Consider the following 72,089-nt stretch of genomic DNA (forward strand, 5'->3'; position numbering starts at 1 on the left):
ATGAGAGTTGAGGATGTTAATAAGACAACTTTTAGGACACATGAGGGACATTATAAATTCCTAGTAATGTCTTTCGGTTTGACTAATGCTCCATTTACTTTCCAAGCCTTGATGAGTGAAATTTTAAAGCCTTATTCGAGGAAGTTTACCTTGGTCTTCTTTGATGATATTGTTAAGGACATGTATATGATTTTGGGGCACTTAGTGTATATTGATGCTGTAATTGCATACAATTCCTGATAACTTAGTTAATCTTGTATTGTTTATGAATTTAATTGTATTGTGTTATTTGCAAGTTAGGAATTGATGAACAAATGAGGGAAAAAAGAGAAGAATGGGTTTCTGAATAGCACAAGCCTCGCCCAAGCGAGGGAATGGTCGCTCAATCCATAATTCAAAAGAAAATCATCAGAAAATATTGATGTACCTCGCCCAAGCGAGGGATTCCCGCCCAGGTGACAATTGAAGGCCAAAAATCTGATAGCCACTGGTTCTCCCTCGCCCAAGCAAGGGAGCCTCACCTAAGCGAGAAAGCCTCGCCCAAGCAAGGTGTTCAGGCGTGGGAATGGCATATTCTCTCGCTCAAGCGAGAATCTCTACCTTGGGTGAGAAACTAGTAGTTGGAGTCTGATATAGGCAGTTCTGGACAACATGAAAGGTTATCGAAACACATCTGAAGCACTCTTGGCACGAAAAATAGGGAGAAACACAATGGAGATTAGGATAGAAGTCGTGGAAACGATTCTACTTCTTATTTCCTTGTATAATCTCATTATTCGAGCATTGTGATGGCAAGGATGAGTGAATAGATCTTGTTGTGGGTTTCGAAATGTAATCTTCTAACATTTGTACTCATGGGTTCGATTTTATTGTAATTGTTATTTGATTTTGGGAAGTTTATCCCGTTCTTAATACTTGAATTTACTTTGCTACTAATTTATTGCTCTTGGGTTCATGTTTAATTGGAAAGTTAAACTTGATATCGAATATGGATCATCTTCCTTCATGCATCATTGCTCTAGGAATGGACAATGATGCATGAATTGCTTTTACATGGAATTTAAGGCTGGTTAATTGGTTAAATATCCAAGGAAATGATATTTGAGTGATTATCTAATAATTTTACACTCAAGGAATTGATATGAATGATTTGAAAAAAAATGTGCATCTGAATCAGTAACTTCACAAGTTACTTGGAATTGAATCCATGGATGTCAATGGGAAAGAATGATGCATATTGATCCCAGATTCTTTTAAATCTTTTTAGTTCAATTTATGATTTTACACAACCAATTACAAAATTTCATAAATCCATTATTGTAAATATATACTCAATTTATTCTTGTAAGAATTAGTGTAAATCCACTCTACTCCCCGAGGACGATATCCTGGTATTTTACCGGACTTTATTACTTGGACGATACGGTGCACTTGCCGTTCCATAATTATCCAACAAGTTTTTGGCGCCGCTGCTGAGGAGCAATGAGCGATTTACATTAGTTCTTTAAAGAGTTTATTGAGTTTCGTACATAGTTATTCTTTAATTCTTTGTAGTATAGTAAACCCTTGTGCTAACATTTGATGTAGTTTTTTATTTATGCTTTTGCAAAGTAAATCTAAAAAAGAGTAACTACAATACAATCCAGAGATTGAGAAGTCTGCTAAAAGTAACCGGAAGATAGCAAAAAAGAAGAGACAATAGGGTCCTCAGGAAGCACATTATAGCTCTGAACTGGCTACAAATTTAGAGTCTCAGTTAGAGAAGATGGAGAATGCCAATAATGCCGCTGATAATAACCCAAGGCCTAATCCTCCAAGGAGGACAATAGGTGATTATGCCATGTATCAAGGTTCTCGACACTACTCTAGCATTGTGATTCCACACATTACCAGGATAGTGGAGATCAAGCCTGCATACCTGAATCTAGTCAGTGCTCATCAGTTCACGGGAAATGACTATGAAGACCCATATGCTCATCTAGATAATTTCTATGAGCTAGTGGCTAATATGGGGTATTCTGAAACTGAGAGGGAAGTTACATACATGATGTTATTTCCATTTTCCCTCCTTGGTGAAGCTAAAGAATGGTTAAAATCACATCCAACACAAAGCTTAACCAATTGGAGTGATATGGAAACTAAGTTTTTGACAAGATTCTTCCCTCCGGAGAGATATGTGCATGCGAAGTTGGAAATTTCAACATTCAAACAAGGTGCAGAGGAAGCTTTTTATGAGGCATGGGAATGTTTCCACGTGTTGCTGAGGAAATGTCCCAACCATGGGTTTGAGGATGTCGACCAACTAAATATTTTATGTAATGGGTTGAAGATAGAGGCTAAGATGATATTGGATGTCACAGCTGGTGGCACTATGATGGCGGTGGATGCTGAGCAAGCCACCAGAATTATTACTGCATTATCTGCTACAGATCAACAAGCTTAGCATAATATAAGGACATGACATAAGCGAGGGGTGTTAGACTTGAATACTTCTAATGTCATTCTGGTTCGGAACAAGATTCTGACGCAACAGATTGACGCACTCAAAAAGCAAATGTCCAAGTTGCCTAAACAATTAAATGTGGTACATACTCCTTCAGTTCATCAACAGGTGCAACACTGCGAGTTTTGTGGGGGTGATCATGTTACTGGTCATTGCTCAATGCCTACCAACACATAAGAAGAGGTGGTTCACTATGTTAACAATCAACCTCGTCAGAGTAATTTCTCTAACAACCCTTCATTCAACAATCTGTTTTCACATGATTGGAGGGGAAACCAGAACCAGAATCAGAATTTTGGGTGGAGACAAGAGGCAAGACCATCTAACAGGCAACCACCATATCAACCATCTTATAAGCAAGGTCCACATCCACCATTACATGAGAGGTAGACAAAGTTGGAAGACACCTTAGAGAAATTCATGCAAGTCTCCGTTTCAACCCAGAAAAATACTGATGCTTCTATCAGGAATTTGGAGACTCGAGTGGGTCAGTTGGCTAAGAAAATGACAGAACAAAATTCAAATCGATAGCAATTCTCTGCCAACACTCAAACTAATCCGAAATAACACTGCATATCTATCACTACTATAAGTGGTAAGGTCATTGGTAAAAGTATTGGTGAGAACTTAACGGTTGAGGAAGAGTTTCTGAGAGAGACTGAAGTTGGAAAATCAGATAAGGTAATCAGAGAGACACAAAAGAGTGATGTGGTACAAGATGGGGAAGGAGTTACTACTAATGAGGATGATATAAGGGATAACAGTGATAAGAGGAAGAGTGACCTACCTCAACATTTCTTTCATGGAGGATATGAAACAAATGTCTATCTATGTCAAATTTATGAAGGACTCGTTGACCAAGAAAAGAACGTTTTTAGAAAAGACAATGACCTTAGAAGTTGGGTGTAGTGCTATCATTCATAAGTCTTTGCCTGAGAAGACTAAAGACTCGGGCAACTTCACTATTCTGATCAGTATTGGTGAATTATCTGTGGGAAAGGCATTACTTAATCTGGGTGCCAGCATTAATTTGATGCCCATTTCTATGCTGAAGAGGATTGGGGATTTATGAGATCAAACCTATTAGGATGACCTTGCAACTTGCTGATAGATCTGTTAAGTATCCTTATGGTGTTGCGGGGGATGTTTTGGTAAAGGTAGATGGGTTAGTTTTTCTAGTGGATTTTGTCATCATGGATATTGAGGAGGATAAGGAGGTTCCTATTATTTTGGGCAGACCTTCATGAAGACTGCCCGGGTTATTATTGATGTTGATGACGAAAAGTTGAATGTAAGAGTTGAAGACCAAGAGGTAAATTTTAATATTTTTGAAGCTATACATCATCTGAGGGACAAGCAACACTGCTTTCGGGTGGATGTCATTGAGGACTTTTTCATGTTCGATGACATTCACTTGAATATGAGTAGTCCCTTTGAGAAGGTATTGATGAGAGACATAAAAGGAAGCAGTATGGAGGAGGATAAGATGATCAAAACATGTATGGCAGTGTTGGATGCACCCACAAGGTTGTATCTAATTAGAATCGCATTGAAGAGTTGGGTAAAGAGAAGACATCTGAGGCTCCAAAGGTGGAGTTGAAAATACTTCCTTCACATTTGAAGTATGTATTCTTAGAAGAAGAAGGGTAGAAACCGGTAATTATCAGTTGCGCCCTTTCATGTGATGAAGAACAATTATTAATTGGGGTGCTGAAGAATAATGTAGGGGAGATAGGGTGGACACTTGCTGATTTGCATGGAATCAGTCTTGGCTATTGCATGCATAAGATCCATATGGAAGAGGATTACAAACCGGTGGCGCAACCTTAGAGGCATCTTAATCCCAATATGAAGGAAGTAGTGAAGAAGGAAGTGATGAAACTATTAGATGTTGGGATGATTTATCCAATATTTGATAGCAAGTCGGTGAGTCCAGTTCAGGTGGTCCCAAAGAAGGGGGTATGACTATGGTTAGAAATGATAAGGATGAATTGATCCCGACCAAAACAATCACTGAATGGCATATGTGCATTGATTATCATAAACTGAACCAGGCTACTCACAAAGATCACTTTCCTCTGTCATTCATGTACCAAATGATTGAGAGATTGGCTGGATAAGCATTTACTACTTCCTGGATGGATATTCTGGTTATAATCATATCATTGTGGATCCCTAAGACTAGGAAAAAACAGCTTTCACTTGTCATTTTGGTGTCTTCGTACACAGGAAGATGTCATTTGGACTGTGCAATGCACCAGCAACATTCCAAAGGTGCATGTTAGCTATTTTTCTGATCTTGTGGAGCAGTGTATTGAGGTGTTTATGGATGACTTCTCGGTCTTCGGGTCGTCATTTGAGAATTGTTTCGAAAATTTGGACATCATTCTATAATGATGTGTTGAAACAAATCTGGTACTGAACTGGGAGAAGTGTCACTTCATGGTGACTGAGAGAGTGGTCTTAGGACACAAGATCTCTTCTCGGGGCATCAAAGTTGACAAGGAGAAGATTGAGGTCATTAAGGATCTTCCAGCACTAGTTAATGTCAAGGGAATTTGGAGTTTCGTTGGACATGCAGGTTTCTATAGAAGATTTTTCTAAAATTTCAAAGCCACTCAGTAATCTTCTTTACAAAGATACTGCTTTTCATTTTGATGTTGAGTGTGCAAAATATTTTGAAACCTTGAAAGAAAAACTGATTTATGCTCCTGTTATAGTAGCACCCGACTGACATCTTGATTTTGAAATTATGTGTGATGCTAGCGACTATGTCGTCGGTGTGGTACTAGGATAACGAAAGGCTAAAGTTTTCCATGTTATACACTATGCTAGTAAAGTATTAAATGAGGCACAAGTTAACTATGCCACAACTGAAAAAGAATTACTGGCTATAATTTATGCCTTGGAAAAATTTAGATCCTATTTGATTGACTCTGAAGTTATAATTTTCATTTATCATGCTGCTATTAAATATCTGCTAACCAAATTGGATTCCAAGCCGAGATTGTTGCGATGGATTTTGTTATTGTAGGAATTCGACTTGGTGATCAAGGATAAAAAGGAAAGCGAAAATTGTGTAGCAGATCATCTGTCGAGACTGGTCATTCAAGAGGTAACAATGAGAGAGTCAGATGTGGTGGAGGAGTTTCCTGATGAGAAGCTTCTCTTGATTCAGGAAAGCTCATGGTTTGCTGACATGACTAACTTTAAAGCTACAAGGGTAATTCCCGAAGAGTTGACTTGCCACCAAAAGAAAAGGTTCTTGCGATATTCCCGTCAGTATGTGTGGGACGACCCTCATCTTTTTAAGACTGGGTCGGATAGATTATTGAGGAGATGTGTATCTACAGAAGAGGTTAAGAGCATCTTATGACACTGTCAAAGTTTGCCATGCGGAGGGCACTTTAATGGAGAGAGGACATCTACAAAAGTCCTCCAATCTGGCTTCTACTGGCCTTCTGTATTCAAGTATGCACAGTAGTGTGACAAATGCCAGAGATCAGGTGGGATCTCCAAGAGGAATGAGATGCCATTAACCAACATTCAAGAAATTAAGGTGTTTGATTGTTGGGGATTGACTTCATGGGACCATTTCCACCATCGTTCTCACAAGTATATATTCTGGTGACGGTGGATTATGTGTCCAAATGGGTAGAAGTCGTAGCTGCACAAAAGGATGATGCTAAGACCGTGATCAAGTTTTTGAAGAGGAATGTATTCAGTCGGTTTGGCACACCTCAGGTACTTATTAGTGATGGAGGATCACATTTTTGCAATTCACAATTGGAGAAGGTCCTACAACACTACGGGGTCCGACACAAGGTAGCATCACCTTATCATCCACAAACAAATGGACAAGCGGAGGAGTCCAATCGAGAGATCAAGAGAATTCTCGAAAAAACAGTGTCAACCACAAGGAAGGATTGGTCTCTTCAATTGGATGATGCACTATGGGCCTACCGAACAGCATTCAAAGCACCCACTGGATTATCTCATTTTCAGCTGGTATATGGGAAGGCGTGTCATTTGCTTGTAAACAACTATAAGTACATTTTTGACTTCATTATCTTCTTATTTGTGCATTGTGTTAAGTTTCATTTGTTTTAGGCACATTTAGGATAGATTAGGCGCTCTTGATGATACATTGTTGTTGCTTTGCATTGCATTGTGTTGTGGAACCATGAGTGGCATCACCAAGAGAATCCGGTTTTCTAAGTGGGAAACCCCAATTTAGTTCATAATTGTGACACTCATGAGTGATTATAATGTTCAATGTGTTTATAGTTGATGTAATAGAATGGTTGTACTAGAAAGAAAATGAGTGGTTGTTGTTGGTAATGTCACTGATTGTGTGGTTTTGTTGTATTACAGGAGGAAAAAGACATTGGCTCAAAAGAACCCCCCCCNCCCATCCTAAGAAGTTGAGAGGAACATCAACTTCACAGGCCCCATGAGAGTTTGATCATACTACATTCAAAAAGAAGGGGAAACAGAAGCGATACACCCTTCTCCTCAACTGGGTTTTCGTTCCTGAAAGAAGGGTGCAAATGGAAATGGATGAATATCCCATTTTCACAACACCCCTAAATGAGCTGAAATAGTGGCCATTGGTAAGCCCAAATGACAAGTTCGACCTTGATGTTGTTCGTGAATTTTATGCCAATGCATATCCCCTAGAGGGGAAAGAATTTGCATACAAGTCTTGGGTCAGGGGTAAGACCATCCTGTTCGACAGAGACGTTGTCAATGACTTGCTAAACAATCCATTTAGGGCACATGAGGGGGCTTGTGCCAGTATTATGATGCTGCAATCGAGGATGCATTCACTAATAGAGGCATTGATGTTGTACTGTGCGTGGCTGGAAGGTCATACAACACCAATAGTGATGGACAACCCCTCCAGATCTATAGGAAGCATATGACCACTTTGGCTCAGGTGTCGATAAATTTTCTACTCCACAACGTGATTCCAAACAGTCACGTTTCATCTCTGCCCCTTGCTGATTGTCATCTCATCTATGAAATCTTGAAGGGTATGATGATTGATGTGGCTAAGATCATTGTGCGTGAGATGTACAATATTGTAGTCAGAACTAGAAAGAAGGGATCTTCGGGATTCCCATCCTTGATCACCGAAATCTGTGATCAGCAAAGGGTTCAGGTTGACAGAACTGAGAAGATCAAACCCCCGATCACTTTGTATTACATCAATCAGAATTACAAAGATGAGTCTGGTCCTCAGCAGGGTGACGTGTCTAACCAGCCACATGCACCTCAGCTTGGAGATGACAGTTGATCACCTTGGAGATGATTATTGTTGAGGTGCCTGTGGCTTGAAGTTGTAAGGTCATCCTGGTAGACTTGATCTCCAAATCCCCAATCCTCTTCAGCATAGAAAGGGGCATCAAATTAATGTTGTCACCCAGTTCAAACAGTGCATTTACAACAGATCACCAATAGTGACCAGAATAGTGAAGCTGTCCAGATCTTTACTCTTTTCAGGCAAAGACTTCTGAATGATAGCACTACACCCAGCTTCTAAGGTCATTGCCACTTCTGAAAACTTCCTTTTCTTTGTCAACAAGTCCTTCATAAATTTGGCATAAATAGGCATTTGTTCCATTGCCTCCATGAAAGAAATGTTGATCTGGAGATTCTTGAATAAATCCAAGAACCTAACATATTGTCGCTCCTTATCTTTCTTTGAAGGTCTCTTTGGATAAAGGAGATTCTTCAACTGAGGTCGGTCACCCTTCCTCTTATCACTATTCTCCTTTATGTCATCCTCATTAGTAGCAACATCTTCCTCATCTTGTACCACATCACCCTTCTGTGTCACTATGATTACCTTCTCTGATTTTCCAGCTTTAGTCTCTCTCAAAACCTCTTCCTCAACCGCTAAGTTATCACCAATACCTTTACCAATGACGTTACCACTTCTAATAATGATAGATTTGCAGTGTTCTTTTTATTTGGTTTGAGAGTTGGTGGAGAATTGTTGTCGATCAGAATGTTGCTCTACCATTTGCTTAGCCAACTGACCCACATGAGTCTCCAAATTCCTGATAGATGCATAAGTATTTTTCTAGTTTGAAATGGAGACATGCATGAATTTCTCTAATGTCTTTTCCAACTATGTCTGCCTCTCATGTAATGGTGGATGTGGACCTTGCTGATAAGATGGTTGGTATGGTGGTTGCCTGTTAGAAGGTCCTACCTCATGTCTCCACCCAAAATTCTGATTACGGTTCTGGTTTCCCCTCCAACCTTGTGAAAACTGATTGTTGAATGAAGGGTTGTTAGGGAAATTACCCTGCCGAGTTTGATTATTAACATGCTGAACCTCCTCTTCTTTTGTGTTGGTAGGCATTGGCAATGACTAGTAACATGATCACCCCCACAAAACTCACAATGTAGCACTTGTTGATGAACTGAAGGAGTCTATACCACATTTAATTGTTGAGGCAACTTGAACATTTGCTTTGTGAGTGCCTCAATCTGCTGTGTCAGAATCTTGTTCTGAGCCAGAATGGCATAAGAAGTATTCAAGTCTAGCACCCCTCTCTTCTGTATTGTCCTTCTATTATGTTAACTTTGCTGATCCGTAGTAGATAATGCAGTAATAATTCTAGTGGCTTGCTCAACATCCACCGCCATCATAGTGCCACCAATTGCGACATCTAATATCATCTTAGTCTCTAGCTTCAACCCATTACAAAAAATATTTAGTTGGTCGACATCCTCAAACCCATGGTTGGGACATTTCCTCAGCAACACCTGGAAACATTCTCATGCCTCATAAAACGCTTCATTTGCACCTTGTCTGAATGTTGAAATTTCAAACTTCGCATGCACATACCTCGTTGGAGGGAATAATCTTGTCAAAATATTAGTTTCCAAATTGCTCTAATTGGTTAAGTTTTGGGTTGGATGTGATTTTAGCCATTCCCTAGCTTCACCAATGAGGGAAAATGAAAACATCATCATGTATGTAACTTCCCTCTCAGTAGCATAATACCCCATAATGGTCACGAGCTCATAGAAATTATCCAGATGAGCATATAGATCTTTATAACCATTGCCCGTGAAGTAGTGAGCACTGACTAGATTCAGATATGCAGGCTTGATTTCCATTGTCCTTGCGGTATGTGGAATCACAATGCTAGAGTAGTGTCGAGGACCTTGATACATGACATAATCACCTAACATCCTCCTTGGAGGATTAGGCCTTGAGTTATTATCAGCGTCATTATTGGCATTCTCCATATTCTCTTTTGCTTTCTTCCGGTTACTTTTAGTAGAGTTCTCAATCTCTGGATTGTATTGCATTTGCTCTTTTTTAGATTTACCTCGCAAAAGCATAAATAAGAAGACTACAACAAAGGTTGGCACAAGGGTTAACTATACTACAAAGAATTTAAAGAATAATTATGTGAAGAACTAATGTAAATTGCTCATTGCTCCCCGACAGCGGCGCCAAAAACTTGTTGGATAATTATGGAACGGCAAGTGCACCGTATCGTCCAAGTAATAAAGTTCGGTAAAATACCAGGATATAATCATCAGGGAGCAGAGTGGATTTACACTAATTCTTACAAGAATAAATTGAGTATATATTTACAATAATGGATTTATGAAATTTTGTAATTGGTTGTGTAAAATCATAAATTAAATTAAAAAGATTTAAAATAAACTGGGATCGAAATGCACCATTATTTCCCATTGACATTCATGGATTCAAATTCAAGTAACTTGTGAAGTTACTGATTCAGATGCACATTTTCTTCAAATCATTCACATCAATTCCTTGAGTGTAAAATCCTTAGATAATCACTCAAATACCAATTCTTTGGATATTTGACCGGTTAACTAGCATTAAGTTCCATGTAAAAGCAATTCATGCATCATTCTCCATTCCTAGAGCAATGATGTATGAAGGAAGGTGATCTAGATTCGGTATCAAGTTTAACTTTCCAATTAAACATGAACCCAAGAGCAAGAAATTAGTAGCAAAGTAAATTCAAGCATTAAGAACGGGATAACCATCCCAAAATCAAATAACAATTACAATAGAATTGAATCCAGGAGTAGAAAGGTTAGAAGATTACATTTCGAAACCCACTACAAGATCTATTCACGCATCCTTGCCATTACAATGCTTGAATCATGAGATTATACAAGGAAATATGAAGTAGAATCGTTTACACAACTTCTATCCTAATCTCCAATGTGTTTCTCTCTATATTTTGTGCCAAGAGTGCTTCAGAAATGTTTTGATAACCTCCTTATTGTTCAGAACTGCCTATATCAGGCTCCAACTGCTAGTTTCTCGCTCAAGCTAGGGATTCTTGCTTGAGCGAGAGAAGATGTCATTCCCACGCCTGAACACCTCGCCTGGGCGAGCTACCCTCGCTTGGGCGATGGAGAACCAGAGGCTATCATATTTTTTGCCTTCAGTTGTCGCCTGGGCGACAGTCCCTCGCTTGGGCGAGGGACATCAGTGTTTTCTAATGATTTTCTTCTGAATTATGGTTTGGGCGACCATTCCCTCGCTTGGGCGAGGCTTGTGTTGTTTAGAAACTCATTATTCTTATTTTTTTTCTCGTTTGTTCATCATTTCCTAGCCTGCAAACAACACAACACAATTAAATTCCTAAACAATACAAGATTAACTAAGTTATCGAATTGTACGCAGTTCTAGCATAAATAAGCATTAAGTGTCCCACAATCATATACATTTCCTTAACAATTTGACACTTAACAACTATCTTATGAGACGACACTTTGTAATCAAGACAAACCAAAGAAGTGAAGCTTATTGGGTTGGATTTTGAGATCGAACAAGACCATAAGGGGAAGCGAGTCATGCAAGAGTTGGTGGTGTCCCCTAATGCTCACCCTAGTTATGAACTCATATAGGGTGTACTATACTATAAGGATAAATTAGTAGTGTTCAAGTCTTCAAACAGAATTCCCCTTATTATGGCTTAATGTCATGAAACTCCTATGGGAGGGTACTCATGGCACTTCAAAACTTTCAAGAGGATTGCTAGTTTCTTATTTTAGGAGGGAATGAGGTCTAATATCAAGGCTTTTATAGAAGAGTGTGATGTTTGTCAAAGGAATAAGTACTCAACTTTAGCTCGTACAGGGTTGTTGTAAACTCTCTCCTCTCTAGTTTCAATAACTATGCTAACAGAACAACCATGAACAAAAGGGAGGAAAATGACTATTTTCGTACTTACAGTACAAACAAAAGGAATGTTTTTTCTCCTTTTCAAAGCATCAGGTAGGTGCATTTTCTAGAACGGAATAAAAAACGCCATGAACAAAAAGGGAAAATAACAAAATTTCCTCCTTATAATAGTATAAACAAATGAAAATTATTTATCATACTTCAGTGGACTCACTCTATTGTTCTTTCTACCTTAGGAGACTCTGAATATAGTTCTTAATAAGAGAGGAAAGTTTATTGCCACGACTGGCCCATGACCTGACATCAAACAACAGAGAGAAAATCCTGCATTGTTAGTGTGATCATATAAGTTAAATCTTGCATTGCCATGTTACATACAATCCTGCATTGCCATGTTAACAAAGATACATACAATGACATCCCACATCACACACTTGTTAGTGTGATCATATAAGTTAGAAAACTGATTATGTTTGTCTGCTGAGTCATAAATAAAAAGATCACTTTTGTAAAGCCATGTGACTAAATTATTAAACTTATTGCATCAATTTGCTCTTAAAATAATAACTAACTAACAAGTCAGCAATGGACCCTAACCGATCTAACCAATTTTGTATGATCTAACCATAAGGTTTTAAATCTGGGTCCGTGACCGCTTCAAGCCGATATATTTAGGTTTTGGGAGTTATCGAAATTGTATCACTGTTGTAATTGTGGCCATGTATGCCTACAATTGTCCTATATATAAGGTTTAAACGTGACTCTTTCTAACTGCACTTCACAATTTCAAAACTGATACCGTTTTTGTGGAAATGGTGAAAGGCGGGGAAATAATCGAGGTGGTCTTTTTCGGCACATGCTGAATTGACGAGTTCTTCAACGATTTTCTTCTTGGCGAGTGCCTGTGAAAAATGGAAACCACGGTTGTTTTGTTCAAATTCAAAGCAAAATGGACTGAAGATGAAACGACAGGTTTTCAACTAACCTCACTGCGTTTCAGCCTCTTCTCTCTGATGTTGTGGCCGGTGGTATTGCTTGAACGGCGTCGTTGAGGATGTTGGAATCCATCGCCGGTGAGTGAAGTGTGGGACAGCACGGGTGGGTTATACAATGTGACTAACTTATTGAGAATTTCCCTAAAAAAATTAAATAAAAGAAATTATGATTTAGAAACGAGGATTAAGATAAGACAAAATAGAATTTCAGAAAAAGAAAATTAAATAAAAGAATTTCTGTTTTTAGAAACGAGGATAAGACAAAATAGAATTTCAGTTTTGTTTTCTGGATGATCACTTCTCATTTTTGCCCATACATTATTCTTATGATTTTTATATGTAATCTACGGGTATAAATATATTTGTCATTTCTTATCTAAATAACTTTATTTTTGTTAAAAAAAGTTATGACATATAATTAAATGTATTTGCATTATATATATTAGTGTGTACAGACACTTTGTGTCTGCCGGTTAATATTGCATGATATTATATATTCGGTTTTTATATATTTCATTTTTTAGAATTAGAATGTATTTGTTGTGTTTAGTGTACTTTATATTATATTTTGTGTGTGTTTATGATAATGTATAATTTAAGGTGAGAGATGTGGTTAATTAATGTGTTGGTGATAATTAATTAGAATTATATGGTTTTTTTGTAAAATTAAATAATGTAAATGACAAAATAGGAAGTGAAAATTACGCAAGTTACACCATGTTTTGCTATTATCTATAGAATAAAAAGTATAAATGAAAATGAAAACATTTTTATGGTTTATAGCAAGTATCAAAATCAATTGATTACAAAACTGATTCATTAAATATAATATAGGTAATTTTCAATTACACTTCTTTAAGAATAAAATAATTAACAAGTCAAAATAATTAATATATTTAGATAGCAATCATATTTGGAATAATATATACTTATAGACAGAATCAATTTCATACTTGTATTTTTATCTTATATCTCATATTATTTTTCAAGAACTAATTCTATTATTATTACAAATAATAGATTTTTTACATTGTATTTTTTAGATTTTAATAGATTAAGTCCATGAAATTGTGGATGTTGTAGTGGTTGAATAAAATATTAATAGCACGAGCACAAATACATATTCATATAATTTATATCTATGTGAATCAATAATAATAAATTTATTCAATTAAAAAAACACAGTGACATGCATTAAGATACATGTCAAAACAATAGTATTCATTTTTTGTGTGAAAATGATATGCTTGAATTAAATAATTAGTAGGAAAAACTTGGTCATCAAGTCTACTATTATCCAATTCTAGCAAGCATAAGTCTCAAACACGAATTTTATTTAAGAAAAATATTAACCACGTGCTGATTTTAAGTACTTTTTTATCCTCCTTTACTTCTTAATCATTTCATATTCAAATCTGATAGCTTATGTAATTTTTTATTAATCTACTCTTAACTAAGCAAATTCGTATTTAGGAAGCTATCTTTTATTGGCGTATTGAGCAATGTTGCAAAAACCATTTTGTACCAACTGGTTCAACAGGAAAACTGGTGAATTAGACTCCTAACTGGTATGGTACAGGTATTAAACCGGTCAAGTATCAAAACCGGTCAAAAACTGGTTAAAACCGGTGAACCGGTTGCTATATTACTAAATTGGTCGGTTTATTATACACATATTTTTTTTTTGAAAAAAATTTAAAAACTTACTTAAAAACTCATTACAAGGTGACCCATTTTTCCAACCCTTTGCAACACTTCAAGACACATGTTTCCAAGGCATACATAGATTACACATTTTGGTTCATAACATTCGTGTAATCTCAGTGACATTTGTGTAATCTTTGAGTAGTGTCTGAAAATAGGATTTGGTGGAAAATATAATATCAATATGAGACAACTTTGACTCTTTGATGTTAAATGTTAAAACTCCAAATTTATTTGTTTTGTAGAGTGAGTTGTGAACTCGTGTCATTTATTTATATTTTGCGGTTGTTATTTGGACTCATATATGTTTTGTAATTTAAACTTTGAATTTGTTAAAGACTTAAAGTTGTTTGTTTATGTGAATTTTGAGTAGATTATAAATATATATTATAAATTTGAGTACCTACCTGTTTGAAACTTTTTTGTTATAAGTTTTTATATATATAAATATTAGTATGTATGTCCGGTTTAACCGGCACGCGGTTTAATTACTGAACCATTGGTTGAACCATTGTACCACTATACCAGTACCCTGACCGATTTGATAATCGCTACAGTTTTAACATTGGTATTGAGCAAGCTAGTTGATTCATAAAAAACGAAGCTAATTAATTAAATGAATGATGGTAAGTGATTGTATATAAATTTTTATATTAATAATATATAAATATTACATTTTTTTTACTAATGGTGACAAAAATATCATTTTAATAACATTAATAATTTTATATCTTCTTAATAAGAAAAAATGATGTATGTGCCAACACAATAATAATTTTTTCTATTTTACTATCATTTACCATTCATATTTAATTATCATTGACTTTAAACAAAAGATCATTGCTATCACACAAATTATGTCACTCCATATTATGATTGGTTGAAGGAAATTTAAGTTAAAAATTTAATACTCAAATAACACTCTTTGTGAAACAAAAGAGGAAGATGTCATCCCCTTAAATAAAATGAAAATGATATATCCTCTTACTAACTCATTTACTTACAAGAAAGTGACATATGTCACAGAGTGATGCTTTATTTATTTAATAATTGGTTTATAAATAAAACGTATCAATTTCTCATATATAGAAGGATCAATATGAAGATATATTAGAAGAATACAACATTATTCTAAACTCTAAAAATAAGTCTAAAGTTTACATAAAAGGAATTAATATGTTAAGTGATACATGTTACACAGAGGAAATGATATATCCTCCTACCTCAAGAAAATGATATATGTTATAAAGAAATACTCTATTTATTAATGATTAATTTATAAGTGACATACGTAACTTTATTGTGCGCAGACAAGATTAACATCAGAATTTAATACGATGATATAACATTATTCATGAGATATAATTTTAGTAAAATATTAATAAAAAATGAGTTTAATATAAGAAAATCCGATACAACTTTGTAATAAGAAAAGGAAAAAGGGAATGGTAAAAAAGGAGAAGGCATTTTGGATATGGATAGCTTTGTCTATTCATTGATTATTTTACGTAATTAAATATTAATATATATTTCGTGCTGGTACAAGCAACTATCACAACTCCGCTCTCGTTTTCTTTCTCTCTTTCTCGTGTGTATATAAAGAGCCACCCACACCTCACCACCAAAACACAACCAACATCATCTCTTCCCCCCCTCTCTCTCACTGTTTACATGCAAAACCGTTTCTAGGGTTTTCACTTTTTCTCCTTTTTCTCTTTCAATTTCAGTAACCGCTTCTCCGATACCTCATTTCAATGGCATTTCCGGCGAAGAAGCTCATCGGCGATCCCATTAGTACGATTCTCTCTCTCTCCCTCTCTCTTGTTTCTTTGTTACTTGTTCCGTTCACTTTCTCACTGTTGATGAAATTTGGATGCAATTTTTGTTCACTTCAACTGTTCAAATCGGGAATCGGAGTTGTCTTACTATTTTCTTCGTCGTAGAAGAAATTGTGTTCGAGTTTTCGATGTTCTGCATTTTGTTGACTGTGTTTTTTCTTTTAACCTGAAATGTTTTAGCATTCGCCTTTCACTGAATCGCACTGAGCTTCAAATGAAGCAAATCGATGTTTGTATTAGGAGGATAATCGATGTTTCTCTTGTTAATTGAAGTGTTTCAGTTCGAATTTTATAATTCAACGTGAGAAGAATAAATGCTAGATTCCTTACAGTGTTGCCATCGGAAATCAGCACCCTGCGCTCGAGAAGAAACTGTTGTTTTCTCACGTTTAACTCTTTCCGTCTTGTCTATTTTGTTGACTTCTTTTTTCTTTTCTTTTAGCATTGAACTTGAAACAAGTTCGTAGGATAATGTTTTATAATTGAATTTAGTTTTTCTTTTTCTGTTAATTTAAGTGTTTAAAAAAATTAATTGTTTCAGCTCGAAGTTTGGGGTTTAGGATTCAATTTGAGAAGATTAATTGTTAGATTCCTTCTCTGATCCGTTCAATCTCTCACCATTGATGAAATCTAACTGTTTTTTTCATGCTTTTGAATGTTATGATTGGAAATGGGTTTGCACTGACTATGTTTTTCTTGTTCTATTGGAATGTGGAGAAATATTGTTTAGCTTAAATCTTTTGGCTGTCTTCATTTGTTCATTTATTTAACTCTTTGAACGAGAAATGTTTTTGTATAATTGACTAAATCTCACTGGCCTTAAAATGAGTGGGGAATGAGGAAAACCATTGCTTGTATCAGTATCCTTCGACAATTTGCTGTTAATTATTAACTGTTTTACTTCGAAGATTATGATGCAATGTCAGAAGATGATGGCAGTAGTATTAGGTGCAATCCTATCTAGTGCTTTTGTGTTGTGATAGACAACAGGGTAATAATTTCTTGCTTTCAATTTAATTGCAGATGTTGTGACTGAATTCATTGATGGTCTTGTCGAGACATATCCTGGTTTACAGTATTTAGATGGCTTTCCTCAGGTGATTACACACACTACTCAGAACTTGCATGAGTTTTTGCATCCATGACAGTTCCTGAAGCTTTTCTTTGTTGGAATGCAGGTGAAGGTTGTCTTACGCGCTGATGTTCCATATGCAAAATACGACAAGGTTGCAGTAATATCAGGTCTGCTTTCGTTTATTGAAAGTGCTTTTCGGTTCAATTCTAGTTGTATTATTAAGATTCACACAAAAGGATGTAGGAATTGTCATTTTGGGTGAAGGGCCAAACTGTGGAAGTATGGAATTTTACCCTGTTAAAAACATATATGAACAGAACCTCTTTGAGTAATTTTGCGACTTCATTTGTTCAATAATCACTTAGTTTCACTATGAGAATTACTGTGTAGTTTTACAATTCGTATTTCAGGGGGAGGAAGTGGCCATGAGCCTACTCATGCTGGATTTGTCGGAGAAGGAATGCTGACTGCAGCCATCTGTGGAGATGTCTTTTCTTCTCCACCAGTTGATTCAATTCTAGCTGTATGTTTATTTCTAGAGAACTGGAAGTGATGTCTATAACACTGTTTAGTAATTAATATATTGATCACTTTTATATTTCTATTATGATTAAATAATTTAGGGGATACGAGCTGTAACTGGTCCAATGGGGTGTCTTCTGATTGTAAAGGTATTATTTGTTTTTTCCTTGTGTCATACTATAGCACTTTGCCTTGTTAAGTACTGGTTTTCACATTGGTTTTCTGGATCAGTATGTGTGTGAGATGAATTTGCATAGAAATTGACAATAAATGGCGAAAAGAATTGAAAGTAAGTTTCTTTGTTACAAAAATACTTGACACCATGTAAACCCCCTTCCCGAAGAAAAAAACTAGACACCCTGTGAAATCTGCTAAATCGAGAATAACATATACGACAGTGTGGTTTTTACCATATGTTCATGTGGAGTCATTAGGATTTACTTTTGTTTCTGGATTCATAGTAATCAAATTTGGATGTTGATAGAACTACACTGGTGATCGCTTGAACTTTGGTTTGGCCGCTGAGCAAGCAAAATCTGAAGGTTATGAAGTGGAGGTATGTTTAGCTGACAGCTCTTTTCTCCTCGTACTCTAAATAATTAGTATAATGTATATAAAGTAGGAGATTGTATTTTACTATTTGCAGACTGTCATTGTTGGGGATGATTGTGCACTACCTCCACCTCGTGGGATTGCTGGAAGAAGAGGTTTAGCAGGGACTGTTCTCGTTCATAAGGTTCATTCACAAAGCCACTTTTGTGTTTTTCTGTACTGTTTGTCCCTCCTGCATATAAATGCACACTTTAAACCACACTTTTTCATGCCCACATATGAAGGGACTTTCTAGCCTGTGTCTGAATACAAAATTTATTCTGTTTGATAACAGCATTAGATATATTATTATATAAGCATATTATATTATACTGCCAGATTGTTATTTATTTACACATTTTTATTGAGTGAGACAGGTTGCAGGAGCTGCTGCGGCTGCTGGCCTTTCTCTTGCTGATGTTGCTGCTGAAGCTAAAAGTGCATCTGAAAAGGTGGGGACGATGGGTGTTGCTTTAACAGTGTGCACACTTCCTGGTCAGGTTACATCAGATCGTTTGGGCCCAGGAAAGATGGAGTTGGGTCTTGGAATTGTAAGTTTCCTACAGCTAGACATTTTTTTAGCATGAAGTATATAATTCCAAAAAATAAGTCGTAGTTGTGCAAAATTTTCAGTCAAGTTTTTATATCCTCAAATAAGTTCTGTTCTTTTTGTTATTATTTTTCTGCGTTTTTCAACTCATGGCACTAGAGACACTTTTATTTACTCTTCTCTTCAGTTTTCTGGATTTTATATCTCATTTCTTTGTACTTCCATTCCTTTTCTCTATTTATTATTCATAAAATCATTATACATGAGTATTTGATATTTATCTCCCAATTGGAATCTCTCTTTACTGCTTTCATTTCTCATTCAAATTCCTAATATGCTGATTATAATTGCCACTTTTTACAGCATGGAGAACCTGGTGCAGCTGTGGCTGATCTCCAGCCTGTAGATGTGGTGATTTCTCATGTTCTGAAGGAAATATTGTCCACGGTATGCCACAATATGTCTGGAGTTCTCTTGGCTGAATTATACTGATTAACTGGGAACAATATGCTCTCATAACATTTACTGTGCCATGCCATCACATCAAAAAAATAAAAGAAATACTGGTGTATTTGATGCACGGGCTTTGTTCTCTATATATTTTTCTGACATGACCTCTATGCGCCATGTCTTGAACTCTCAATTTTTATTTTCTGCATTTATTTTCTTCTATTTCATATATGTATACTAGTCATGGTCATTTTTGCACTGAATATGCTAACACCTTGCACATTGATCAGTTTGTTTTTATTTAGTGAGTAAAAAGAATAAACGATATTTTAATTGCAGTTAACTTTAACCACCTACTAACACTAGCACCTAATTATTAGGATAAGGTTTTTCATATATTGGATTATATCAGGATAGATTAGTATAAAGAAGAGAGACAGCAGGAAAATACATACATGATGAGTTTTCCTCTGAATTAAATCAGCAATAAATAATGACACATGAAAATTGGGGAGGATATTCAAATGTTACAGCCCTCTGATCAAGATGTTAGGTCCAGGGGGGATGGCTTTATCTACTTATCATGAAGTTTTATTCTTGCTTCTGTGGGATCGCCTTAAGTATATTACTTTATTATATTACTTGAGTATATTCACTCTATTTGATACTTGAGGATCAGAAAGCTGACCCTTTTTCCCTTGTTGGAATTATTAATGCAAATAATGTTGGATTAATGGCAGTAAGGATGTTGGGGTTTAACGATGAAAATCTTCTCTCAAGGATAATCAAATATAAGCAGGACCAAGCAGAAAAAAACATGATGAAAACAGATAAACTAGATAAGGATGGTTTGAAATCCTATAATCAGTAGGCAGGAAATGTTGTGAACGATAGGAAATGAGTTCATTTTACTATTTATATTTTATAAAGAAATTGCAACAAGACTATTCTTTTTTAGTTCTAATTTATTTGTAAATCAAAATTTGAGATATTAATCCATAGTACTTGTTTTTTCAACAAAAAAATATTTAACTGTTTTTATGTCCTTGTATGCAGTGCAATTATTTTTCTTTGTAATGAATTACACTACTTTTCTGTTGGTGATGTTTCCAGGAAACAAACTATGTTCCAATCACACGAGGTGGTAGGGTGGTCCTCATGGTTAACGGGTAGGTCCATGAATATTATCTTTGCTTAAGAATTAATTGGTGTGAAATATCCTTGTATTCTTCTTGGGTATTAGCTCAGTAAGCTTCATGTTACAGAATGATGGAAAAAGAAGAGATTAAATCACTATGAAAGAGGCTACATGCAAAACAAATGTCTGCTTTGATTTCCATGTTATTAGAAATATATTGGCTTTTTATTTGGTAGCATAATTCATCAATCTTTTGAACTTTGTATTTTAAATCTCCATTCTTTAAACTTCTCTTCTATCTCTGTAACTCCTTATTAAAAAATGCATGTATTTTCTTGCATGCATGTTATGTTTAAAATATCTTCAGTTTTTCCTAACTCAGTCAACCCCATAGTTCAATTTCAAATTCTTTTATCTGAAAATGATTTCTACAATTTTTTCGATGTTCAAGATTGCTTTTGACCAGAGAAGTTGCATTTATGGAGAAGGTTTATTAACCTTCTGCAAGGTTCTTCAAATGCAGGTTAGGTAGCACTCCTTTAATGGAACTAATGATCGTGGCAGGAAAGGCAGTTCCAAAATTGCAGCTGGAGCATGGACTGGCTGTGGATAGAGTTTATACAGGGTCGTTTATGACTTCTATTGATATGGCAGGTGTATTTCCACACAATGGTAATTAGCTATTCTTTGTGATTCATTGAGAAGACTGATTAACATTTGTTGCAGGCTTCTCAATTTCTATCATGAGAGCTGATCTGCCTATTCTTCAACGATTAGATGCAGCAACTAAAGCACCATATTGGCCTGTTGCAGTTGATGGTCGGAAATTTGCTTTATCTATATTATTTGATCAATTTCATTTCATAGATAATTCAGAATGCTTTATTATTACTATTATTAATTATTATTATCATTATCATTTGTTAATAAATTGTAGTGACAACATAGGTTTCTTCTCTCTGAAGTGTAAATTCAACTGTAACATTGATGGAAGCAGAATAATTAATTCAATTTTTTGTTTGCTGAACTTTTAAAGTTGTTCTTTCTTGAAGGTCATCGCCCGCCTGCTAAGATTCCTGTTCCGGTTCCCCCATCTCCATCAGCAAAGAGTGACGAGGTATATACATGAAAATCTGTCATTTTCCTCATGTGACAATTGTGGCCTCTTACCATGTGAATTCTTAGTCAAAAGTAAATAAGCATGGATATAATTGTGGATTTGTAGTTTTTGTCTTAGTTGTTGATCAGACTAGCATTTGATTTATGTTTGCCATCTTTGTTGGTTTAATAATTTATTTTTGAAATTTACAGACCTTATAATATTTCTAACTGCTTTCTGAATAAGACATTTTTAGCACATAAACATTGGAAGAACTAAAAGGTAAGCATATTTCACGTGCATGTTGTGTCTCAATTAATTATATCTACCAAGTATTGTTCTAGTTTCCTTGAGGCTTCATTTGGTTCACAAATATTAGCATTCACAAATTTTTTCTCAATTTGTTCCATATTTTTCTTGATATTGATGCAGTAGTCCAACTTCAACCATTTAAAACCCTTCCCTTCCTGCCATCTATTTCTGTACTTCTTGCTAGTAGCATCCATCATCTGGCCATCTGTAGCTATCATTTGTACTTCCTGAAGATTATGTTATCTTCCTCTTCCATGTTCATACATATGTAAAAGTTTGGAGTGAATTTTCTATTTGAGGAGAAACTCATGTTACATATATCAATTTTTTATTAGGATTATATTTTATTTAATGCAATAATAGTTAAAAAAGAAAGATTAAAATTGTCAAGGATCAAGACTACATACATCCAACCAAATTATTAGTTTAATTGTTTATGGTACTTTTGTAATTAGCGTTGTTTGTATATGAAAAAAAAAGTCTTCAAATTTCACAGTGAATAATGTTCTTTTATGCAGCTCTTCTCTTATTTGTGCCTATTTATGGAAGATTTTGTGTCCCTTTTGTCAACTGAGGATTTGGTTAACAATGATGCTTAAAACTCCTTAACATCTTTTCTTCCTAGAGGGAAACACATATTCTGTCTCAGTTATTTTATGTTTTCTTACCTTCTAATATAACTTGTTATATCTGATTTCCATATGTTTTTTTTATATAAGCCACGGAGCCGTCCACTGCAACTAAATGAACAAGGCCAAATTCTTGAGGCAGCCATTGAAGCTGCTGCAAATGCAATTATAAATCTTAAGGACAGTCTAAATGAATGGGACAGTAAAGTTGGTGATGGTGACTGCGGGTCTACTGTGAGTCCTATCCTCTAAATTGCCACCTAGTCCATTTTACAGCTATTGATGTATCATGTGCATTACTAACTTACTGTTATGCTGTATCTGGTTTATCTTCTGCAGATGTATAGAGGTGCAAAAGCAATTCTTGAGGACATCAAAAAGTATGTCTGCTAAAGCTTGTTTACATATATTAGTGGTTGTCGTTCTTAAATAAACAACAAAGTGTTAGTGCTAGTATGTTAAGTTTGTCCGTAACCAGTTATTTTCTGATGTATTGAATTTTTAATCACCGTCTGACCTAAACTGCTATTATTTCTTCACAGCTACCCTCTGAATGATGCTGCAGAAACTGTCAGAGAAATTGGATCGTCAATTGGAAGAGCTATGGGAGGAACAAGTGGGATCATGTATTCTGCTATTCTTGTGCCTTGTTTAAAGTTAAATTGTTAATGTTGTCTATTATTGCCTTTTACTCACTATTACTCTGTTCAGATATACAATATTTTTTAAGGCAGCATATACACAACTGAAAGGAAGCTCACATTCTGGTTTCACTTCAAAACAATGTGAGAATATGCTCTCTTTTTCCCTCCTTTTTTAGTTTCATTTGTTTGGACTTCCATATCTCATGAGTATTTTGATTCAGGGGCTGAAGCACTCGCAGCTTCTATTGCTGCTGTAAGTAAATATGGGGGTGCTAGTGCTGGTTATAGAACATTGCTCGATGCCCTTATTCCAGCATTGTTAGTTCTCCAAAAGGTGTTCACAGTAGCTGTTTATTTCCTTTCATTATTTATATGGCCTTATTTTACTGTTACTCACTATGCTTTGTCTTTGCAGAAACTAGATATTGGTAATGATCCTTCCACTGCTTTTCTCCTCTCTTCTGAAGCTGCATTAGCTGGAGCTGAGTCAACCAAGCACATGCAGGCACAGGTGACAACTTATTATTGATTCTTTATATACTGATTAACAGTATAAATTTTATCCACACTAAATTTTTACATCAGTGATGAAAGTGCTATATTGTTGTAACTGAAGCTTTTAACTTGCAGTTGAATATTTTTCATATCAATAAAGAAAGTTGTAAATTATGATTCTTTTATAGTGTGATTCTCATTACACTGTTAGCAGAAGAAAATTTAATCCTATTATTAGTGTGTAGGATCTGACCATTTTTAAGTAAATTTATTTCATGTGGTAACCATGGATTTATAAAACATTAAAACTTGTAAACAAGAAGAGAGAACTTAAACAACTATTACTAATGTCATCAAGTTTAATATTTGGAAGAAAAAAGAAAATACTTCCCTGATAGCATAGGAAATGTTACCTTTGTGTTTTGTTCTGGTTCACAATTATAACATGACCGAATCTTACATCCTATCTCAGCATCTTTTTATGCTAATCTTTTAAGAAGAAAAAAGATCACCAGAACTTGTTTTACTTTATTTGAAGACTTATAGTTCATGAGACAGAACTTGTCTGAGCTATGTAGTCAACTGCACATAGTGGGTAAAGGCTTTGTTGCAGTTGTTTAGTTGATTAGTTTTTCTCAAGTGAGCCTGATTTCATGGCTGTTATGATCGGCTGGCCATCTTTACCAAAGAGGGTTTACCAAGTTACAATTTTGAAAAGCTCATTTTAAATAGTAATAACTGGTTCAGAAACAATTCATGTTAATATGAAAAATGGACAGTTGGTCCAGTTAATCATTGGGTGTTTTTGTTCATTGTTTTGTCATTATTAGTGGATCTGATGAGGTAGCATATATATGCAGGCTGGTCGTTCTACTTATGTGTCTGCAGAGATGCTGTCATCAGTTCCTGATCCTGGTGCAATGGCTGCAGCGTCATGGTACAGAGCTGCAGCCTTAGCTGTGAAGGAACAAAAACACAAGAGTTAGCTTACATATAATGCTCTTCATACAATTCTTGTTTGTGCGGATTTAGCCAAGTTTTGTTCCTGATTTTGTAATCCTGTAACTATTAGGTTCTCCGCTTATGTCTTTGCTGCATAATGCTGAGAGAGCGATTGAGAGTCACTTTTATATGCCAAAACTCAAAGTGGATGTAAACCTGAACAGTTCATGGCTACAATCGACAATAATACCCTTTTCAATAGTAGCTTTATGATTGCAATTTTTACAGTTGGTCTATTGATTACCAGTTCAATTTTACGTGCATCTGGTTTTCCGCTGACTGCTGGGAGGCCAAAAAGTAGTATGGTGTTGTTAGATACGATCTCACTTATGCTCCATTTGGTATCATATAAAGAGGGGAGAAAGAGGGAAAAAAGTGTTTTCTCCCTCATTTGGTTTAAAGCTCATTTGATTTAAGAGTATTTGAAGAGTAAAAAATATAGTGGGAAAGAAAACACTTGAGCTTGCTATAGGGTTTAATATGAATACTGGTTGAGTCAAAGATTCTTGATTCATTTAATTAAACACAGGGTTTAAGATCAATGTGGGGCCTATTATTAGATAAGATGGGTTATTTATGTAAAAAGAAATTATGATTGTCGCGACCTGATTTTCGGTTGGAAGACCGGCTCTGCGACTTAGGAAGAGGCGAACTTGATTTCTACCTCTCCCAATTTATTTGGAGTCGCCACTATGTTTTTTGCGGTTAAAACATAGAAAACTCTCATTTATGCCCAATTTGGATAATATAGTCTTTGAATAGAGATTCTGAGCTCGGGAGTCGATTACAGATTATGGAAGGTGTTAGCACCCTTAAAAATTATTCATTTAAAATTCAATTAGTAAAGCAAAATATTTTATTTTTTATACTTGTGTCTGACAAGAGTTTATTTCGCTCCTACGTATTCCTGGGTGCAATAGGGAAATCAAGACTACGTAGTTCTAGTTCGAAAATTGGTTGGTTAGTTTGGTTGATTGTGATTGATTTGAAAATGTCGATTTGGTATTGATAGATCTGGTGGAGTTGATTTTGTGGATTTTGAAATATTTAGTATATGATAGTTTTAGTTCAATGGAACTAATAGTTTAGAGATGATATTGGTCGTAGACCTTCTTCCCATTTTCGCGGAAGTTAGAGACAACTCAAACCATAACCTTACCATAAAAATCCCATAAAATTCAGCGATGACATAGTTTTGAATCATTTCCTTGTGTGAGATTAATAACTTAGAGATTGTGTTGGTCGTAGACCATCTTCCTATTTTCAGGGAAGTTAGAGACGATTCGAACCATGACCCTACTATGAAAATTCCATAATTCATTTATGTAAAATAGGTTTTGATTATATTTTTATATGGAATTAATAGCTTAGAGACGGTGTTTATCGTAGACCTTCTTCCCATTTTCAGAGAAGTTAGAGATGACTCGAATCACAATCTTATTGTAAAAATTCCATAAAATTCATACACATGATAAAATAATCTTTATTAAGACAAATATTAGTGTAATTTAGATTAGAGTATACTATTGTAACTCAATAGTAATGGGATATCAAATATTCTAATTGACAATCACCTTACTGCAATTGTTTAAACATATGATATTGGAACAAATAAAACAAATAAATATATAATAAAGGAATAAAAAAATGGGTTAAGTAAAAACGGAAAATGAAGTTAGGTTGAAGAGGCTACCTTGCCTGTTTAACACATGTCTAAAACATGAAAAGGAAGAGAATTGAAATCCCTAAAACTTCAATCACTTATCCTCCCTAGTGATGGCTAAGATTCAAACTGGTGGAGGAAGACAATGATGGCTAGAGGTTCTAGCTTCCACGCAACACCAGAACGAGTTGGAGTATAAGGTATGGTCCTCTCCTCTATCCCCTCCTCACGACACTTACCAAACGAGGATCTCCGCCATGGGAGAAACGAAATGCTACCAGGTAGCTGAGATTGAGAGGGGTTCCTACATCGCCCTTCATGCCCAAATCAGGTAAGGGATCAAAATCCTTAAGCCTTCATCTTCTCTTTTTCTTCATTCACCAGCGAAAATGATGGTGTTATGGTTGTTTTATAGAATTCAAGAAATCACACAAGAACCGATGAATTCAATGGAATAAGCATATGAATTCCTATAATTGAGAAAAGAATTCGAACTTTCTTATTAGAATCAATCAAGAATTACAAGAAATTTGGTTTGAAGAGAGAAGAAGAAGTTTTGTAACTTTCTATAAAGGGAAAATCTGTTATTAACCACCATTTGAAAAGTTTCTATTTATAGCCTACTTCCTAACTAACTTTAAAACAGAATTACAGAATCACCATTATCATTGCCCACCCCAAAAGAACATTCTTGTCCTCAAGAATGAAAATTCGGAAATCTTTTGCATAGATCATAGTAGAATTCCCATGAAGCATCTTCAATCAATTGATGTTTCCATTTAACTAAAACCTTGGTTACTGGCTGCCCTCTACGTTTTATTGTGATCTTATCAAGTATGAGCTCAGGTTCTTTGTTTTGATTATCTGCACTTGTATCAGAAGGAAGAATTGAAGAAGTAACAACCTGCCCAACATGTTTTTTCAGTTGAGAGACATGAAACACATTGTGGATTTTAGCATGCTCTGGAATCTGCACTTTGTAAGCCACGAATCCAACCCTGCTGAGTATAGGAAAGGGACTAAAGTATTTAGGAGCAAGCTTCTCATTACTCCTAGCTGCCACTGAAATTTGCTTGTAAGAATGCAGCTTGATATAGCTAAATCACCTTCCTAAAATTGCCTATCACTTCGACGTTTATCCACCAATTGTTTCATTCTATCTTGGGCCCTCCTTAGATGAAACTTAAGCACCTTCAACATTTCTTCTCTTTTAGCCAAGCTCCTATCTACCAGTTGTACCTTAGATTCTCCTAGCAAGTAAGGCAAGTATGTGGGAGGGGGTTGACCATACACCACTTCATAAGAAGTTGCTTGTATGGAAGTGTGAAATGTAGTATTATACGACCATTCAACTAATGACAACTAACATACCCATTGCTGAGGAGTATCTACACATATACAACGAAGATTTGTTTCCAAACACCTGTTGACAACCTCGGATTGTCCATTTGTGTGGGGGTGGTAGGATGTAGAAAGCTGCAATTGTACTCCTTGAAAAGCCATAAGTTCTTGCCAAAATTTTCTGATAAACACAGGGTCCTTGTCACTGGTTATTGATTTTGGAAATCCATGTAATTTGAACACATTATCCATGAATGCTTGAGCTACAATGCTAGGTGTGTAAGGGTGAGTAAGCTGGATGAAATGAGCAACCTTACTCAACCTATCCACTACTACAAAAATGACCTACTTGCCATTAGAAATAGGTAACCTTTCAATAAAGTCCACAGTGATGTGTTGCCATACATATTCAGTAATAGGCAGAGGTTGTAGTAGACCAGGATAAGTAGAGGTATCATACTTACACCTCTAGCAGATAGAACATTGTTGAATGAAGGATTTAACATCCTTATTTAACCCTTTCCAATAAAGCACTACTCTAATCCTCTGGATAGTTGCATTCCTTCCAGAGTGTCCCCCTGAAGCTGCCTCATGAAACCATTGTAATAACTCCTGCCTGAGTGAGCCATCCTTACCAACCACCAACTTGCCTTTTCTTCTTAGTTCTATGCCATTCCAAGTGTAGTGTTTGTGTTTAGCTGGATCAGATTGCAATTGGAGTATCACCCTCTGCAGACTAGCATCACTGTTAACATCGTTGTTCCAAGTGCCCTGAATTCTTCCCAACAACTCTGAATTCAAAGTGTGTACCAAAATTGCTTGACATTCAACCCCTTCCATTCGAGAGAGAGCATCAACCACTACATTGTCCTTCCCTTGTTTGTATTCAATGGAAAAATCAAACTCCATAAGTTTTACCAACCACTTTTGTTGAAATTCAGTGGTCAATCTTTGATCCAACATATATTTCAAGCTCTTATGATCAGTCTTGATGATGAAGTGTTTGTTTAACAGATAGTGCCTCCATTTTTGGACTGCAAAAACCACAACTATAAGCTTTTTTTTTTATATGTTGATAGTGATTGTTGTTGCTGATTTAACATTCTACTAATAAAAGCAATAGGATGGTTTCTTTGCATTAACACAGCACCAACTCCCTGCCCTGATGCATCTACTTCAATGGTGAATTGTTGTGTAAAATCAGGTAGAGCCAACACATGGGCAATAGTTAATAACTCCTTCACCTTTTGGAATGACAATTTGGCTTCAGCAGACCACTTGAACTTATCTTTTTTTAACATCTCAGTGAGTGGCTTGGCCACTGTGCCATATCCCTTCACAAACCTCCTGTAGTACCCTGCTAACCCCAAAAATCCCCTCAACTGCTTCAGTGTTTGAGGCAAGGGCCAATTCTAGACTGCACTGATCTTGGCTGGGTCAGTGGCTACACCTTCCTCTGATATGAAGTGCACCTAGTACTCCACCCTCCTAATTCCAAAATAGCACTTAGATTGTTTGGCAAACAATTGATGTTCCCCCATCCTAGCAAGTACTAGCTCTAGATGCACAAGGTGTTCATCTATTGTACTGCTATAGATAAGAATGTCATCAAAGAAGACAAGCAAAAATTTCCTGAGAAAGTCCTTGAAAACTGAATTCATCAAATTCTGGAATGTAGCAGGTGCATTTGTTAGGCCAAAGGGCATCACCAAATACTCAAAGTGCCCACTATGTGTTCTAAAAGCTATCTTATGAACATAATTGGAACTCATCCTCACTTGATGGTAGCCTGCTCTCAGATTGATCTTAGAAAAGATGCTAGAGCCATGTAGCTCATCCATAAGGTCATCAACTAAGGGAATAGGAAACCTGTCCTTGATGGTGTCCTTGTTTAGCTCCCTATAATCAACACATAGTCTCCAAGTGCCATCCTTTTCCCCCACCAAAACAACAGGACTTGCATACAGGCTATTGCTTGTTTGGATTACTCCTGAGCTTAGCATATCATGGACCAGTTTGTCAATAACATCCTTCTGTTCCTTAGCATACCTATATGGTCTTTTGTTTACAGGATCCATATTATGCATTAATGGAATCCTATGATCATGCTCTGCTCTGGTTGGTGGCAATTGAGTAGGATTGGAAAAAACATCAACATATGCTTGTAGTATGCACTCAATTATTAGAGGAATCTGACTAGAATCCGCATGAGTTGTAAAAGTATGCAAGAGACCCCCTTCTGCACTACCTAACTGAATCATTGAGAGATGGACCCCCATGAGCATAGCCTTCTCCAACTGTTGAGCCTTAACAGATTTGCATTCAAACTGTGTGGCACCCCTAAGCACATGTCTTCTTCCTTGGAGGCAAAACTCCATGGTCAACTTGTTGAAATTCCATGTAATGTCCCCCAAGGTGATTAGCCACTCAATGCCCAATACAATATCACAACACCCCAATGGAAGCAACATCACATCTGAGGTGAAGGTACTTTGTTGGAGAGTCCAACTAAAATTCCTCACAACCGAAGAAATTGGTACTTTGGTCCCATATGCCACAGTGACCAAAATAGGTTGCAATTCCTCAATTCTGCACCCAATTCTTTTAGCTACTTGCCTATCAAGAAAGTTGCGAGTGCTGCCACTATCAATCAGAATGTGCAAGGGCTTTTTATTGTACTTACCTGTGACCCGCATAGTTCTGAAATTGGCCACCCCAGTTAAAGCATTAACATAAATATGTGGCTCTTCACTTGATTTCATGACTGCTTCTTGCCCCCCACCAAGCTCAACCTCCTCATCCTCCAATTCATCCACCTCTAACAGATGAATCTGTAGTTTCTTGTGAGTCAAGCTATCCTCTGGTGTATATGTTTCATCACAAAAGTAACAGAGTCCCTTTGCCCTCCTCTCATTCATATATGCTGGTGTCAAACTTCTGCTAAATCTTGTCTTTTCTTTCAACCCTTCCGAATCAGTAGTCAAAGCAGGTTTAGAACTGATTAAAGGTCTTCCTCCCATATTTCTATAAGAAGGATTCTTGACTCTCCCCTGATTCTGAATGGTAAGACTAGCAACTTCATAAAGCTTAGCCAAGGTGAATGCCTTCCTTACAATTTGGGGCTGAAACATTCGTACCATCATATGTACATCGTTCTTCAAACCACCCAGAAAACAACTCAAAATGTAATCTTCAGAAAGATCCAGCCTTGTAATGACAACATCAAATTCTTCATGATACTCAGCAATGGTGCCCTTCTGCCTAAGTTTCATCAACTTCGCCATAGGGTCATCACAAACCTCCCCAAATCTTTCAATTAGTGTCTTCACATACTCTCCTTATGTAGGTAGTGAGTTCACCCACATCGACCTCACATAGGCATGATGCCACTTCAAGGCTTTACCCTCAAAGTGCATGATTGCAAGTTTGACCTTAAATTCCTCCTGAGTGTTGTCCACCATAAAATACGTTTCACATTGGTATAACCACTCCTTCATATTAGTTCCATTGAACCTAGGAAGTTCTATCCTAGATAACCGTGTGTGACACGCATACGAGTAGGGATTAGTACGCTCACCCTGATTGCGATGGTGGTGATCTCCACTTCCCATGCCCGCTTTATTCGGCAATGGTGATCCTTCTGATGGCATATTCTGCCTGAACACCTCTTCCACTAACTGCTTAACAGTTTCCGGCATGGATTTCTGCATTGAGCTCACCAATTCAGCTAGACGCAGTTCTAGTTTATCCAAAAGGCGTGTCTCCAAACGTTCTTCAATTTCTCTTGCAGCAGCTTGCATACGCGTGGAATCTGCCATCCTACCCCAGAAAAAAAGCTCTAGATACCAATTGTTATGGTTGTCAAGGAATCACACAACAACCGATGAATTCAATGGAATAAGCGTAGGAATTCCTATAATTGAGAAAGGAATTTGAACTTTCTTATTAGAATCAATCAAGAATTATAAGAAATTTGGTTTGAAGAGAGAAGAAGTTTTGTAACTTTCTAAAAATGGAAAATCTGTTATTGACTACCATTTGAAAAGTTTCTATTTATAGCCTACTTCCTAACTAACTTTGAAATAGAATTACAGAATCACCCTTATCAGATGGCGAGTCGGGTACACCACCTTTCTTTTCCTCCTTTTATCTCCTCCGGTAAAAATGAAGGTGAGTCGTGGACTCATACCGATGACAGAGGTGTGGTTCATGATTTACGATGATGGTGATTCGCGGTGGCTGTGTGTGTATATATGACATGCTTATTCAAATGCCTTTTTGTTGTGTATGCACGATTATAGGTGTATGTATACGTGATTGTAGATGTATGTATACTCTATTTTGATAATTGTGTGGTATGTTGTCAGATTGTTGATTTATGGGTGCGATATGTTACTCTTTGATTATGATATGGTTATTGCAAGTGTAGGTATTCTTAGACTTAGGTGATATGTCTCTATAGCAACTGTGTATGGACTGCTCTCTGGGTTTTGTATGGTTGTGTATGTGTGTGTCTTATCTAGTCTTCAGTGCTGACCCTTTTTATTAGCTAGTTATAGGTCATTAGTTGGCTTTTGAAAACCCTTTGATCTATCAAAAACATGTAACCTGTCATGATCTGTTCATTTCTTGATTTAATGCACTTGAAGTTATCAATGAATATGGCCATTTAGTAACTGGAATAATTCCAGATTTGTGTCCTTTTGAGATTTTCTTTCATAATGAACGGTTGACTCCTTGTATCAATCACATGAATGCTCTTGATATTTATATGTTTGCCTTTGTTGATTGCTTTGATTGTTCCCTAACTGATTACTCTTTCTGAAACTACTCAATAATTAATCCCATTTATGCTGATTATGAGCTTATGTAACTGTTGAGAGGTTCTTTGTCTACCAATGATTCTAACTGAAACAATACAGCTGCATTATAGCTGTTGAGGGCCGCCAGAATTGTGCTAACTGTCTTTTAAAATGTGTAACTGAAATAGAATAGTAATTGGTTAAACCATTATGCCTCTGATTATTCTGCCCAAACACACTGGATTTGCTGCCTGCGTATGGTTCGTTGTATCTTGACTTTATCCCAGTCCGTTTTTTCTTCCTTATATGCTTCTTATTACTAGCCGAAGTCAATGCATCTTTGTTCCAAACATTGGTTTAGGTTTGTATTCCTTTTATGGTTATAACATTTCCTTGGTATTCATATGGGGTGATAAGAGCCTTGTTCATATTTGATTATGCATTATGTGTTGTATTATAACTTTCTATGCACGTAGTTCTTGAGCAGGTATGAGATATATGGTGTTCTGGAACGTAAGAACTTGCGGAGCTAGGTGTTGGCATTTGATCTATGTATTTTGCATCAACTCGAGCCTCGGCCAACGCCTTACTCATACAAGCTATTCTGCCTTGCATTTCAAGTTCCTCAATCTTTAGTGCTACTGCAGTATCAGCGTCCAGGAGAAGATCTTTGGAAGTTATGAGAAAGGTTTTTTGTCCGCACTTGAAGAAAAGACCTGGTGAGTTGGTCTAGCATATCCACCACCCGAGGCTTCATCGAATTCGCCAGGGTCAATCCAGAAACAAAAGAAACCCAATTAAGCGCGTCCAAACATTTAAGGTTTCATTATGCCAACGAAAGATGCTTAAAAAGAGCTTCTTTGAGATACCAATTGACTCATGTAATAACGTAGGATATATTCAATGTCCTTCATGTAATCAGGTAGCTCCCAATAACATAGGAGTTTGCAGCGTTTTCCTCTGTTCGTTTTTTGTGCACTTTTTTGTTTGGATATTTTCTAAATAATAGTTTAGCAATCAAATAGTCAAAGATAATAACATTGGTTCTCAGACATAATAAAATCCTTCCAAATTTCTATTAAAGCCAAATGATATGAAGCCTTTTTGTTGTCTTGAAAGTTTATATATATTTTTATTTTACAAATAGCTCGGACAAAATTGGGTGTTCACAATGATGTAATTTTTTTGTTATTATTTCCTTTTTTGGCAGTTAGTTATTAACTAACATAACTGTCTTTCTATTTTTGGTAGCTTGTATATAACTTACCAATTATGGCTTGATGATTCAATTAAATGAAACAAATGATGAATTGCACAAAATCTAATATGGTATCACAGCAAAATTTGCTCTAAATATCGTTGCACGTTTCTCATCTTCTCCTTCTTCAAATTCTTTCTTCAAGATCTTCCACATATTCTTCTACATCATTTGCTTCATACCTAAATCAAAGTCATGGTTGATTACCAATCAGATTCACAAAATTTCTCCCACATCAATGAAATTTAGAGCCCTAGAAATCCTTTCTTCTTGCATCCAAGAGATAATCCATGAGCAATTCTTATTTCAACACCTTTGAATGGAATGAATTATAATTCTTGGAGCAGAAGCATGAATTATAATTCTGATGATCCTATCTTTGATGATTGGGAAAGGTGTAATACCATGGTGATTTCATGGATTACAAGATGCTTGACAACATAGATAGCTCAAAGCATAATTTATATTGAAAATGCATAGAAATTGTGGAATGATATGAAAGATAGATTCTCAAAAGGTGATTATTTTCGAATTCCAGATTTATTGCAAGAGTTACATTCAATTAAACAAGGTGATAGAGATATTTCGAATTACTTCCCTGAATTGAAAACTATTTGGGAAGATCTAGAAGCATTAAGACTTATACCTTCATGTACATGTGTTATGAAGTGTAAATGTAGCATGATTAAGACCATAAAGGAGCAAAGAGATTCAGAGTATGTGATTTATTTTTTGAAATGATTAAATGAAGAGTTAACACAACTAGATCTCAGATTTTGTTGCTTGAGCCTCTACCAACCATTAACAAAGCCTTTTGTCTGCTGCAACAACAAGAAAGGCAAATAGTTCGTTTCAATGTAAAAGTTCTGTTTAGCTCTAATGCTGGAAATCTTGTTGATAGCACAAACAGAACATCAAACAACTCATAGTGGAAATTTATTTTGGGCAGAGGAAATACCTTTGGAAAGGCTAGAGGAAGAGGCTTTGGACGAGGTTATGGATCAAACAGATCTGATAACACTAAAGTTTGTACATACTGGAAAAGAAGGACATACCATTGATGTTAAACATGTTTTTCCACCTAATTTTGGAAAATAAAGGACAAATAATGTTGTTAATAGTGTCATAGGAAACACAAATTTGATTGACTCAAGCAGTGAAAGTGAATCTTTGCATGCTGAGGATAACAACAAACCTACACTGAATTTAGCCCTACACAATATGTTGAGCTTGCATCACTCTTAAGCAATGCTGGCATAACTGGTTCTACTAGTAGTAATGTCAATCAGTTAAGCATAATGCACTCTAAAGAAACATATTTACATAAGAACTCAGGTAATATCCATCCATAGATTCTTGACACTGGTGCTACTAATCATGTGTGTCCTTATTTGTCTAGCTTTGTATCATATCAATCTATTAGACCTGTCATTATCAAATTGCCAAATGAATGTGATGTTACAACTAAATATTCTGACATGGTTCTATTTTCAAAGAACTTGGTTCTACACAATGTACTATATGTTCTCGAGTTCAAATTCAACATCATATATGTGCATAAACTTGCATTTGACCTACATTGAAAAGTGATTTTTGATGATTCTTAATGCATGATCCAGGATATGAGTACCTTGAAGATGATTGGACTTGCTAAAGTGCAAAAGAATCTCTACATCCTTGTTGCACCTTCAAAACCTTGTATGCAAGAAATTTGCCTTGTCAATTCTGCTTGTAGCAATTCTTCTTTTGATTTGTGGCATTACAGATTAGGACATCCTTCAATTGTTGTCTTACAACACATCTGTAAAGATTTCTCTTATGTACAATTTTATGCTAAGAGAATTTATGATTTCTATCATTTGGCAAAACAAGAAAGATTACCATTTCTTAGCAGTATGAATAAAAGTTTGGCTGCTTTTGATCTCATACATATGGACATTTAGGGTCCCTTTTATATTTCTTCTATTAATGGTTTCAAGTACTTTCTTACTGTGATTGATGATTATAGTAAACACACTTGGTTATATCTTATGAAAACCAAATCTCAAGCCAGACAATTAATGCAGAATTTTGTTGTTCTTATTCAAGCACATTTCACAAGGTTATTAAGGTGATTAGAACAGACAATGGAGGTGAGTTTCAGTTACCATCCGTCTTTGATAAATTTGGGATTATTCATCAAATGTCATATGTTGAAACTCCACAATAAAACTCAGTTGTAGAAAGGAAGCATAGGCATCTTCTTAATGTGACTAGGTCAATTTTGTTTCATGCTCATCTTCCTAGCATTTTTTGGTCCTATGTTGTGCAACATGCTACTTTAGTTATTAACAGAATTTATAGTCCCACTATTCAACACAAATCTCCTTATGATCTGCTATACCAGTGTCAGCTTAATCTCAACGAACTCAAAGTATTTGGCTGCTTGCGCTTTGAATCTACACTTCTGAATCATCGCACTAAGCTAGATGCTAGAGCTAAGAAATGTGTATTTTTGGGGTTCAAGACAGGGGTTAAAGGATATGTATTATTTTATTTGCAATCTAGAGAAATCTTCATCTCTAGAAATGTTCACTTCTATGAGGACCAATTTCCTTACTCTTCCGTAAACAAGGCATCCACGTCTGATATTCTGACCTCTAACTCATCAATTGATTTTCTTATTTATGACAACATCTCTATCTCACCATCATCTATTGAACCATATATCAATTCTCATCTTGAACCAAACATTATAACCAATACACCTTCAACTTCTCCTCCACAAACTCACTCCCCTTCACAACAAACACAAAATATTAGAAAGTCTAGTAGAATTCGTCATCCACCTACATACCTTCATGATTTTCATTGCAATCTTATTAATCAAAACACAAAAACTACTTCTCACATTTCTCATCCACTTTCTTATGTTCTCTCATACTCATCCATTTCATCATATCACTTATCTCACATTCTCTCCATCTTTACGCACATTGAACCATAAACTTACCTACAAGCTATCAAATCACCTGAGTGGATAACTGCCATGAAAAATGAACTTGCAGCCTTAGAATTGAACAATACACGGAGCATTGTTGACTTACCAAATGACAAGATTCCTATAGGCTCTAAATGTGTTTATAAGATCAAATACAGATCAGATGATAATGTTGAGAGATACAAAGCAATACTAGTAGGTAAGGGGTATGATCAAACAGAAGGAATTGATTTCTTTGATACATTTGCCCCTGTAATCAAGTTGACAATAGTAAGATTGGTTATGGCTATTGCTGCATCTGAGAATTGGCTCTTATATTAGTTAGATGTTAACAATGCATTCTTGCAAGGGGATTTGACAGAAGATGTGTACATGGTCATTCCTCAAGGAGTAGTATGCTCAAAGCCTAATCAGGTATGCAAACTCCACAAGTCTCTTTATGGCTTGAAATAGACAAATAGACAATGGTATAACAAGCTCTCCAATATTCTCACACATATAGGTTATACCCAATCTGCTCATGATCATTCCTTATTCACCAAAAACCATGGCACCAACTTCACTGTTCTACTCATTTATGTGGACGATCTCATATTAACTAGAAATTGTACTACCGAAATAACTTTTGTCATGCAACATCTTCATGATTTGTTCAAAATCAAGGATCTTGGACCCTTGAAATACTTTCTTGGGCTTGAGGTTGCTAGGTCAAGCAAAGGTATTACACTAGGTCAAAGAAAATATGCATTAGATATCTTGGCTGATACAAGATTATTGCATCCAAACCTGCTCTCACTCTTATTGCTAAAGGCATTGTTCTTTGACAAGATTCATCTGGTGCATACACTAATCCTAATGCTTACAGAAGGTTGGTAGGAAGACTACTATATTTGACTAATTCTAGACCTGATCTCAGCTTCTCTGTCCAACAACTAAGTCAATACATGAACCAACCAACTAATGCTCACTATCAAGCTCTCACTCGCATACTCAGATACATTAAAGGAACTCATGGTCAAGGGCTTTTTTATCCATCCAATTCTACACTTCAACTGAAAGCATTCAGTGATACTGACTGGGTCACTTGCACAGATTCAAGAAGATATATTTCTGGATTTTGTGTCTTTCTTGGCAATTCATTAGTGTCATGGAAATCCAAGAAATAATCTACTGTGGCAAGATCATCCTCTAAAGCTGAGTACAGGGCACTTGCTGCCACTACTTGTGAGCTTCAATGGCTCACCTTTCTGCTTGACAGTTTTCCTATCACTCTCATCAAACCTTCTCTTCTCTATTGTGACAACAATTTTGCTCGATACATTGCAGCTAATTCTATGTTTCATGAACGCACCAAACACATAGAAATAGATTGTCATGTTGTTCGAGAAAGATTACAAGCTCACCTTTTCTACTTGCTTCCTTTTCCCGACAAAGAACAACTGGCTGATCTCTTCACTAAAGCATTGGACACTTCTACTTTCTCTTATCTTCTTATCAAGCTGGGAGTTTTAAACATTTACTCTCCATCTTGAGGGGGGTATTAGATAAGATGGATTATTTATGTAAAAAAAAGGAATCATGATATAACTTTCTATTTTCTGTTATTATTTCCTTTTTTGGAAGTTAGTTATTAACTAACATAACTGTCTTTTCGTTTTTGGTAGCTTGTATATAACTTGCCAATTATGGCTTTATGATTCAATTCAATGAAACAAATGATGAATTGCACAAAATCTCATACCTATAGCTTAGTTTTAAGAATTCGTGTTTTAATGTTGAAACTTCCAATAGACTGACCAAGTCCAAAATAAAGTTGAGTTTATTTTCTTAGATGTGATCCTCGCTTAATTCATGATCCCAACCAGCAAGTGCAACCACATTTTAAGCTAATAAGCTTTGCATGAAAATATATGTTTTCTTTACTTGTTTAAAAAGTTAAAATAAAAGCAAAGTCTGTACTCAGAAAAAAGCTTCCAGTCACTATATTGTGTATGTCCCATGCAACAAATTTACAATGATATTCTGAAACAAAATTACCTACTTACCAACCACTTTTAATCACCCGGACCACTTTGTCTTTGGGTCTTCAACCCATAGAATGGAGTTTGGTGATAAATGCAGGCCTTGTTCAAATTGAAAATAGCACGAAATCACTTGAATGAAGTAGGTCCAGTTACAATGATGATTTTGACTGTGTGAAATCCTTTGCTTGGATCATTACTCAAGTTGGGCCTCATTTGTTTTGCACAGTACACCGATACATATCTGTCCATCAGATTTAGATCTCCACATTGTAAGATTCTCAGACCTAAGACACAATTGATTCTCATGAGCATATCTTGAAACCTTCCCATTCAAACTCTTCTCTTATTGGGAAGTCAAGAATCATAATAATATTAACATTTACATTTATTAACTTCCAAATCTTACAGAAAGGGATGATATTCTCTCTCATCCTTTCTCCTTATATCATAAGGATTGTATTTCACAACCATAAATTTTATCACAATATTATAATTCTAGAAATCTATATAACAATATCACAATTGTAATTGTGGCCACATAGGCCACATATTTTCCTATAATTATTGCACTAAATGAACCACAATTTAGACCACCAACCCTAAACATGTTAAGACAATATGAGGTGGCTTGTTCATATTTACCATTTGGAGTGTATATGAAGGGCTCAACTCCAAAATTAACAGGATAAGTACCCTTGTTTTAGGGACTTATGTTAACGTGGTTCTGGGACAAGGTCGGTGCACCAAAGCTTTATATAGGGAGGGGTCTTTTTCCTTCTTTTGCTATTTATCTTTTCCCTTTTATTGCATCTTTTCTTGTGAGGTCCCTATAAAATGTTTATTATTGTTCTTCTTATCGACTACATCTTTTGCCAAAATAACCGATTTCACAAATTTCTTAAAAAGCTTTTGTTTTAAGAAGAAAAGACGTTCATTGAATTATTATTACGTACACTGCATTGATTGATAGATTGAAAAACAAAACAAAAACAATAGCAGAGCTATGTGCTACTATATTGGGTTTGTGCAAATTGCACTCGGTCATTCTTTAGTAGTTTTTTCTTCTTCATTCCTTTCTTTTATGTCTTGTATATTGGACCTCGAGCATACTATATATATATATATATATAAATAAATAAATGGAATATTTATGCACACGGTGTAAAGATTTATACATAGTCAGTGCATCATCCTTTCTTCATTTGGATTTTTTTTTTGAAAAGTCAATGATGAAAGAAAATGAGTAATAAATAATACAGTAATAATATAAAAAACTCTTACATTATTAATGCATACATCTTTTTCTCTCATTTAGCCCCCAAATGTTACATAATACTGAGAGATTTACTTTCAGTATAGTATCCCTCAATTATTCATACAAAAAAAATTAGGACTATATATTGCGAAAGATATTTGTAAAATATCTGAAAATACATAATAGTATTTAAACATTAAGGATAATATATGAAACAAGATGTCACATGATCCCGTGGTTATATTTGTTGGCAATCAATTTGGAATTGCATGTTGGATACTCACATTTGGAAGTTTCTACGTGTATATAGTGTTGTGAGAACTGGACCGGATCGGGCAGTCTGATTGGTCTAATTGTTGACCGAACTTGAGAACGACTCTGGTTTGTAGTCTTAACCAAAAGAGAGTTAGAACACTTTGAACCTGGGAAATCCGGTCTAATCGTGTTAAACTTGATTAACCTATGAAGTATAAATAGGAAAAAATGGAACACTGCTTTATATTTTGTTTTACTAGCAAAAAAAATGAAGAGATATTACTTCAATATAATTATATATAATATTAATTGTATAAAATTTTACATTTATATTTATAGATAAAGATAATTAATTATGTACGGAATCACGCGGTCAGACCGAGCAGTTTAACTCTTTAAACCGGTTAAACCTAATATGGAACCTCTCCTGATTTGATGTCCGACTCGGATTTTACAATATTACGTGTATATCCATCAACTATTTCTTTATTTAAGTGTTTGTAACATCTTTCCAACCTTCAAAGATTTTCTAGGTCGATGCTAAAAAGTTTTTTTCAAATTGAAGTGAAGCCACCCACTTGACTTAATGTGAAGGAATTGAAGCAACTTACAGTAGGACCCCTTGGCTAATTGACACTGCAACCTTCCACTTTCATTCATAATAATTGTACAGCAATGCAATTCAATCTTTTTGCATGTCAGATAAAATTAAAATGGAGACCAGTACCTAGCAATTACAGCGACACATAGAGGAGAGGGAGAAGAAGCACATGTTTCAAGGTAAAAAGCTAATATATCTAAAATGAAACTAAAGACATGCAACAATTTAAGCTGCTCATGACTTCGGCTTTTCTACTGCTTTTTGTATTGGTTCTAGTAATGAAATGTTAAAAATCACACGCAATGCTGCAAGTGTGTTTTTTCTTTTAAATATACAATTATATATGTTATACACAAATATTATGTCTTCCTAAATAGTGCTATAAAGGAAAAGTTTTACTAGTAACAAATATGGATGGATTTTGTATTTTGAAAAGGGTTTGATTCAAAGTGGGTGATTTTTTTACTTAGAAGGAATAGTTTTTGTGTGTATCATTTATACACTGTTGGTAAAGATTTACATACAGTCAGTATATCATCCACCACTTATTTGTATTATTTTTGAAGAGTCAATCATGATGAAATTTGAATAATAGATAATATAGTGTATAAAACTCATACAATGTCAGTATATATATATTCTTTTCTCAGTTTTCTACTATCAACTTTGAGTTTTGAACATTGTATTTTACATCATATACACATATTATGCACAGAGTGAATCTCATCTAATAATAAGATTGGAGCCTTATAATCTAGAAGTATTTCACTTTGCATATATTTACTTGTTATGGATCTTAACAACAAGCCATATACATTATTATCTACTAATATTTTTTGGTGTGTAAACAAAGGTATTTAGCAAGGTCAAATACCGAAGAATGTACAAAATTTTCATACACATAATTGGAATCGAACCCTAAAAACCAAATAGTAATAAATAAATATATGTTTCATTTGAGTTATATTTTTTTTACAACACACAGGTAAATTTCTTTATACTCCAAAAGCCTTAAATGGTCTCTGCATATGTGGAAAGATGCTGTCACTCTGATCCCACTTCTGTCATGGCTCTGATTCTGATGCAATTAGAGATAAAGTGACGTGAAGAGTGATCATCATTATGAATAGAGTTTGTTTGTGTATTGAACCTTGATGCTTTGAAACCCCTCGAGAGGAACGACTGAATCTGTGTCTGTCATTAACTCCTTCACAACATTTGCACTGAAAAACATGGTCATCGTACTTATTTCATTCACATTTATGAGTCTCCAGAATACCAGCAACAGCCTAAAAGGAAGGACTATAGTACGACCATAATTAATGATATTCCATTATTTCAAGAGGAAGAATTAATCCTTTTAAATGTGTATGTCACTTCCAACAAGTATCATTTATATAAACCAAATATTTGATTTTTGATCTATTTAGAGATATAGTAAAGGCTTACCCACAATTAGGGAGGGCAATGGGTGCAGGCGCTGGTAGTGCTTTCCCGTACCCAAACCCGCAATATTTGCGGGTACCCGTGCGGGTAGCGGGTATTTACGGGTACCCAACGAGTTTTTAATTTAAATTATATATTTATATAATTTGTAATAATCAATATATAAAAATAATTGTAACATGAATAATATGATATTTATATAATAAGTTTATTATCATAGTTAAATATGTGTAATTTGTTATGAAATAATAATAAAGTATATATATACAATCCTGAAATAATAATAAATATATATAAAAATTTAACTAAAAATTAAATACATAAATTTGTGGAAATCCGCAGGGTCGGTATCATAAAACCCGCTCCCGCCCATAAGCTATTATTGCGGGTATCCGTTGCGAGTATTTCTACAGGTACCCACAGGTCGGATTTTTCTGTCATCCCTATCCTCAATCTATATGTATAAATAGTGCTATTCCTTTGTATTCAATTTTTTCTTCTGAATAACATTTAATTTTGTCAGTATAACTAATGCTTAATTATCTGGCCTATCTGGCATTGCCAACAAATATCTATGCATAGTCCAAACACAAAATCGAAAACAACCCAAACGTTAGGACAAGAAATTTTCAGATTTTGAGGCTTATTCATTGCAATGCTGGGAAATACTTTATTAATATATAGACAAAATCTATTGATAAGATCTTTACGTCTTAAAAATCTCTTCGCTTATTTAGTGATCCACTAAGAATCTATTGGGGTATTAAATGTTAGTTTCATGATAAATGTTTATATGTAATCTACTAAAATAATTTATTACCAATAAAATATATAATAACTATGATACACTAAAAGAAGTACTCGACCCATACATATATAATAAGTACGTAGATACAAACATACACTTGTAATATTTACACCGTGGTCCATATTATTAAAGCCAGAGAAAGAAGCAAAATCTAACCATATATTGGTAAGTGAAAGGTCCTTTATCATAGTATGCATTTATACCAAAGTTAATTATCTTCTATAACATGGCACAATAAGCTACAAAGAGTCTTTCCCAGCCCACTTAATCAAAATCACGCATTTCAACACTTAGTATACTATTTATAAAAAAGATTAACCAATAATGGTGGACATGGATGGAAAAATCAAGATAGATACTAGAGGGGACAAATATCTATTGTACCAAATTGTGTCCCAAACCATGTCCTAAATCAATAAAAACATGTAATGTTAATTATAAAAATATTCATTATTTATTATGTTTTTCCTTTAATATCATTTGTTCAGGATAATGTATGTGACACAGTTTAGGACAGTAGATCTTTATCTGATAATAGATATCCGTGTCTGATAATAGAGGAAGAGATAAGATGAACTTAGAATTAGTAGTTTGATTTCCAATGATATTTCCCATTCTTGTTTTCTACTTCGTCACCTTCTATTGTTATAGCAGAAGAAACGTAACTTAACCCCAAAGAGCTATTATTCTCATGATCAAGGGTGGTACTTGTTGTGGTTTGTGCTTGAAACTTTTGCTTGCAAGCATGGCAAGTGATTTGAAGCATGATGGACTTTATCTGCTTCATTGCATTCTCTTTCAAAGCATAGGCTTTTTCAAGTTCCACTTGTGCTTGTTGTCTAATCCTCTTAGCATTTGTGAACTCTTGTTCTGCTAATTCTATCTGCTTCTTTGCTTGCTTCCTTGCTTCCTCAGCATAAACTTTCTCTGCCATGGCTACACTTAACAAAGCCGTGCCTTGTTTCTCACTACTAGTCTCTTTTGGTGATGAGTTGTTGTTGTTCCTATTTGATTGGTTATTTTTCACATTGTTATCTGATGAACCAATTGGTAGCTGAAACTTTGTGCAATGCTTTTGATGATGATCATCATCATCATCATCTCTTTTATTAGGTGACAACGATGCAGCTACAACATCAAAGGTGTAAGTGTTTGATGTGTTGTTTGTTGAGAGTTGAAGGTCTAAGTTGGGGTGGAGATTATTATTTTTCTTGGATAATGAGGTTTCAGCAATGATGGCAATAGTGGAAGAAGTAGGGTTCACATTGAAAAATGTGGGTTCATTTATTGGTTTTGGCATTAGTACTAGTCCTTGTGGCCAATTAGGACATGTGCTGAAATTGGTTTCACTTGATGGGCTTGGGCTTGAAGCTGTTCTAGACAAACATGCATGTTGTTGTTGTTGTAATTGTTGCAATGGTTGATGAGGTTGCCTCCCCATGTTACAAACATCTTGATGCTCAATAAAGCTCTCCACCCTACACATGGAAGATGAGAAATTAAGAAAAATCCATGATCATTAAGTATTAGTAGTATTGAAATTTGAAGCATTCAAATGGGTCCATTATTCTTGCATGTGGCATAGCATAGAGTTAGAATTTAAAAAGCAAGTAAGGAAGAAAGAAAAGGAGACAAAGAAAAAGTGGTTATAAAAGGTGCCTTAAAAAGGCATCCAATGGTTTTCATAATGGTGGGAGAGAAGAGAGGTTCCAGTTTCAACTAAAATAATTGATTAAAAGGACAAAAAAAAAGTCAAGAATTCATGTTATAATTTTGAGATTTATATAATGTACTTCTCATTGAAGAAATACAATGTCAATGGAAGACATCATCACACAAACACAGTAACGTTAACACACAAAGGAGAAGGTTTTTAAGGTTTTGGAATGGCTGAAGGATTTTGAGGCTAATACAAACAATTATATGACCAACTGAAAAACATTTTTGGAAATCGTGTAATTACCTAACTGTCAATGAACAGTTCTTGTTAAAAAGTATTTTTATATTTGAGGTTCCATCAATCAAATATATTGAAATTTTATATTTAATTATATCCTTTTGATTTTCCACCCTTTGTGTACATTATATACCATTAATAAAATATATTTTATAAGTAAAACAGAAGAGATTGGAGGTTTTTATGGATTGATATAATCATGGGACTTTAAAATGGATTAAAGAAAAAAACTTGCAGCACATCAAATAGAGTGAAAAACTATGAAAATCCCATAACCAAAGCAACCCATAAATCCTCCAAATTTAGTCAAAACCCTTTCATGAATCAAGAACCATGGAAAAAATGCTCATTAAATAAAGAAAAAAAAAAACCTTGAGAAAACTCGGCCACAATCACAAGAGTGACCTCTAGTGCCACAAGTTTTGAGATGAGCTTTGTAATCAGATTGCACAGCATAGCCTTTAGAACATCTTTCACAAACCCATTGCTTATAATTGCTATGTTTTCTTCTGAAATGTTTCTTTATCCCAACAAGATCTCCAAGTGCATGACATGGTTGATGGTGCAAACAAGTAGGTTCAGGACACACAAACACTCTCTTTTTCATCATTGGTGTATCCCTCTTCAATAGTTTCCATGGCACTTTGTGCCTCCTTCGATGCATTTGAAGGTTCTGGTCCCTTTGGAATCCTTGGTTGCAGATCTCACACACATAACGATCTGATTCCAATAAGGTCTTTGGTGATAGTGACACTACTTCTGCATCTGGATCTGTTTATATGTGCAACAAAATATTATCAACAATATATCTATCATTGAATTAAATAAAGAATATAATATAAAGTTTAAGTATCATTGAAAAGCATGGAATACCCCCTTGTATTCCCTTAATGAAATTGTTTGATTATATAAGAAAATCATCATTCAAAAACACTAGTAAAAAATCAACTCAAGAAAACAATTGAATGGATTTAACTTCTTATAGAAATATTGGATTAGTTATAATTTTGTATCACCTGGTGTTCCTGCTGGTCTTCTCTTCCTTTTATTGGTGGAAGTGCCATTTTCAAGAGATGAGAAAGAAGGATCAGAAGTTGGAACTGATAAGGGAGATATATTATTGGCAAACATGGTATTACTGTATAGTAAGTGTTTGATATATATATAAGTTGTATATATATCTTGTATGATAATTGATAATAGCCTAAGAAGTGAAACAACAAGTCTATGTTTTCTATCTTTGTGATAGAATTTAAGCAAGGGAAGAGCAGAGTGATATTAAGAAAGATTTGAGAAGATGATGATATAGCTAGAAGGCCTAGCAAGGACATAGAGAAGAAGAAGAGAAGAAAATTACAAAAGCTATTTTTATTTCTTTTCTTCCTTTTGGCTTTTTTCCTCAGCTTTTTTTTAACTTGCTTTAAAACTTTCAGCTTCTTTTTTCAGCAGCTTTTAACTTTCTCTCTCTGGGTTCCTTCTCTTGTTTCCAACCCTCAACTTCAGCAAGGGTTGTCTGTAATAGACTCTCCTTAATAAACATTCAAAAAGAGAGACAGAGAGAGTGAGACCCAATCACAAACCTTGAAACTTGATCCCACAAGCAGCTCTATGGGCTCCATAAGAAAAGAAAGAAGAATTTTTTTCCATAAAGAAACAAAATCCATCCATAATTTCATCACACAATATTTTATTTTGCTTTGCATGCATCAAAATGCCAAGCCCCTTAAAACACACGTAAGTTTCCTCTTTTTTGTTGGGCTCTTTCTCTTTCCAACTTCATACAATAATGGAATTTTTGGGTGGATTTTTTAAGTTAATCATATAAATCAAACTTTAACAATTATTGGATAAATCGAAAAGATACATATCACATTTATGTATTTTCATGTCACAATAGTATTTTAAATTGTACACTTCAATCCTAATTATGGTTACATATTATGATTTTGGGAGATTCCAAAATAATATCACATTGCAACTTATAATCACAATTTAAAATATTAAATCAAGCCTTAAGTTTAAATTCATATGTAAATAAATTGTTAGACACATGTGTGAATTTCATTTTTAATTTTCGTTGAGGTCAATTATTTTTTTGGCCTTGCATAAGAGAATATCTTAACATAATCTAATTTAATATTCCTTACCAATAAAAATTTAAAAAATGATATATTATCCCACAAATCCTCATATAAAATAAGAAAAATAACACATGTTACAAATTGATATTTTCTTTATTAATGATTGATATATCATTTGCTTATGGTGTAGGAGGATTTGATAGAATGATATATCATTATTCATAAAAATATATGTTACATTTCTTCATTTATGATCATTAAACTTCATGACTATTTAATATTTTTTCTCCTGGAATATCGTTGTACTAAGACTCCTAAGAAAACTTTATTTCAAAAGTATCATTTTATTATTTTATTTAATCCTTTTTATTTTATTTAACGATGTGGGATAAGAAGAGTGTTTAAAAGTCTACATAAAATTTTGAAGATTAGTCTTAAAACTCAAAAACTAGATTAAAAATCAAGAGTTTAAAATTTAGTGTTGTTAAAACTCAAATCTTAATGTTATTATGCTAAAACTTTCCACAATATTATGTTGTATGTGGATATCTTAGAAGTGAGAACTAGTGGCACATATAAGTATCATTACACACCATAGCCCATACTTGCCACTGTGCAGTAACTATAATTAATTTCACTAGAATCATCTTTTATAAAGGTGGTAATGAGGATGAGAAGTCACCCTCAAGGGCATTGTAATCAAAGAGGGTCATAATGTTTTCTGCCCAAGATGCTTTGCTTTTTGGTAAACTAGGGTCATCACCTTAACAGCTGAGGGTTAACATTAGCATCATTGTCTCTTCTAGGTGATGTTCTTAGAATGGCAATTTAAATACAATTTTCTTTTGATATTATAAATTTTCACAATAATGATTTTAGTCCCTATAGTTAAAAACATTGATTCTAAGCCTTCACTGACATATATAAATATATTTTTACTGACATACACACACACGTATATATATATATATATATATATATATATATATATAATTGATATTAGAAGAATTTGAATACTTTTTTAAAAATGGAATTTTTTTTGCAAAGTATCCTTGTGAAAATAGAATTAGATTATAAAATATCATTCCAATCACCCGTATATTAAGAATAGATGTGGGAAATGCATTAATGTCTTTCTAATTAAAAAACGTGATTATTATTTAACATAAATTTTATTATTTTAAACAAAATTTGGAATCGTTGCTACTCATTATTTGTTTGCTCGGATTTATTGAATCCTCATATATTGATCTTAATAACCATTTGGCAAAGGAGATGATGGAAGTGTTAATTCATGGATGACACAATAGCTTTGTAGTATGGGGGTTCTGTTGCACACAAAAAGGTAATCTTTCTACCCTTTTTGCCTCTACTAATTTTTATATGCTTAAATTGTGCAATGTAGCCCCTATGATCTACCAAATTTAATGTAAAATGCCTGTGTACTACAAAACCATTTGATTCTTCCTAAACAATGAGAAATATTTATGTTGTTTTCACGAGTTTTATCTTTTGGTTTATACGTAGTTCTAATCTTCATGTGTGTTAGTAACAAATGACAGTGACATATTGGTAGTAGCACATTAAATAATAGTGACCTAGGTGCTTGTTGTTAACTTATGATGATATGTTAATAATGTGTTGTTGACTATTATTATGATATAGGAATGGTCATCTTATAAGGATTTAAGTAAGACCAAGAAGTGTTAATGTACTCATTTGCTGATAATTTGTTTTTCATTTGACATTATGTAAATTAAGGCCTCTCTTTTACTTAATTTTTATTATTAGCTATTTCTACTTAGTACTAGGGTGAATATTATTTTGTGTCATTCATCTAATCAAGGTTTTAAGTTGATGTATACTATTTTATAGTAGTACTAATTACTGTTTTGATGGTTTAACTGTAAAAGAATAAATTTAAACAACGATGTCACAAAGCTGTGATTTTAGTCATCAGAAGTCGTTGTTGTTATGTAAATAAGTTCATCATCATTGTTAAGTAATTCTGTAATGTGCTTATTCTTTTTCTTCTTCTTTATTACATACAATTATACTTTATTTTCCAACTGGATTAAAATAATGCTCCATCCCACATTTATAATAATGGTTCAACCCAAATTTGGCTTAGTATTCCTTTTAGTTTTAAGGTTAGAGTGGTGAGACTCGCATATTTTTAATAGCAATCCTTTTCATGTTTTGCATGGTGAGTTTATTCCAAATCCAATAAATGAACTATCAAAATTAAGAGAAAAAAGGTACTTTTGTCCACTTCAGATGTTGGTTTAAATATGCAACCACAGTCTTTTGTCTATTTCTGAGTTTAAAATAAATTTAAATTGTCTAATACTCAACATCAGTACTAATAACAAGTGGTTGGTTTCGGTGTCATATATAAAATTATTTTATCTTAAGTAGAAAATGTCGCTTAAACAACTAGATTACCCCCTAAAAGGAGAATAAAAAAATACTTCATATTAATAATTTAACATACTTTTATTGTGGAATTAGCATTGTTTGAAAGAAATGTTATATAACTAATTGGTAATGAAATGAAGCTACCTTAAATCAGTGTTATGAAAATCGGATGAGACAGTTCAACCGATCTGATTGTTGACTAAACTGAAAAAGACTCTAGTTAGTAGTCTTAATTAAATGCAGGGTGAACTGGTATGAACTAGGAAAACTCTAGTCTAATCATATTAAACCTGATTAAATCGAAATAATCAGGAAGTGAAGTGAACGGTTCGCTTAAAGTATAAAAAATGAAACACTACGCTAATGTTTTATTTTACTCAAATCCAAAAAAATTGGAGAAATCTTACTTCAATATGATTATACATAGTTATTAATTATATAAAATTTGTATTTATATATAATTATATATTTATATAAAAGTGATTAATTATATATGAAATCACCCGATCAGATCGGACAGTATAATAGTTTAAACCAAAAAAACAAACTAGCACATGAAATAGAGACTCTAATTTCTTTCGGTGATAAAAATTATCGAAATTAATTTTATTTCTATTAAAAAGTGCTAGGTAAAGAAAAAGCAAAAGAAAAGGGATATGTTTGGAATATGTGGATCTCCTTTTGAGGGATCTTGTTTGCTACCCTAATGCACTTATCAGCTTTATTTATTTCCTTGTTAGGTTTACTAACATAGTATTAAGCAGAATAAGTAGGTAATCTAGTGGTCTAAGACTTTATTATCCAAAAAATAATTAATTTCTTTACCAAAAAATAATTGAGTATTAAGTTTTAATAAATAATTAGTAATAGAATACAAAAAAGCTAATTATTCCATTTTAGTAGACAATTTTTAATGTGATATTTACACTTTATATCTGAACTCTATCATTTCGAACTAACTTTTAGACTTTTTGTGTGGAAGTTATGAGAGAAAAAGAATGAGATAAATCAGTGGGTAAGGATGTGGAAGGAATGGAATGGAAAATGAAAGTAATATATTTTATTTAGTTTGAGAGTATGAAATTAGATAAGATGAAACTAAAATAATGATATTAAAAAATATTTTATTTATTATTCTTTTAAAAATCTAATTAAGTGGAAAATATACAACAATATAATTGTAACATTTTACTAAAGTTATTAAGGTAATTTGACATGTTTGTCTCTAGAAAAATCTTAAATTGAGTAAACCATGAAAATGGCATGTGGAGAGTTTTAGAGGGCAGTAAAAAACCTACAAAGCTCTTCCATCTATTTCTATCAACCAAAAACAAGAGAGATTCTTTCCAAAACTATCAATTATTTTTCTTTCCCCTCCAAAATAATATTTCTCTAGTGAAATATTCTAATCTATGTTGAAGAAAGTATGTGGATTGGGGATCACGAGCTCTTGGGAAAGATGATCACAAAGGACACGCTCTTAAGTAAGTTGCATGTGTTTGAGAATCTTAAACCCATCATCCCTCCCATTCATTATGAAATTCACTAAACAGTTATAAACAACTATGGGTTGGTACTAAAACCAACTTTATCAGGTTAGCTTTAATTTTATGTTCTTAATCATTATTTCATACACATTATGAACAAGGTGATCAGATATTGATCTTCTTTTTCATACCTATTGGTACCAGAAGAAATCATCTCCAATAATATATCTTCCAGTATAGGATGGAGATGATGACATGTGATAAACAGTCCAAATTTTAAACTATTTTAAATATAAATTATAAATTATAAAACTAAATTTTACTCTTCATATTTCAGTATTAGATTCTCTAGTACGAGTGATGATTCAAAGTTGTGTATGAATCATTTGAGAAAGGAGTGAGATAGGGCCAAGAACATAAAAGCTTCATTAATTTATCATGCTGACCAGAAGTATATGAAAAAAGTTCCACCTTTATTAAGGTCAAGCATTAATTCATGGAAGAAACTTAATTAATTAACAGAAATGGCCCACCAAAAAGGTTTTTTTTATTTTATATATTTATGTCCATAGTCTTTTTTTTTCTTCCTTTAATTATTCATATTCTGAAAAGAAGAAATAAAAGATGGATTGTATCAACAAGACAATAAATTGATCAGAGAAAGTTGTTTTATGCTTTGCAGTGACCATTAATTTATGAGACTAATCAGTAAAAGGTTGCAGCCTTAGCCCTTAGATTGATATGAAATTATTTTAATGTAATAGAACGGCATTAATTAATTAATTATTGAAGAAACTTAATCAACAGAAAAATGACCCACCAAGTTTGTTTGTGTTTGACATCATATATATCGTCTTCTTAATGTACAATAATTATTTAATTCTTTATGTAAATAGTCTTTTTAACGTTATCGTGTGCAAGGCACAGTATATGTTAGTTAACTTGTAAATCAAATAATTTCATTTGATCTTATGCACAAATTAGAAAAGCTTTCCCAAAATTAAATAGCATATATTTATTTATTTTGTCAACTAGCACCATGCACTTGCACAGGTCTCTTCTTTGTTTATGCATAATACACAAATAATGTATATATTTTATAACGCCAATAAATTATATATTGAACCATTATATTTTTTTGATTTCGTAATAATTAAGTAAGGATTAATATTTTGCTATTGTACCTAAGTTTTAATTAAACCTTAAACCCTAATGTTATCATTTCAATGTTAATCATTATTTTTATTTTGAATTGTTTTTATTATTTTAGATTGATGCATTCTTATACTTGCAATATTAAATTTGTTTTTTAGGGTATATGTACAATATTAACATTTATACATGCATTTGTATAAGCATTCATTTGTTGAAAGTGTGATTATAGAAAATATTTGATTCTAAAATATCCCACCTATGTATTCTCTATATAAAATTATAAATATAAGGACTTCTTTTTGGATCATTTTTTTTTGGATTACATTTATAAGTATTACATAAAGTTATAAGGATTTTTTTAGCATATCTTTTGAATGATTATGTTTTATTTTAGATTGATAATCATTATGTATAAACATTTGAATATATTTTTAGCATTCAAATGTAGTATAATTAAATGTTATTCTATTTGATTATCTTTTAACTAATAATCATTGTATGAAAATAACTCATAAATTAAAGATCCATTTCTATTATTTGCAAGATACATTTTTCAATACAACTATGATATTTTACAATACATATTTTCCTATTAAAATTGTCACTTTTATAATATACATATTTGAATTAATATTTTTATTGTTTGAATTAAGTTTATTCATATTCTGTGGAGAACTCAATGTATTAACAATGCGTTATTGTTTACCTTAGAAAATTGATATTTTGAAGAATAGTTATTATGATATTTGCAATAAATGTTATTTAGAGACTCTATTCTAAAAAATCAAAATTCATCATTATAGTTTAAAATTAATTCAAACAAACATAAATTAAATATCCGTTACTTTTGAAAAGAATATTGATAATGACTTTTGATAAAAATGTCAACTTTCAAATCTAAGTGTCGAAATTTGTTAACTACCAAAGAAAAAATAATAATTTATCAACAAAATAAACCAATAATGTAAAAACTGTACCGTACCGGCCGGTTCAACCGAAAAATTGGTGAACCGGATCCCTAACCGGTACGGTACAGATGTTGAATTGACCAAGTACCAAAACTGGTCAAAAACCGGTCAAACTGATCAAAACTGATGAACCGGCCGGTATTTGACTAAATTGGCCGGTTTATACACATTTTTTTTTTGAAAAAAAAACATAAAAACTTAAAAACCCATTACAAGGTGACCCATCTTTCCAACCATTCTTCAACACTTCAAGACACATGCTTCCAATGCAGACTTAGATTACACCATTTGGTTCCTAATCTTTGTGTGTAATCTCAGTGACATTTGTGTAATCTTGGAGACAACTTTGACTCATTGGTGTTAAATGTTAAAACTCCAAATTTATTTGTTTTGTAGAGTGAGTTGTGAACTTGTGTCATTTATTTATATTTTGAAATTGTTAAGTGATACTCTTGGATTGATATATGTTTTGTAATTTAGACTTTGAATTTATTAAAGATTTATAGTTGTTTGTTTATGTAATTTTTGAGTAGATTATGAATATGGATTATAAATTTGAGTATCTACCTATTTGGAAATTTTTTGTTATAGGTTTGTATATATATAAATATAAGTAGGTATGTCCGGTTTAACCGGCATGCGGGTTAATTACTGAACCACTAGTTGAACAACTGTACTACTATACTAGTACCCTGACCGGTTTGATGATTGGTACGGTTTTAACAACACTAAAATAAACAAAAAATCAATTAAAAGATCTAAAAAATAAGAACATATCTAAAAATAAGAAATAGCTACATGTGTTTTTGTAATAATGACAAAGTAAATTCGATAAATGGAACATTATATTGTAGATAAGGAGAGAAGAATGGTGAAATATGAAATGAAATGGAAGAGAACAAGATGAAGATAGGGAAGGATAAGGTAGAGAGATAAGTAATTCAGATGTGAAAAGCTAGAAGTCTATTTCTCTTAAGTTTGTTATAAATAATATACAACACAAATTAATGTTTGAGTAGTTAATGTTAAATAGACAAAGTATCAATTTCTAATTGTTTGGCAAATTGATTATTCGAAATAAATTGGATTTAATTGATTACTCAAGTGAATTCCAAAGTTTTAATGGCAAAAAACAAAATATTAGAATTTGAAAGTATTAATAAATTTAACAAAATTAATTCCTAAATGATTGTAATATATGAAATTTGATTGAAGGTCATATTAAACCATAATTTCACAATTTAAAATAAAAACCCTCAAATCATACCAACAAATAATAGAATTTACTAAAAACATTATATTTTAAAATTAACGTATTTAAAAATCATTCTTCAAAGTTTTGCATATTTATGAACATTAACGTTTATATTAAAAATAATAATAATCATTAACTCTCTTGGCATGGTGAAATGCATAGTTAATATATTAAGCTTAAAATTTCCAATGTGTTTGATGAGCAAATCATTAATGCTAATTAAAAGGAATATATAATAAATGTATAGCATAAACCAATCGTCATGTGATTAAATGGAATATATAAGGAATATATAATGTAATAAAGTCTCTGGTACTGCTTATTTTTAGAAGATTCATTTAAATTGAAATTCAATATATTAAGTTTAAATAATATTTCACATGTAACGTATTTGATGGGATGTGAAGTAATAAAAGGAAAATAGAAACATAATAAAGCCTATGATAATGCTCATTATTTGAAGTTTTTTTTATAAATTAAAATCAATATATTAAGCTTAAAAAATATTTCACTTGTAACATGCTTAAAAAATATTTGATTGGATTGTAGTTAGAGGTAAAAAAATGTAACAAAATAATTATGAGTTTATTTCTCTTAAGTCCAAATAAATAATGTAAAACGTGCATTAATGATTGAGTAGTTAAGGTTGATTGTTGAAATTCGTTAAACGGTCAAAGTATCAATTTTTAATTGCTTGCCAAAATTGATTGTTCGAAATAAATTGGAGTTAATTGATTCCTCAAGTGAATTCCAAAGTATCAATGACAAAAAACAAAAGATTGGAATTTGAACAATAATCATAAATTTCACAACCAAATTCCTAAGTTTATTTCTCTTAAGTTAACTTGGATCATATCCTATAGTGCGTGTTGCTATTGTAGGTATGTACCTGAAATTACAACCAAATCTTGTAAATAGCAATGAAGATATGGAATAAAGGAACATTTATATTTTATCAAAATCATACACATATACAAATTCAAAAAGCACGACACCATTTATATGACTTGAGGAAACTTAAGTTGATATAGAATTTTTTATAACTAAATAAGATAAAAAATTTATTAATCACACAACCTTTTAACAACCAGAAATATTAATAAAAATTATAATTAATAAAAATAATCATCAAATTACAGTAAATCTTACAACATTATGAAAAGCTAAAATCAACTTTTGACCATAAGAGAACTTCAGCATCATATAAGAAACCATACTTCCAGCATGACCTTTTACTTCCTGAAGAATCAGGATCAAACGAGTAATAAGGTATATCATATGAAATTTTTTAATCAAATTAACATAAAAATCCCATCAAATATGAATTATTAGACAGAAACTACATATTTACTTGTGATATAGTTGAAGTAACTATGTTGGACTTAAGAAAGCCACCATGTTGTTAATTTTTAGGGTGTGATCATTCATGTCCTAGGGAAACACAATGATGAAGAACTCCAACAATCTTGGAACTACAAGGATGAAATCTTTCAATCAAAAACCAGCCATCCCTTGGTCCTGTTTGGCCAATCTGGATGAATTAGCTGACGCAGAGGTCACCAAGGTTCCAGATCCAGTTCCAGTAATCTCGGAAGTGCACAAAAACAAGTCATTTGCTCAAGCTCTTAAGGCTACGTGTGACATCTCAATCTCCCAGCTACTTCAACCTTGTTACAAGGGAGACGCCATTGCTATTAAGATACCGGAAGAGGAGTACCAAGCGGGTCTTCAAAGGTGTAAATCCCACCTTCATGGCAGACTCATCTTATGCAAATGAGATTCGCCCCTTAGGTTCACTGAGCTGAGAACGAAGCTTCAAACTCTCTGGAACATGATTGGAACATGGAGCATGATATCGCTGGTCGAGGATTCCATGAGTTTGCATTTGCATCAGTTGAGGATATGAGGTCAATCTGCGCAGTTGGGTCTTGGAGTTTAAAACCAGGATTTCTTAGGCTATCACTATGGTCCCCTGACTTCAATCCAAGCCTTCAGAAGGTGTCTCACTCACAATGTTGGGTTAGGATCTTGGGTTTACCTCTAAAGTATTGGAGTCCTAGGATCTTGTTCTCTATTGCAGGGGGTTTGGGTGTTCCAATATCTCTGGATGATGCAACTTCTAGTAGATCTTTTGGGCACTTTGCCAGAATTTAATTTTAGTGGATGTTGACCTCAAAGGATCTCTGCCTAGTCAAATTTTGGTGGAAAGAGAAGGCTTTGCTTTCTTTGTTCACATTGAGTACAAAAATCTCCCCGATTTCTGCTCAGGGTGCCAATCTATTGGTCATCTTATCTCAAGCTGTAGGAGAAATAAGGATGCATGAGTGGATCTTCCAAGGTTTAAGAAAGACACCTCGCTAGGAAAAAATCTTAAGACAATGCCTGACAAGGGTCCTGCTCCAAGCAATGGTAAAAAAGTCAGCAACAAGAGCTCTGAGCTTCATAAGAGGAAGGAGGTGGCAAAGGACACTAGGGAGAATGACCTAGTTATAGAATTGGAGTTTGAGAACAATGTAAACCTGCATCCTGAGCAAGTTCAAAAGGAGGGTATTCCCCCAAACCTGAATGAGGAGGCTTGTGACCTCCAGAGTTCTTCGGATGATGACACTAGGGACACAAGAGTGGATGAAACTCAAGAAAATGAGGACATTCAACTCATTCCAGAGGAAAGATACATAGTCCAACAACATGGCCAGATGAACAATGACTTGGCAGCAAAAGAGACTAGAATTGTTGGAAGGTTATGGGAAGATGAGGAGGAAGACATCACTGATGAATTGGAGGATAATAACTGAGCTAAAAACACAACTAAGGAGGGGACACACACAAAATTTTTGTCAAAATCTCAAAAGAAAAAAACTGAGACAGGAGCAAAGCCTGGAAAAGGTTCATTTCACCCGTAGGGGGGGCTATCTAAATGTTTCCAAATGAAGGTGATCTATTGGAACAGTAGAGGAATGGGAAATTCCAAAACTAGATTAGTTTTTAAAAAGCTTTGTTCTATCAATAAGCCAGATGTTGTTTTCATTTCTGAGCCCATGGTTCCTTTGAATAAAATCAACCCTTTGTATTGGTCTTCTTTAAAGCTGAAGCCTTTTGTTGAGAATGATAGGGGTACCTTGCTTCCTAATATATGGGGTGCTTGTCGTGATGGTATCAACAAGTTATGTCCAACATAGCTCAACAAATTTCCATATCCTTGATGCAGGATAATCATTTGGCTTTCATTTGTGCAGTCTATGCTCACACTATTTACATGATGAGAAGGATCTTTGGTCTGAGATCTTGCCATTAATCTCTACTAATCATGGGCCTTGGTGTTGCATTGGGGACTTTCACTCTGTGCTGGGAGCCAATGAATGCAAAGGTTCTTACCTGCCTAATAGACTTGCTTGTGAGGACTTTCAGAAAAAGAGGCTTGGCTCATACTGAAAAAAAGGGAGCTGAATTCACTTGGACAAATAGAAGAAGAGGCTTGGCTCATACTGAAAAAAGGCTGGATAGATCTTTGTGCAATGATAATTGGATGACTATTTGGCAGCAAAGTTATTGTTGCACTTTGCCTAGATCTACTTCTGATCACCACCCTATTATGCCTGGTTTCTGCAATGATGATGCTAGAATATAGTCTCAGTTCAGGTTCCATAAAATATGGTTGAAGCATGAGAGCCTTAGAGGAGTGATAGAGGCTCACTGGGCTAATAGGGTGGTGGGGTGTCCCATGTATATCTTGGCTAGCAAGCTTAAGAGTCTCAAGGCTATCCTAAAGGTTTGGAACAAGGATGTTTTTGGAAATATTCACATAAGGGTCAAGGACAATTTCTCTCATCTGGAGGATTTGCAGCTTAGAATTACCAATGAGGGTCAATCTGATACTCTAATGACTCAAGAGGACCAGGCTCAAAAAAGCTCAAAAAAACTTGCTAGGGGCTTTAATTGCTGAGGAGGAGTTTTGGAAAGAGAAGTCAAGATTGAATTGGCAAATCAGTGGTGAAAGGAATACTGTCTACTTCTATAACATTGCTAAGATTAGGTATGCAACCAAGTCTATGTGCATTCTTAGACAGAGAGAGGAAACTCTGCTTCATAGGCAGGATATTGATAATCATGTTCTGAACTACTTCACTAATTTGTATGCTTCTGAAAATGTAACTCAGCCTAGTAACCTCATTGATTATGTGATTCCTAAGCTGGTTACTGAGGAAGACAACAATATGCTTTCCAGGATTCCCTTGGAGGATGAGATCAGGGTTGCTGTGTTTACTATGAATGGAGAGGGTGCCCCTGGCCCTGATGGATTTGGAGGCTATTTTTTTCAGGAATTTTGGGACATAGTTGGGACTGATGTGTGCCATTCTGTTAAGCAGTTCTTCACTCAGGGTTGGATTCTCCCTAATCTTAACTCCAATAACCTTGTTCTAATTCCCAAGTTCCCCTCGGCTGATAAAATTGAGGATTTCAGGGCAATTGCTTTAGCAAATTTCCAATTCAAAATAATCACCAAAGTCTTGGCTGACAGGCTTGCTAAAATTGCTCCTAAAATCATTTCTCAGCATCAAAGAGGCTTCATCAAAGATAGGCACATACATGATTGCATATGTATAGCTTCTGAGGCAATTAATCTTCTTGATCATAAGACTCTTGGTGGAAACTTAGCCCTTAAGCTTGATGTCAAGAAGGCCTTTGATACTATTGACTGGAGGTTCCTTATTGACACTCTTGAGGCCTTTGGGTTTGACAATTCCTTCATTCATTGGATTGAAGTTATCCTAAAGTCTGCTAAACTCTCTATCTCTTTGAATGGTCACACTGTTGGGTACTTTAGCTGCAAGAGAGGTGTTAGGCAAGGGGATCCCCTATCACCTCTGCTCTTCTGTTTGGCTGAAGAAGTGATAAGCAGAGGGTTAACTAAGTTGCTGGAGAAGGGGAAATTTAGATCTATTGCTGGACCCAGAATTGCAAACCCTAGCCATGTTCTCTATGCTGATGACATTATGGTTTTCTGCAGAGGAATCAAGAGAGACTTGTTAGCAATCAAGGACTTATTCAATGACTATGCCAAAGTTTCTGGTCAATGCTTCAATTTCAGCAAGTGTAAGTTCTTCTCTACTAAGGCTAATGCTAGAAAGATTGGAAAGTTAACTTCCTGGTTGGGCTTTGGTCCTGGAAGCTTGCCTTTCAATTACCTTGGGGTGCCTGTGTTCCAAGGTAAACCAAAAGCTATTCATTTGCAGCCTATAGCAGACAGAATTATCAACAAATTGGCCAAGTGGAAAGGTTGTTGTCTTTCAATTAGGCAGAGTGGAGCTTGTTAAGACCATAATCCACAGTATGCTAGTGTATAGCTTCCATATCTATAGTTGGCTTGTCAATTTGCTGAAAAAATGGATTGTTGCATAAGGAATTTCATATGGTCTGGTGATACTAGAGTCAAGAAGCTTGTAACAGTTGCTTGGCACAAAGTCTGCTGCCCAACCAAAGAAGGTGGGCTTGGGATAAGATCAATCAGGTTGTTAAATGAGGCAACTATGTTAAAATTGGCTTGGGAAATGAACTCTTCTCAGCAGGAATGGGCTAACTATTACAGGAGTAGATTTTGCAGGAATAAAGAGCCTAAGAATTCCTACATAAAATCTTCAATTTGGCCTGGCATAAGGAAGCATTGGCATGTCATCCTTGACAACTCCATTTGGTTATTGGGCAATGGGAGCAGCATAAGATATTGGAGGGATAATTGGTTGGGCAAAACCTTAGTTGACCTGCTTGGTATCCCTAATCACATCTCTTTTGCTCTCTTAGCCAGGATTCATGACTTCATTCAAGACTCTGCCTGGATAATTCCATCTTGATAATTCCATCTTAGTTAACTAGGATTCATCCTGAAGTTTGTCATAGTATTTTGAGAACCCCTATTCCTGCTACTCACCTGCCTGATAAGTTTGCCTGGATGCACACCAATGATGGGATTCTTAACTCAAAAGAGGCTTATAAATTCACCACAACTGCTCAACAACAAGACAACATGTGCAGTAGTCTGTGGTCCATTTCTATTCATCCTTCTAGGTCTTTTGTTGCTTGGAGGCTCTACAAAAACAGAATGCCCACTGACAAAAATTTGAAGCTGAGGGGATTGGTTCTACCTTCTATGTGTAATCTGTGTGGTTCCAATGAGGAGTCCTCTCATCATCTCTTCTTCAACTGTGATTTTTCTAAGCTGATTTGGACCTGGCTAAGCTCTCAATTCGGTTACAGCATTGATCATGCTTCTCTCAAGAGCATCCTGTCCATTTCTCCTCAATGGAGTCCTCAATTGAAGCAGGTGTTAATCTCTGCCATTGTGAACTCAATTGCTGTTATTTGGCTATGTAGAAATAGGTCTAGGTTTGATAACACTTCCATCAGCTTTGCCAAAGAAATTCACATGATCAAGTTGAACACTTCTTTCACAGGCAACTTCACCAATTGTTGTGCTAAATCCTCCTTATTGGAATTCTCTATCCTAAGAGCTTTTCAAGTGAATGGCAAGTACAACAAGGCCCCTTCAATAACTGAGGTCACTTGGGCTATGCCCTTGAGGGGTTGGGTGAAGATTAACACCGATGGGGCAGCTAAGGGTTCCCCAGGGCATGTAGGGGTGGTGTTATTTTCAGGGATGGCAAGGGAAAGTGCTTGGGTTGCTTTGCTTCATATTTCAGCATTCAAGACTCTATTTTTGCTGAAGTTCTAGCTGCAATTATGGCTATCCAAATGGCTCACTCTAAAGGTTGGTTCTTTGTTTGGTTAGAGTGTGATTCAACTGCGGTGGTGGACATATTCAAGGGCAATAAACCGGTGCCTTGGAAGTTAAGCAACCTTATGAACAAGTGCAATCGGTTAATGATGGATATGCAAGTGCAAGTTTCCCATATCTTTCGGGAAGGGAATGCTTGTGCGGATAAACTAGCGAATTTTGGTGTAATTTATAGAATGGATTGGTGGGATTCCCCTCCTTTCTTCTTGTTGCACGATTTTCATAGAAACTTATTGCTACTTCCTAATTATAGGTTTAGGGGTTTGTAATGGTTTCCCTCTATTAATATATTTCTGGGTGTGTTGACACCTTTGTTTTAAAATATTTTTTTTTAGGGTGTGATCATTCTTAAGATGATATCCTCGTAAATAAGAGGCTAAAGAAGAGAATTATCGGAAGAACAAATCTACAAAAATAATGAAATCAATGAGAACATATATACAAAATAAACAAATCAACGAAAAATAAACAACAAAATCAATAATAAAAAAATACTTTAAATAACAAATTTACAAAATAAAAAAATCTATGAAAAAATAGACAAACATATAAATGAAAGATGAGAACAAATATACAAAATAAGAATAGATCTATAAAATAAACAAAAAAATCAATGAAAAATATGCACATTAAAGAACATATCTACAAAATAAGAACAAATTTACAATGTTGAAAATTTAGTAGCGATATATAAAAATTATTATATTAGGTTTAACAAAGATAACTATACATGTTTTTGGTGAGGATGGCAAAGTAAATCCGACGAATGAAGTATTTTCGATTGTAACTACCATAGAGAAGAATAGAGAGATATGAAACAAAGAAGAAGAGAGAGAGAAAAAGTGGTTGTAAAAATGGTTTCAAATCCTCTTTTTTATTATTTCTGAATCTGAAACAAAGAAGAAAATGAAATATGCAACAAAATTGAGAGAGAGAAAAATGGATGTGAAAAGGGAATCAAATCACATTTATTATTGGTTATTAATATTATTATAATTGTCATTTATGAGTTATCTTCATATAATTGGTAAAAGTATTTTTATATGGTGTGTGAGGCTATACATTGATCAGTGGAGTGTTTTAAGCGGAAAACATTGCATAAGGTCGCGACAAGTGTCCAGGTTGATGTGGCTATGAGTTTTTTTTGTTATATAGATAATAGATAGATATGTTTATATAGTGGCACAACCTGTTTCCAACCTGACTAATAAACATATATAAAATAAAAATCTTGGGTTGTGAGCTTGCCATTAGGGGTGAGCATGAGTTGGGTTAATGTTTGTTCTTACCTGCTAAATGTTGGACGAATTATTTTTTGAACCCAGACCCGACCCTAGACCTGAAGTTAACCTGACCCTAAATATCGATCGGATTAACCTTTAAACTCGACTCTAGACCCAATTACATATAGTGCATACTCATTTTAAATAAAGTTTTTTTCAATATTATTTATTATTATGAACATATAGTTTGACATATAAAAAGATATATGTATATATATTATTAATCATGATGATGAAAAATTAGAGAATTAATTATACTTTTGACTAAAAATATGTCATTGCCTTGTATATATTTCAATAGAGACACATACAAACATGATGAATGAATGATCATGACACGGGTCAGGTCATGTCAAGTTTGGTTCGGACTCGATCCTAAATATTGGCTGAGTCTAATTTTTGAACCTAAACTCAACCCTAGACTTAATGAGTTCCGACTCTATCTAAGCATGATCATAAACAGGTGGTACCGAATGATAAGTAGGGTCGGGTCCTGCTCTCCCCTACTTATCATATACATATAATTTGTAGAAAAATAATAAAATATAAGATCATACATGATTGTGTAAATTGGATCAATATTGAGATATGGAGAGGGTATGAATGTTGGGTGAATAATGGCATCATTGTCTGACTAATAATATATGGCCTCATGGGTATGCATAGGTATTGGGTCCCTCACTCCCTTGCCACACTATTCACTAATCCCCTCATCCTTATTTGTCCTTTGTTCATTTGTTTGTATCTTTTAGAACTGTACTATACAGACATAATAATACATGTACTTTACACACGTACAAACAATATCTATATCCAATCAATTACTAAAGAGTCCAACGGAAGTATGAGGGGAAATAAGTTATCTTAATTTAAATTTTTTATTGGAAAATAACTTTAAATCATGTTCTTAAAGATTTATTTATATTGTATGTTATAATCTTCATCAAATACTGAACTATATAAACATGATCTAAATTCATACACACACATTCTTCTTATGAGAATCAAGAATTTTATGCAAATATTTTTTCCTATTCAAAATATGAGTATTCTTTTGTGTACAAATTCAAAATATGTATATATAAATATCTATTTTAGTGAATTAATTTTAACAAAATTTCGGTACATAGTTATGACAACTTATATGCCTCGACAATGCTTATAAGTTTCTTTGACAAATTTTGGTTTTCAATTTTTTTTTTGTCAACAATGAAATTTAGTAATAAAAAGATAATTAGGAGTACAAATGGTACTTCTATCTACAAATCTTATAGTTAACAATCAAACAAGTAATTGGATGGTTGCATCACCCATTCCATATAAGAGTAACTGAAATTATTAAAACGAGCAAGGAAAAAATTCTCATAATGTAAAAGGATAAGATCTAACACTTCATGAAGGTTGAATACGATTTCTCAAAGAATATATTATTTCTCACAAGCCAAATAATCTAAATAGTGATGAACCAAAGAGAAACCATATTTTTTACACTCTTTCTCCATCTCAATCATAATCATATGAAGATAGAAGTTTACCTTAGTATCATTGTATAGAATTGAGGTAAGATCAAATCAAGAGTAAAATGTTTGCCAAAAAAGATAAGATTTCGAGCAAGTGAAAAACAAGTGATGAATTGATTCCTCCTCCTCCTCCTCCTCCTCCTGCAACATTCTTTTTAATAAATATTTAATTTTGAATCAAAATAGGTAATTAATTAGTTTCTCACCATATATCAATTGAAAACTTATTCAAAAAATATATAAAACAAAGATCTATGAGTCAATACAAAAATGAAATCACATTACCACAATTTTAAGATATGAGATACGTTATCGGACGTAAGGCTTATGCTTCGCTCATTATTAAAAAAAACGGTTTTTAAATAAAAAACAAAAGACGGAATTTCTTAACTAAGTTTTAATATGAGATGCGATATCGGACGTAAGAGATATGTTTCACTCATTTTAAAAAATAATAATTTAAACATTACTTCTTTTAAGAAATAAAATCAACTCAACAAACAATTTTTTTCTACCCAAAGAACTACGTAGTCTTGATTCCCAATAAGGGATACGTAAGACCAATATCACATTTTTTAGACATAATAATACAATAAAGTTTTATTTGTTGGTAAAAATATAATAATAACATAATTAATAATCCATGCAATATAGTAGGATACCATTCAAACAGGCAACTAGGGTGCTTATGCATTCCCTAGTGTGTAATCGACTCCCGAACCTGGATATCAAAGTCCAAGGCCCAATTCGATTGAACCAAAAGATTTTTCTACATTTTTGACTGAAAAAAATGTAGTGGCGACTCTAATAAAGTCATGCAGCCAAAAATCGGGGCACGACAGTAAGGAATTAGTAAGAACACTCAAGAGATTCTCGAGCTCTTCTTGCTCCTAGAGGAACAAACTCAGTCTCTGTGCGAGCTTCCAACACCATTCACCATCACTCCAATCCTCAAAGAGCTAATTGTTGCATCTTTATCAAGAGACACCTAAAATAATATAGAAAAAGAATTTTTAAGAACATCTTCCACCCATAAATCTGATCACAACTTAATGTCTTTTCCAGATCCTAATCTTCCACCATCCAACTATCACCCACTCCTTCCTTTTCATTACTAAGGTTACCCAAATTTCATTAAATTAATGCTTATATGTCTCCCATTCAAAATATATGTCAAATTTTTTAAAAGCAAGTTTTTATGGATTTCAAAAATGGTACAAAGTGGAAAAATTGTTCTTCTTTTCATCAAAAGATTTAAAAAAATACACGAAGTGCAAGAATAAAGAAGAAACAATGAACAAATGAGAAAACGAACAAAGTAGAAAAATTAATTTCGGAAGTAATGTAAATTATTCACATGAATCTCAAATTTGTAGTTCAAATGCTTCTTTTATTTTCAAAATAAATTACTCGCCATTTGAATATCTTTTCTTTCTTTTGTTCCACCTTACATCTATTTAATTTTATCAATGTGTAATTTAATTAGTAAACCACACCTTAAACTAAATTATTATATCAATGTAAATGCACTTACCCATATTGGGTCACCTAAACGAATAAGATTGATTTTAACTGTCAATGTCTTATTTGGATAGAATATACACCTATGAATCTATGATAGATGAGCACTAATGCACACATCAAACTGATTTTCATCAGCATAACATAATTTGATTGCATGAATCTGTATCTGGCCACATCATTAGTGGTGTTTGGTCACTGCAATAATTATATTGGTAAAAGACATGTCGAATATTGAAGAGTTTGTTTTGAAGTAATCAGCAGCAAATTAGGCCATGGAATAGCAATCTATTCTAGACTATTATAATATCTATACATTATTAATGTAAAGATTTATTTACAGACAATATATCATTTATCACCCATTTATATTATTTTTTGAATAGTAAATGATAATTAAATATGAACAATGATACAATAATAACGTATAAAAAACAAATACAAATTATATATACCTTGATAATATTTTATTCTTGGTATAATCTAGCTTCCCCGATGCATGGCACATTATTATACCATTGACATGATATTACTAAGAAACAAAACATCTAATTTAATTATTATTTATAAATAATTATTTGAGTTGCATGAGTCTTGATTCTAATTTCTTAGGCTTCTCATCTTCCGAGAATCATCTAATGAAATTTCTCAGTAAAAAAAACTGGAACTACCATAATCTAGGTTTTTCCTTAAATAACATAGAAAAGGATTGAGAGTTCAAATTTCATCCACTATAAATACTAACATATAAATATTTATCGATAAAAAATACATAGAACACCTTACCCAAGCAATCGAATTTACCGACGAAGACAAATATAAATTCTCACTGCCACTTTGTGCATGTTTATCAGCGGGTAACATCTGCAAAGGAATATATGATAAGGAATGTCGTTGGAAAATATAACCAATTCTCCTTCATCTCAGTGGTATTATTAGAGAACATATCTACCACATTTTACATATTTTACATATTTAACAAATGTTGAATTATTTTTCAACATGTGTTTATTAGTTTGTTAGTTAGTTTACACCATAAACAAGGCTTTCCATGCCTTGATAATTCAATAAGAAAAATTCACAATATTCATTTTATGCTTCCGTATCATTTTCGCAATATGGTATTAGAGTCTTCATCCTGAAGAAGCTTTAATCACCGATACACATTCTGTAAAATTATTATCTTTCTCTTCCAAGATTCATCAGCGAATCATTGTCAACAATTCAATGGAAGAAGATCAAGAATTGGTGAAACAACATGTGCAAATTCTGCAACAAGCAAGAGGCAAAAGCATTATGCAATGTGCAACATTGCTCTAATGGATACACGACCCTTGTCAAGGCTGAGAAGGATGATTCAACAAGGGTGTTCATTACCGTGGGTGAAATAAAAAAAAAATCAATCTGCCTCTATTCAGAAGTGTGCCAATTATTAGAATTATTGCCTAAAGTTCTCTTTCCTACTCATTCCTTTTTCATAACAACTTTCCTTATTTGTAGGGACTTTTCTGTTTTCTGTTTTTTGGCACTTTCCTTTTTTAGCCTTGTTAAATACCACATTGGTATTGTGTAATCAATTAGCTTTTGCTGAATTACAATGAATCAATTAAGAATTCAATACCCTCATCAAAATATTTTCATAAAATGAGGCTTTCAATATTTAGAACAAGTTAATGGAGTATTTTTTGGATTGAAATTTTTGCTATAGTTGTATTTAGTACCGTATCTTTTACACTTGCAATTTGCTATTCTTGTCACTATTCAACAGTTACTTGATATTCATTAGATCTTTCGCATATATGAAATTGGTTTTGGCACGTGTATTCGGTTCTATGCTATATGATATTTGCTTTTTACCTTATTAATGGGATACTCATGCATTTGCATGGATGATAATGTGTTTTACATGAATTTATCTAAACAAAGCAAAGTAAATTTTAAATTAAAAAGTTAGTGATTATTACCTCATGGAAGATAATGTTTATATACTTGAATGACAAATTAGAGTTGTTAATGAATAGCATTGTATAAATCCGTTATATTAAATAAAAAAGATATTTATCAATAATATTTTAATAATTTATGTTATAATAGTCAATAAACAATACTTGTAACAACATAAGTACTTTCATATATAGCAAAGGTAGAAAAAATATAGAATTGCCTAGGGGAAGACTTATGATTATAAGCGCCATACTTGGAGGTGAAATAATCATCTTTAACATGAGCATTCTTAGTGCATCCATCATAGTACCATCCTTATTTGCCAACAACAAACATCATTATTGTCCCAACAGTTTAAAAGTGGGTTAGCTAGCTAGTAATTAACAATCATATAAATCATGAATATACCTAGGGCAAAAATTTCAGAAATACTATTCACCTCAAATTTATACATAAGTGGATCATTGTCGGATAAGTTTGAACATTGTGACAATTGGTTGTTACTTTGGCTCACTGTCCCATAGGATAGAATGAGAGTTGAAAAACTACAACAATGATTTTAGTTAAATATTATTGTGAGTAACAATTGAATACTTATAAGTAAATTAAATTGTCTATATTTAAACTAATTTAAGCATACCTCTAATTATACTTCTCAATGTCTATCTTTGATCCACACCATGAGTTGGAAACCATGGATGGATACTTACCTAGAACACATTATAGATAAGTTAGAAAATCTAAATAAGATCAAAACACAATACTTGAAATATAAACTTATTAATTAGTAAAGACATTGTCCTTCCTTGACTCTAGTATGTGTTAGCAGAATGATCATAGGATCATCCATAGGTTGATTGTTGTAGTAGTTGAATAATTTCACTTTATGGGATTCTCCCACGGTACAATTAATGACATCACTATTGCTCAGAACATAAAACAATATCAAAATTTATAAAGATAACAATAAAAATTAAAGACACAAAAGATTACCCAAAATCTTTTAGACTAAAAATAACTATCTTCAGATTTGCTTGTGTCTGGGAGAATATGAACTTATCAAAATCACCATTGATCTCTAACTCAACAAAACCAAAACAAACATGAGTTATAATCATAAGACATAAAATAAATAGGATTCCAAAATAAGAAGACATAAGAACTTTAATCTTACCTATAAACAAATCAGTTATGTAGTTTCCAACTAGGATGTCACTAAATTTCATGGGATTCTCACAGAGTACATCATAGGATCACTCATAGGTTGATTGTTGTAGTAGTTGAATAACTTCACTACATGGGATTCTCACATATTACATCCATAATAGAGTTTAAAATTCACAAATAAAGGATATTTGAAACAAATAAAATTAACAGTACAGTATATCCATAAGACCATAATAGAGGTTCTAATAAAATATGCAAATAAAGGATATTTGAAACATACTACAAACTTCCATAACAAACTTTGTAAAAGTATAAATTTATCGTCCATAATAAAGGATTTCATAAAGTATATCTATATAACTTTGTATCATAACAGTCCCTAGTAGTACATAATAGTTTGCATTATAATCACCCTATAAATACAAATGTCAAATTAACATCCCAATATTTATATTGTAATCTGAATATATGATATTAGGACATAACCTAACTCCTAACAAGTTAGCATGTCTGCTTTCATAACATAAAAAGAACACAATCAATCATATAATACAATATATCCCAGTAATGTTAGAATGAAAATTATTATGGCACAGCTTCCAAATAATTTTTGGTCATTTGCTGTTCAACATGCATCATTCATCATAAACAGAATTCCAACATACACTCTGCAGCAAAAGTCACCATATGAAATGCTCTATGAAGCAAAGCCTAATTTACAGGAGATCAAGGTGTTTGGTTGTTTGAGTTTTGCCTCTACATTGGTTAGTCATCGCACCAAATTGGATGCAAGGGCCAGAAAATGCATCATGTTGGGTTTCAGGACTGGTGTAAAAGGATATGTGCTTTTTGACTTAAAATCTAGAGAAATCTTCATCTCTAGAAATGTCCAATTCTATGAGGATCAATTTCCTTATCATACTAATGCTGATGCTGCTCCAACTGCTCCAATACTTACTGAATCTTCTTCATCTCCTACATCTGATTTGCCATTCCTTGACACTTTGTTTGACACACCTCACACCTTACCTCAATCTTCTCAACATACTGATCCTGAATCACCACAACATACTGAACCTCCAAACTCCAACCATCAGTCAACACCTACTTCACCTACACAACCTCAAACAATAAGAAGGTCTACCAGAATTTCTCATCCACCATCATATCTACATGACTTTCACTGCAATTTTCTTAAACAAACAGACACATACTCTCCACACATTAATCATCCACTCTCTTCTGTCTTATCCAATATGGCGCTAGAATTTCTTAAACAAACAGACACATACTCTCCACACATTAATCATCCACTTTCTTCTGTCTTATCCTACTCCTCTATTTCTCCAAACCATCTCTCTCATATTCTGTCCATCTCAACACACATTGAACCAAAGTCCTATGCACAAGCAATCAATTATCCAGAATGGATTGAAGCTATGCAAGCTGAGCTTACTGCATTAGAAACTAATCAAACTTGGGATATTGTTGAGCTACCAACTGACAAGACACCAATTGGCTCAAAATGGGTATACAAAATTAAATACAGATCAGATGGATCTGTTGAAAGATTAAAAGCAAGACTTGTTGCTAAAGGATATGATCAAAAGGAAGGAGTGGATTTCTTTGCCACTTTTGCACCAGTAATCAAACTGACAACAGTTAGGCTTGTTCTAGCAATTGCTGCTTCTGAGAATTGGATACTACATCAATTAGATGTGAACAATGCCTTTTTGCATGGTGAGTTAAAAGAGGATGTCTATATGATGATCCCTCAAGGTGTAATTGGTTATAAGGGCCACCAAGTTTGCAAACTTCGCAAATCACTTTATGGATTAAAACAAGCAAGTAGAGAATGGTATCAAAAACTTTCCACTACCTTGAAACAGATGGGATACACTCAATCTGCATATGATCACTCACTCTTCACCAAGAAACAATCTTGCAGTTTTACTGTGATACTCATATATGTTGATGATCTAATCCTAGGAGGCAATGATCATACTGAAATTGGCATTGTTAAACAAAAACTCCACACCTTATTCAGAATTAAGGATCTTGGCTCATTGAAATACTTCCTTGGCATTGAGGTTGCAAGATCTAGCAAGGGAATCACACTGAGTCAAAGGAAATATGCATTGGATATATTGAATGACACTGGTTTTTTGGCTTCAAAACCTGCTTCCACTCCAATTGCTAAAGGAACTTCATTATCACATGATTCATCTACTTCCTATTCTGATCCTGCTGCATTCAGAAGATTAGTTGGAAGGTTGCTTTACCTTACCAACACAAGACCAGACATAAGCTTTTCTGTCCAACAATTGAGCCAGTTCATGAATGCTCCAACCATTGCTCATCATCAAGCTCTAACAAGAATTCTTAGATGTCTAAAAGCAGGATCTGGACAAGGGATTTTCTATCCTGCAAATTCTGATCTTCAATTAAAGGGATTTAGTGACTCAGATTGGGCAACTTGCACTGATACAAGACGTTCAATTTCTGGTTACTGCATCTTCCTTGGAAAGTCTCTTGTCTCATGGCGTTCCAAGAAGCAAACAACAGTTGCTAGATCTTCATGTGAAGCAGAATATCGAGCACTTGCTGCAACCACTTGTGAATTACAGTGGTTGACTTACTTGCTTGATTACTTTCCAATTCACTTCAACAAACCTGCTGCCCTTTATTGTGACAACAACTCGGCTCGCTTCATTGCTGCAAATTCCATGTTTCATGAACGTACCAAGCATATTGACATTGATTGTCATGTTGTTAGAGAGCGCTTGCAAGCTGGTTTGTTTCATTTGCTTCCCATTTCTACTTCTGAACAACCTGCTGATCTATTTACTAAAGCCCTTGATGTTGCAACCTTCAGATATCTTCTTGGCAAACTGGGCATATTAAACATACACTCCCCAGCTTGAGGGAGGGTATTAGAATTATTGCCTAAAGTTCTCTTTCCTACTCATTCCTTTTTCATAACAACTTTCCTTATTTGTAGGGACTTTTCTGTTTTCTGTTTTTTGGCACTTTCCTTTTTTAGCCTTGTTAAATACCACATTGGTATTGTGTAATCAATTAGCTTTTGCTGAATTACAATGAATCAATTAAGAATTCAATACCAATACCTCTTTTGAAAAAGTTGTTGTTGGTGAATGTTCCTTGATTCCAAATCATTCGAACTCAGATCTTGAGAAGCTACTAACCCTTTTAGCTTCAAAGTGGGAAACACAACAACAACAAGATCAACAACAACAACAAAAAGAACAACAAGATCAACAACAACAACAAAAAGATCAACAACAACAACAACAAAAAGATCAACAAGATCATCAACAACAACAAGATCAACAAGGTCAACAAT

General features: G+C 34.0%; 3 protein-coding genes across 3 annotated transcripts; 1 reads left to right on the forward strand and 2 right to left on the reverse strand.

Moving 5' to 3' along the window:
* Positions 1 to 15,955: 15,955 nt before the first annotated feature.
* Positions 15,956 to 24,982, forward strand: LOC109338553 (putative 3,4-dihydroxy-2-butanone kinase). Its single transcript, XM_019575820.1, has 20 exons — positions 15,956 to 16,195; positions 17,263 to 17,336; positions 17,418 to 17,481; positions 17,725 to 17,837; positions 17,938 to 17,985; positions 18,321 to 18,392; positions 18,483 to 18,572; positions 18,805 to 18,978; positions 19,341 to 19,424; positions 20,541 to 20,596; positions 21,089 to 21,219; positions 21,292 to 21,384; positions 21,618 to 21,682; positions 22,696 to 22,839; positions 22,945 to 22,985; positions 23,148 to 23,231; positions 23,317 to 23,390; positions 23,471 to 23,583; positions 23,665 to 23,760; positions 24,605 to 24,982. Exons 1-20 carry the CDS (start codon positions 16,156 to 16,158, stop codon positions 24,728 to 24,730), a joined length of 1,782 nt encoding a protein of 593 aa, XP_019431365.1. The 5' UTR covers positions 15,956 to 16,155; the 3' UTR covers positions 24,731 to 24,982.
* Positions 24,983 to 27,106: 2,124 nt separating this feature from the next.
* On the reverse strand, positions 27,107 to 31,034 carry LOC109338552. Its single transcript, XM_019575819.1, has 4 exons — positions 29,304 to 31,034; positions 28,901 to 29,132; positions 28,233 to 28,784; positions 27,107 to 27,471 (listed from the first exon to the last, which is right to left on the reverse strand). Exons 1-4 carry the CDS (start codon positions 31,032 to 31,034, stop codon positions 27,107 to 27,109), a joined length of 2,880 nt encoding a protein of 959 aa, XP_019431364.1.
* A 12,639-nt stretch (positions 31,035 to 43,673) lies between these two features.
* Positions 43,674 to 46,759, reverse strand: LOC109338551 (protein SHOOT GRAVITROPISM 5-like). The gene is made up of 3 exons (XM_019575818.1): positions 46,153 to 46,759; positions 45,508 to 45,907; positions 43,674 to 44,657 (listed from the first exon to the last, which is right to left on the reverse strand). The coding sequence occupies exons 1-3, from the start codon at positions 46,265 to 46,267 to the stop codon at positions 43,763 to 43,765; spliced, it is 1,410 nt and encodes a 469-aa protein (XP_019431363.1). The 5' UTR covers positions 46,268 to 46,759; the 3' UTR covers positions 43,674 to 43,762.
* Between the last annotated feature and the right edge of the window lie 25,330 nt (positions 46,760 to 72,089).

Source organism: Lupinus angustifolius, unplaced genomic scaffold (assembly GCF_001865875.1).
Source record: "Lupinus angustifolius cultivar Tanjil unplaced genomic scaffold, LupAngTanjil_v1.0 Scaffold_29_3, whole genome shotgun sequence".
NCBI classification, from domain to species: Eukaryota; Viridiplantae; Streptophyta; class Magnoliopsida; order Fabales; family Fabaceae; genus Lupinus; species Lupinus angustifolius.

Bases quoted from the DNA above. Each gene is read 5' to 3' on its own strand.
- LOC109338551 (XM_019575818.1), bottom strand. From the start codon at position 46,267: ATGTTTGCCAATAATATATCTCCCTTATCAGTTCCAACTTCTGATCCT. The intron at 45,908-46,152 runs GTGATACAAAAT...ACATATAAACAG, and splicing joins AAGACCAGCAGGAACACCAG to ATCCAGATGCAGAAGTAGTG. The intron at 44,658-45,507 runs GTTTTTTTTTTT...TTCCATGTGTAG, and splicing joins TGTGGCCGAGTTTTCTCAAG to GGTGGAGAGCTTTATTGAGC.
- LOC109338552 (XM_019575819.1), bottom strand. From the start codon at position 31,034: ATGGCGAAGTTGATGAAACTTAGGCAGAAGGGCACCATTGCTGAGTAT. The intron at 28,785-28,900 runs GTGCTGTGTTAA...TGGTTTTTGCAG, and splicing joins TGCATCAGGGCAGGGAGTTG to TCCAAAAATGGAGGCACTAT. The intron at 27,472-28,232 runs GTTCTATCTGCT...AGCAAATTTCAG, and splicing joins TAAATCCTTCATTCAACAAT to TGGCAGCTAGGAGTAATGAG.
- LOC109338553 (XM_019575820.1), top strand. From the start codon at position 16,156: ATGGCATTTCCGGCGAAGAAGCTCATCGGCGATCCCATTA. The intron at 17,986-18,320 runs GTATTATTTGTT...GGATGTTGATAG, and splicing joins GGTGTCTTCTGATTGTAAAG to AACTACACTGGTGATCGCTT. The intron at 22,986-23,147 runs GTATGTCTGCTA...ATTTCTTCACAG, and splicing joins ATTCTTGAGGACATCAAAAA to CTACCCTCTGAATGATGCTG.